The sequence below is a fragment of the Harpia harpyja genome, chromosome 5, assembly GCF_026419915.1.
Source record: "Harpia harpyja isolate bHarHar1 chromosome 5, bHarHar1 primary haplotype, whole genome shotgun sequence".
NCBI classification, from domain to species: Eukaryota; Metazoa; Chordata; class Aves; order Accipitriformes; family Accipitridae; genus Harpia; species Harpia harpyja.
Window position 1 is genome coordinate 41,148,988 of NC_068944.1, and position 60,948 is coordinate 41,209,935.

The following is a 60,948-nucleotide window of genomic DNA, read 5'->3' on the forward strand; positions in this document are numbered from 1 at the left end:
ATCGCACCATTTATATCAGTGCATTATAGAAAAGTTAAGCCTGGCTTACTCACGCAATTTAATAGGTACTTTTTCCAGGTGCCCAGGAGTGCTCTGTAGACCTGCAAGAGAAACACTTGCTCTGACACGCCTCAGGACAGCACACGGCTGTTCTGGCCACTGACAAACTAATCCAGAGACGGGCTGCGGACTGGACCATGGTTGCCCCACAAATCAGGGGAATTCAAGCTCAGGACATCACAGAAATAATTAGAAATACTAATGGACATGATCAGGGTAGAGCAGGGACTATGAAGAACAGCTTCAAATACAGGAGCAATTAAGTAAACACAGTAGAAATAATAGGCCTTGGAGATGTAGCTGAGATGTCTGCATTAACGCTGTGAAGAAGGAGGAAGAGCTGAAGGGAACGAAAAGGGATGAGAGGAAAACAAGACTCCAGGTGATGGGTTATGTGGAGCACCTCCGAGGCGCTCTGGGTTGGGTCTATAGGGAGCAAGGCAAGTGCTGGGAAGCCCAGAGAGGAGGCTGGTGCAGGATCATCCTCAAGAGAAAAGGAAGGTGTCCTTTCTCAGAATTTAGAATATTTGGACAGCTAGAGAATGCGAATGCCTGCCTCTGTAAATACTGTGGAGAAAGGAGCAACAGCACAGCACAGCAAATGCTCCTATTTCCATACAGCAACTCACGCTAACAGGTAGTCCCAGTGGCAAAGACTGAACATGAGTTGTATGAGACATCTGCAGGTTTTAAACCGAGAGTTAACAGTACTGTAATATTAAGTCATTCATGCACCCTTGGCGAAAGAAGCAAATCTTTTCTTTTGTCCCTTTCATTTATTACGTGACAATATTTATTTATTTTCATTTTATTGCTCCTAACTACTGCTACACATAGAATTGCCCCGCCCCTGCCTTAAAATTTCCTCAGTAACTGAGGAAAATCAGAGACTGAGCAGTTCCCACAGTTCTGTAGAAAGATTCTGGAAACTGAGATTCTATTCCATTTTACAGGTGTGTCCCTTTTCCTGTAGTGCAGCAGCTGATGAACAGAGGCATGCTGCAGAAAAGTAAAAGAATAAGGATGCACTGTGCAGAACAGCTGATTTGGTTTTGTGGCGGCACAAGGGAGGGTCTGAACAGCTCAGAGGATCTCATTCCCTCCAAGGACCCAAGAGATCTGACTGCAGATTAGGACGGGGAATTTCCTGCCCCAGCTCTGAGGGCTCTGATTCAGCAGCAGCAGGGAGGTTACCTTGGGACAGCCAACATCATTCCTGCTCCCACTTATCCCCACCACCACCCCTCTGAGATGCTCCCAAACCCTTTGCGGGAATGACTGAGTGACCTATGTAGCAACTGCTTTAGTTCATAGTATATTATGATAAAGTAACACCAAAGTGCTGCCCGTTTCCCCTAATGCACCAGGGTGAGTGCTCTGGTTGCTACAGGGGCAGTTATGGGAGATCTCTGCTGCTACATGAGCAGTTATTCCACCTTTACAAGACAGTCTTCTCCAAGAAGAGGTTTGGTAGGCTGCTGTAGGCATGAACCACGATTGCTCCTCCAAGGGAAGCCATCCCTGCTTGTGAGTCAAGCTGTGGCTAATTCCCTCAGGGACAAAGCCAGTGTGAGAGATTGCTGTTCCCTCTCAAACGCCTAGCCATGCATTCACACTCCCACCCCACCCCAGCAGCTACCTCCCTCAGCTATGCTGATTCAGCTACCTTGTGAGCATGGTCTAAAACCTGTGAATTCACTGTGTCAATCTCTAGGACTTCTTTTTCAGTGCAAGAACTATTTTAACCGAATCTGTTGTCACTGGGTAATGATGTAGAGTCACACCCTTAGGCTGTATGACATTCAAAATGAAAAATATTTGTTTAACAGAAATTCCCCTAATTTACTCTGAACCACAACATACATCCTAGGTACAAGCTCATACAAGTTTACAGATGATTCTTGTCTTATGTGAGTCACCTGTGGTTACATGTGGTTGAAAACCTCCCTAATATCTTGGATTGAACCTATAAAGTGCCATATTCCTTTGTACAAAAAGATTTAAACCAAGATTTTTTCCCCTTTCATTGATAACTGTCAACTGAAAATGTATTAGCAAGACCTTGAAGTGACTGCAACCGATGTAACTGAAACATCAAATTTGAAGCGCAGCACTTACTTGGACACCTACAGCGTACATTATCAAAGCAGCTTGTGGGAGGCATAGTTGCGCACACAAACGCTTTTGCTGCTTCGTGGCAGGACCTGCATGTACATTCCCCATTCCTCATCACACCACCTTCAACGTGTATTTCATCACGTTGGTGTTAAAGGTAGCTTTAAGAACAAAATAGTCTGAAAACACATTGAGGACAAAATTCCATCCTGACTCATCAGCCTCGCTGATGAATGGAAATGTGGAGGATGAAAGGTTACAAACCGTGTTTCGGGAGCCGTTTCCTTGCTGGCTGTCAAGTAGTGCCGAGGCTTTGAGGACACCTTCAGCAAGCAGCGCTTCGGCATACATCTCCACATCACCCAGCAAGGGTTGGGAGAAGATCCAGGCAGTTGTGGTCTGTGAAATGGTTGTGGTGTGTGTATGAAATGATGCCTGGATCTATGCCTAGCCTCAGGTTGAAAGTTCCCCAAGAATTCACTGAAGAATCATGGTTCTAAATGCATTGCATTGTCTTGCTTTGAGACCAGGTCTCATCCTTTTTCCTTTAGCAAAAATCAACATTCAGATCTCTCTTGCACATGTGAATGCTGCATAGGCTGAATCACATGCATGCAGTATTTGTACATGCACATAAAAGACACAGATTTTCTATTGAAAACATGTCCCAAGAAGCCTTTTCTAAGGCCACTGCTGGAAAGTGGATCGTTTCTGATTCACAAAAGCATTAGAATATAGGAGCTGGCATGGTCATGCCCAGCAGACTACAGAGATTTACCCTACTCTCAGATTCGTGGTATTGAACCTCTTGCTCCATTTGATTTGTCTTGTGTCCTTCTGTCAACAAAAATCAGTAGTGACTATGGCACACCCTTTGTGTCATGGATGAAGACTTACATGTTCCATCTTGCTCCCAATGTCGAAGAGATTTCCAGCCATGAACCCAACCCAAGAACAGAGGAACCATTTTTGTTTTTCTGGTTGCAAGTGTAGACTTAATCAAGGGCAAATCTCTGTGCATGACAGATTTCTTCTAAAAGAAGGAAATGTGTTCATTGGCTTTTTTTTAAACTTGTAGAAGTAATCTTCTGTCAAAAAGTAGGTCTACTCTAGACAGGTGATAAGAAGGACTGACCCTGGAAAAAGAACACATTACTATGTTGCCATTCTTTCCATCACTGTCTGATAAAGTTCTCACTCTGTTCTTTAAATTCTCCTAAAAAACACCTAACAAAGCTAAGCCACACCATTGCTGGTATTTCTAGTACTAAGACCATGCTACAAGAAAACTTTCTCAGAGAAATCAGGTCACTGTAAAGCTCATAAAAAAGCAAACCACATCACAATCTGTTTTCAGCCTGATTCCCTAATGCATAGCAAGATAGGCATCAAGCAGTTGGGAAGGCCTCAAATTAGCTTAGCTTTGTTTTGTTTACCCAAAATCAGTTCAGTGAAACCACACACTCACAGCCAGTCAACTGATCAAAATAGATTATGGTCTACCAATCACTTTCCACAATGCCTGCAGTCATCCAAATCTCCCTGTTATCTCAGCAGCTATCTAGGTTCTGGCTTCTGAACCAAAAATCAGGCTCTACTCTGTATCCACTTGTAACTGCATCCCCAACTACCCAGTCTTAGGTTTTGGGACCACAGCTACAGCCTCCTGAGTTTCACCTTCATAGTCTTTCACAAATCAGCATTCTGCTAAAATCACATTAAATCTTCGGACAGGAAATCTAATCCTGCTCATTTACAAACCAACCAGCAACGTTTTTAAGCATGTGAGCACAGATAGTATCATCAACATCAATAGGACTTGCTTAGAATTAAGCATGTCCCTTAGCATATTTCAAGTAAGGCCTTACATTGGTGAAACCATGAGAAGGAACTACCCATTACCTGTAATCAGTAATTTAACGCTTTCTTGAATAGTAAAAGCTGTGACTACCAGGTGTACTTTTGTTACACTGCTGAAGTCAACCCTGATATTCGATAAAAGATGGTGACTCAGGTCTTTGCAATTTTTTTATTCCTTACAGACAGTTTTTTCACATTATATGGACTAGTGAATAAGAAAGAGCCTTTGTTGAGCCAAATTTTCATGCCTGTACTTCATTATTTGGATGGCAAAAGCACTTACATGTCCCAGCAAATAAGATACATGCTGAAATACATGAAATACTTTTTACAGTCGTAAAAAAAATGTATTGGGAAACAGAATTTGGTCCACAAATGGTTGTCCTTAATTTAGCTCCAGTGAGCAAACTACTTCTCCCTTATAGGAAGAAATCCCACAACATAGATTTTTACTTCAAAGTGTACTGAACAAAGTCAGTGGAAAGGAATGATTCGGAGACAGTGTGGGTATTTTAAGGGCACTTTCTACTCTTTGCCAAAATTACCACCACTTTGGGTTTTCCTGATGAAAGTGTTCTTCATAATGATCCTCACAGCAGGCTTATGAATCAGTTGAATCATCTTGTAACTACATCTACTGCCATCCAGAGGTAATTGGCAAAAGTTTGAAGAGTAAATCTAAGTTAATGGTATCACTAACAGAGAGACACAAATACTGTACTTTAGAGCAGTTCCTACCAAACACAAACTTAAAGCTGTAGCCCAACTGAACAGAAACTACAAAAATAAAAGTTAGGTAGGATAATTGTTTATTCTTTTCCAACAGAAAAACAAAACCAACAGCGTATCACACTGATGATGTAGTTCTTTTGGTGCATCACATGTATTCTACATTATGCTTTCTATTAACCTTTTGGACAAGTGTTTCTGCAAATTATACTCTGCCATCTTATGTTTTTCATGCAGACCTCAACTGTGGTTAAAAAAAAAACCAACCCAAAACCCTGCAGCCTTATTCACCCCAAAGAAAGCCTGCACTCTGCCACAGCATCCAACTTCTGTCTGATCATCTCACAGTAAAGAAAATAAGCAAACGCTAAGGAATTAAGCACATACACACACACCCCACGGCATGTATTACTGTCATTCATACTGAAGAGACAGAGAACCTCATGGAAAGAGAGAGTAATGATGAAATTGTTAAATATCTATGGATTGTGAGTGCCCACAGTTAGGGATAACTGCTTTCAAGTCCTATGGCTGAGCACTCACAAATCCAGCCACAGGTAGTTCAAGAAATGTGATATTTGAGATTCTAAAACTAGGAACCCAAAAGCAGAGATGATCAAAATGAATAAACATTTCTTAAAACTCATCCTTTAAAACATTGCTGAAAAAGTCTATTAAGAAAGCTGGAGCAAACATGAGATAATAAAAACATTCATTTCCTAACAACCATTTCTATAATTCAACACTGATATCACCCTTTCATCCTTTCAAAAGCCCAAATTTTCAGCAGTACACACACACCTATTCACTTAACAGAAGCTGTGTGTGCCTGCTTGTAATTCTCAGCTCTAAACTGGGAGTTACAAGCTCAAAGCCACGGCTCACAATGGGATAGTTTCCCAAAAAATCCATGACTCTATTTACAAATCTCATTTGGTTAACAAATCCATTCAAATATTCTTCCAGCTACCACCTTCCCAACCACACCATGAAATCACAAACTCAGAAATGTCCTGCCTGAATAATATACCATCGCTATGTACAGCAGTAATGATTTTGTAGTCAGGCTTCCCTAACAGGCAACATGGTGCTGAGGACACTTGAAGCACAGTTGAATGAGGCTCCTTCGTCAGTTATGTCCTGTGCTTACAGGACAAAAAGTTTGGCACTGCCAGTAGACTAAGCAGATAGCTCTTTCTTCGACACAACAGGAAAAGGTCTAAACAAAGACTACGAAATTTCTGCCTGTAATAAGTACAGCCTGACTCTGCCAAGGACTACAGCAAAACCATCCAAGACTTCACCTTGGTCAGGGTTTCTCCCATGTTCTTTAGAAGCCTGAATCCTTGAAAAGATGCAAGAAGCTTTTTCAGAATTATTCTCTAAACAGGTATTTAGATTATTTCTTTGTAAGTGTTTTTTGAAATACCTTTAAGAACGTATTGTAACATCGACTTCTGACAAGTTTCAAGGACTTAGCTAATTTGCTGAAAGTGGGATTTTCATAAACAGAAAAAAAACCACCAAATACCAATGAGAAAGCATTTACAGATTTCCTCTGTTGATTATAATCTCTACTGTTGAATCGTGTGTAGAGACTAAATACACAGCATCAATTCATTGCCTCCAGCAATGAAACACACAACAAAGATCAGTAAAAGGAGGAAAAAGGCCATTAAAAAAATTCACCTTTGAACTCCATCTGAGACCAAGTACAGAATTTCCTGTTACCAATCCACAATCATAAGGGTGCCCCTATTAAACTACTATCACAAAGTAACATGGAAGCAATTGAGTAAAAGAACAGTCCCTTTTACCGCACTGGGACCACTCATACAGTAAACAACAATTTCTGGAATACATACAAAGGCTGGAATTCAGTTCTACACAGCAGTTGCCAGAAAGTAATTTTTACTTTCTGAGATTCTTTTTTCCCTTCCTTAGCAGGTTCACACTATCAGGTAAAACAAGAAGACCAATTCCTGGCATGCACTCCTTCTGCTATTCCAGTGATACACATCATTAATGCTTAAAGCAACTTTGGAAGTGCAAGAGGTATTACCAGTTATGTCCTCTCAGTCCCAGACATTTACGTGAAGGCTCCTGGGCTTTGTACAAATATAGACGAAAAGAACTCAAAGAGTTAGCTGCATAAGGATAAAACAGGAGGGTACAGGGATTAGTGTAAAGGTATTGACCAGGCTGCCAAAACAGTGGACCTGGCAGTTCAAATAAATGTATGCCTAAATCTAACGCTAAATAGTGCGTGTGTATCTTTTCAAAGAACTGTCTTTAAAGTTAATTTTATCTCTAATTCCAGGTGAAAGTATGAGCTGTCCGAGACTGGGAACAAAATATTATCCAATGCAATGCCACCTTGTGGTAAACGGGAAAACTGCCTGTGCCGTCCGGCCTGGGTTTAAATGCATAGGGACTCTGCGGCTCCATAGTATACAAATCATGCTCAGAACTGCTGACTTGAAAAGAAAAAAAAAAAAAAAATATTCTATCACAGTTAGACTTACAAAGTACGACTTGTGATATGCTAGGCATTAGAATTTGAGAATCAGCTATTTGTCTTCATTTTACGAGGCTGGCGCTTTATTTTTATTCCAACAATACTGCTGTGGCAATATACTCGGAATAATTTCCGTCACTCCGAATATAATGTAAAGGCAGAGACGTGATACAACTTAGTAGAGAATCATATCTAGTACAAAAACTCCCACCGCTTTCCTTGGCTGCAGTTAAGTGCTATCATGAGCTTGGTTTTAGGGCACCAGGGATCAGCTCAGAATGTCAGGGCTGTACAAGTCAAATCGCTGTGCAGCTATAAAAGGATTCTTCCGTAGCCCATTTGTTTAAAAATAGCACGGAGGTATCTTTGACCCAGCCGACCTTTGGGTGCACGCAGTATCGCCCGATGACCTCACTTATCATCACGCCTGGTGAGACACCTGCCCGGTGATTCTGCTTTCCAAAAGCTGTTCCTCCCCTCCCTTCCCTGCGGGGAGACCTGCCCGCAAGACCTGCGGCGCTGCGATACGCTACTTGGAATTTTGGTCCTGCGATACACTACTTCAATTTTGGTCCTGCGACGGGCACTTGGAGGCACTGCTCTACAGCAGTGACTCTCTTCCCACACGCTTTCCGCCTCAGCACCGCTCGTTCGGGGCGGCCCCAGCCGGGGGGATCGCTGGGGGTTTCATCGGCATCATCGGAAGCGCCTGCCCGTAGGTCACGGCCGCAGGCGTCCCCTGACAGGAGCCGAGAGGCATTAACGGGCGGTGCCGCTCCAGCAGCCGGCAGAAGGCCCGGGGAGGGTCTGTCGGGAGTCAGGGCCCTCCCTGGGGCGGGGGCTGCGGCCCGCAGCACCCTCCGCTGCCCCCCCCGGGCCGGCGCAGACGGGACTACAGCTCCCGGCAGGCAGTGCGCCGAGCCCGCCCCGGGGCCTCCGGGGCGCCGCTCTTCCGGCGCGCTGGGGCGGAAGGGCTTTGCTGCGCTTCCGGGGGCGACCGGCGGGAGCTGCCGGCACGTGTGGGAGCGGCGCAGCCCGGCCCGGCCCGGCCCGGCCCGGCGCGCCCGCCGCCATGGCGGCCGTGCGGGTGGAGGAGGTGCTGGCGGCCGCCGAGGAACAGGAGGCGGACAAGCGACGGAGCGTCACGGTGGAGAAGGAGCTGGAGCTGGAGTTCGACCTGGGCAACCTGCTGGCGCTGGACCGCAACCCCCCGCCGGCGGCGGGGCTGCGCGGGGCCGGCCCGCGGCGGGAGGCGCTGCTGCGGGCGCTGGCCCGCGACAACGCGCAGCTGCTGGTGGCCCGGCTCTGGGAGCTGCCGGCCGAGCGCGCCGGCGGGGCGGGGGGGCCGCTGGTGGCGCGGCTGCCCGAGCCGGCCTTCCGCCTGCCGCGGGAGAAGCCGCCGCCGCGGCCGCGGCCGCCGACGCGCTGGGAGCAGTTCGCGCGGCTGAAGGGCATCCGCCGCCGCAAGCGGACCTCGTTGGTGTGGGACGAGCAGGCCAAGGAGTGGCGGCGGCGCTGGGGCTACCGGCGGGCGGGCGGCGACCCGGCCCGCGCCTGGCTCGCGGAGGTACCGGAGGGCGCCGACCCGCAGGAGGACCAGTTCGCCCGGCTGCGGCGGGAGAAGCGGGAGCGGGTGGCACGCAACGAGCTCAACCGCCTGCGCAACCTGGCCCGCGCCCACCGGGCCGGCACCGGCACCGCCGCCCCTGCCGCGCCCCTCCACCCCACCGGCCACCAGAGCCGGGAGGAGCTGGGCCGCGTCGCCTGCGTCGCCCGCGTCTCCACCGCCTCGCTTGGCCGCTTCCAGCCCCGGCTGCCGAAGGAGCCGGCCGAGCCGCCGTCCCGCAGCGGCGGCAGGAAGCGCCGCTTCGAGCCACTGCTGGGCAACCTGGCGGCCGAGCGCAGCCGGCAGCTGGAGCTGCTGCGGGACATGGGCAGCAAGAGGCCGGTCCTCGACATCACCCGGGCCGTCAACAAGCAGCTGCGCCAGGAGGAAGCCGAGGCTGCTGCCGCCAAGGGCAAGAAGCAGTCGCAGCGGGGGAAGCGCGGCCGCCGGCAGCAGCGAGCTGGCCGCAGCGCCAAGAAGAGCGGAGCCCGGCGGCAGCAGCAGCAGCGGCCTGTGGGCAGCGGCACCGGCGGTGGTGGCGGCAGGAGAAAGAAGGCTTGAGGGACAGAGGGGCTTCGTGCAGCATGGGGCTGGGGATGCCCGCCAAGGCGCAGGAAGGGACTGTCGCTGACAGCCTCCTGCCCAGTGCTCTATTCCCACACCTATTTGTCAATAAATACGTTCTGGCCTTTCTAAAATGTCCTGCGTTTGGCTCTTAGCTGGCAGTCAAGGAGGGCTTGTCTTCTCCATCCAAGGGAAACTGGTGCTGAATGGCAGGGGGTCAGGAGCCCCGGTTCCCCCTGGGCTGGGGGTTTCACAGGGACAGCCAGGTAATGTCACTTTACAGCTGGCCGTGGCTGCAGCATATCCAGGCAGGACTGAAGCTGAGCAAAGCTGTCCCTTGCTCAGGTAGCTGTGATGGGGCCGGGGGGGGCGTGGACCGCAGCCGTGACCTGTATTTTGATCGAGTAAACAGGCCTGCTCAAATACAAAGGACGCGGCTGCTGCTGTCTGGTCTGGGCAAATGGCCTGACGGTGGAGCTCTTGTGCTGTAAGTCAACTTCTGCTGCTCAGCTCTGTGGTAGTCCGGCTCAGTTACAAAGGGAACATGAAAACTTAACCGTAAGATTTTTTGACCTAAGAGAGAAACTGTACAGATTTCCTAGAGGAGTCTGTTGATTAAAAAAAAGTCAAAGCTGGTGATCAGCCATTGAATTTGACACAAAAAATGTTTGTATGGAACAGCAGGTTAAAACCTAAATTTCTCCCTGTATTAATGCTAATCCATCATTTCATAGGAATAGTTTCACAGTGTTTTTCTTTACCAAGCAGTTTGAGAGTAGATAATGGAAATTAATTATCTCAGAATTATGCTTATTATTCTTTCGAACTTTCTAGTGTCTCCTGTACACTTGAAATAAAAAAAAAATATATAATTTGCTGTCCCAGTCTGTGGCTTAGCTACAGGAAGGATGCTGTTCCCTGGTAAGAGGGGGAGTAAAACAAGTTCCAGCAATCTCAAGCAAATTAAGTTCTCAAACTTTCAAGTAGTAGACTTGTGAGTGATTAATGATAACATAGTGTTTTGCTGCAAATGAGTTTTTGAAAAAGCTAGGTGACTCTGCAGCAGTTCCGTTGTCTCATTCTGCAGCAGTTTGGTAGGATGGCAGCTTGAGCATGATCAAAAAGCAAAACCTCTGTCTGTAAGGCGGCTGCTGAGGGCAGAAGGGGTACGTAAGCCTTGGAGCTGAAGGGATTTGGGTGGTATTGACGGACTGACTATAGTGCTTAAGCAATGGGCTTTGCGTTCAGATGCGTTCTTTGCCTCTCAAATGTTTCTTGCCACTGGGCTGAGCAGTCTGCACTGCTGCGGGCTGCTTCGGAATTGCCGGTGGCCAGGAGTGATCTCATGGGCACGACCCATTGATAGCAAGCTGTCGGTGTAAGTAGCTAGGCAAAGCAGGGGCAAAAAGCACTCGGGAACGTGGAGAAAAAGTTGCTCTGAGATACGTTCCAGACCACAGATCTTCCTGCGGTTTCCACAGGGCATGTCTTGCACCTGCTCAACCAGAGAGCACAGCTTTTTTTCCCCAGGTGCGCACACCCACACCCACCCGCCCCCCCCGTAAGTACTTTATGCTGCTGACGACGTTACCGGTGAACTTTCCCGAGTAAAATCCTGGGCAGTCTGTGCATTTCCAGCAGCCGTGAGGCAACCCGAGCGGAGGCGCGGGCGCCCCGGGGGTGCTGCCGCTTTCCGGCTCTCCCAAGAGGCCGGCGATTTCACAGCCCCAGGCGGGGCCCTGGCAGGCCATTAGCAGCGGCACGGCGATAGCTCTTACTTCAGCCGTGCAAAGTCCTCGCTTTTGGTCAACTACGTGACTGACAGGGGGGTCGGGAAGCGGGTGGGAGCCTGCGCTGACCCCGGCGGCCTGCCCCGGGAGGAGGCGCTGCCGCTGGCTCGGCCCCCGGCCCGGCCGGCCTCCCCAGAGCCGGGGCGATGGCGGCCGGGCGGGAGCGGGCAGCCCGCCTCCTGCGGCAGCTGCAGCGGGCCGCGTGAGTGCGGCCGGGCCGGGCCGGGCCGGGCCGGGCCGGGCCGGGGTGGGGCGGCTGAGGGGAGCCGCTGCCGCCGCCTCGGCGGGGGGACGGCGGCGGGGGCCGGCCTCCTCGCCTGCGGCCGTCCCGGAGCCCGGCAGGGCCGCCCGTGAGGCCGCTGGTTTTCCTCCTTTCATCGGCAGGTGCCGGCAGCGGGGCGGGGGGCGAGGCCGGGTGGTCGCCGCCGCGTTTTGAACGTGAAAAGCAGCGACCGCTCCCTCCCGGGGGCCGCGGGGGTCTCCTAAAGCCCCCTCCCTAGCTCTGACCCACCCATTTCCCCCCCTCCCCGCCGCCTCACAGGGGCAGCCGGCTGAGGGCTGGCTCCCGACACCCGCCCGTGTTCTGCCGTAGGTGGGACCCCCCCCCCAGCTGCCGGCCTGCCGCTCCCCTGGGCCCCGGGGGTGGGCCGGGCCTCCTCCACACCCAGGCTCCGCTGCCAGGCCTCTGTGGGGTAGGGCACGGTGAACGGGTGCCGACAGGAGACTTTTGGGCAAGGACAGATTCGGTTTTCTGCTTTAGCTTTTCCTTTTAACAGCGCCTTTTTTTCGTCTTTTTTTTTTTCACCTTTTCACTAGATGTCGGTGCCCGAGCCATTGCCACACCTATTCCCAAGGTAAGACTTAATTCATGTCTCCAAAATAGTTCTGTAGGAGACCATGACCCCATAGAGCCCTACATATCAGTGTAACCTGGGCAGAGGGTGCAGGTAACAGGTAGGAAAGAGAACAGTTTAAAGCATAAAGTAAGCAGTCTGTTGTTTTGCAGCTGTGCAACAATAGTGGTTGTTGTCAGAGAGATTCACTGTTTCCACGTAAGCCACGACTAATGCATCCTCTCCCTCCCTCCCCTTGCTATGAGGCAAGCTGATCAGAAATTTCCTATGGCTGCTACTACTGCTGTCATCACCTGAGCCATCTCAACTTTAGATCTGCTTTCAAGGGGAAAAATACACATCTGTTACATTAGAAAAGAAACAGGAAGCAGTATGAATAACAGGGAGCTATTCACAAAGGTCTGCTTTGGCTTGGGGAATGTAATCTCCATAGGCTTTTTATACAGCCAGTCCCAAGAACACAGCTCACTTGGGCCAGGTTGTTGCTCACCTGTAAGAGCAGGTGAGCTGCGCCAAGTGACCGAGTCACCCCAGGAGGAATTTCTGTTTGCATTGACTGTAGGGAGTCTATCGGAATAGCTATCTGTGTGCTGGTCAGTGTCCAGATCCAATAAAAATTAGTATTTGGGGCCATAATTTCAGCACTGTGTAATTCCGAGTGGCTTGGTTTCACGTGCTTTACTTAAGACACTTTTTAAAGAATCACCGTTGCCATTTTACATATGGAAAAGCTAATATATGTTCAGATACATATTTTGCCCAAGACCATCGTACAGCAAGACAATAATAGCGCAGCTGAGAAGCAGAATCTCTTTCTTATGCTTGTCTGCTTGATGACCTACACAGTCAATTCAAACTAAGCCCTTGTTAAATAGAAGTCTTAATTAAGAATCCTCTCTGTAAGTTTTAGGCAGCAATTGAGTCTGTAATGTAGCGAGATAGTATCAGTTCAGTAAGTCTCTAAATAGTGGGAATTGATGTAACAGTGACTATAGCAGAAAAATGTTCATTGTGTTTCTTGACTGTTTGAAGAAATAGTGCAATTTTTGAACTCGGTAAAATTCTTCCTGGAAGTTAAGTTTGGCTCAAGAATATAACAGCAGGGCACCTATTATATTATCAGAAAGCAAGAGAGTAAATGGCTTGGACATGTTCTTAGCCTGTCAAATTAATGACTGGGAGTACAGCAGACTCAAACTCAGGAGAGGTCAAACGTACAGCCTGGCAAGACATGACAATGAAAGACCTGATAGCAGCTGGCCTGGGCTTGAATAGAAAGTGCATAAAGGATTTTAATACATCTATCTGTTACTGTCGTGGGTCAGTGCTTCAGTGCACCCCAGAGTGTCTGTAAGACTCATTATCATGGCCTCACTCATTGGATCTGAATCCAAATCGCATATTTTCAATTAATATAGCAGACAGAAGGCATGACTTCAGCAGGAAGAGCAGAATGCCTCATCTGATCTTTTCTTGGAGAAGAATGGGCTGTTTCAGTTGATGCAGTTTGCCTCACTGTGTGGCAAAATCAGGATATGCAAGAAATAGAGAGTTCTGTAGAAATTCATGCAAGAATGACATGGCAGAGAGAGGATGTGACTGAAATACTATATTTATGAATATCTTCTGTCTTCTACTAAATAAATTTGATAGTGACACACTGATTCTTATTAAAATTTTGTTTATTATTAGCAATGCATGCAGTTTCTTAATTTTCAAGCAAGCAATTCAGTTTCACCTGCAAGTTTAGGACTAGGCAGAAGTAAGAAGAAGTGTAAACACCTGTTAGTATAACTCTCACACGTACAAAAGATGCTCTCTATCCGGACGCATATGGAGGATGTCTCATGGATTTGTCTTAAAAGTTGTTCTCAAGGTTATCATGTAGCCCCTACACATTTGTAACACCTCTCAACCTGTATGTAGCAGCCTGTATGCTCTGCAGATACTCGGTTCTACTTATCATGTGCTGTTCTGGTCTTTGCAGACTGCAAACAAATTCTCATGCAAACTTCCTGCTAACTTAGTTTTTATAAGAAGGATTTATCCTTGAAAGAAGGAGAAAACACACTTGTTTTGCTGAATTGTGTGAATCAAATCAAGTACTTGGATCACTTAATCTCACAAACAACAAGGGATGAAATGGGTAACCTATACCCAGACAAGCCAAGGTGACCTGTGCAAAGTATTAGTGATTTTAAAAGCAAAGGAATCTGTCAACTCTAGTATTGAGATACAGATATAAGTCACTTTTTGATCCCTAATTTTACTGTTTCATTTCCATTCCAGTCCCTGAACGGCCTACCCTGGGAAATACAGACTATGCATTTGAGGTAGATTTAATAATAAAATACATCTGATTTAAAAGTAGTATTTTGTATACTTCCAAATATGGCATTTAACAAATATTTACATTAGTAAATATCTATATTTCACTTTGCTTGGAACTAGATGCCATTTCTCCCTTTTTCCAGAAAAAATACGTTCTTTTTTCTGTAGATGGCTATTTCGAACATCCGATATGGAGAAGGAGTTACTAAAGAGATTGGCATGGTAAGCTTCCATAGTGTAAGTCCGTCACGGGTGAAAAGTTATTTTCTAAAGGGCTGCTGGTGCTATCAATCCATTTTATAAGGGAAAGCTTATATATGGTGCATCTGAATCTCCATTGCTTTGCAGTGTGTGTAGCCATATATACCAGTGTAAAAAGGTCAGAAAATACTGCTGGGTAAAGAACAGAAGCGTGTTACATCAATGTTGCTGTGGTGTAAGTGAGTGCATGAAATGCAGCTTAGTGGGTAATTAGATTGTTGATGATTTGCCAGGATTATGCAACAATATTTTTCTCTGACAGGGGATTTAATTCAAAAAGTTTTGAATCCTGGTGACTCACCAGGATTTTCTCAAGATCACTTTCATCTCTTCTAGTGCTCATTAAATGAATCAGACACTTTCCATTAAATTAGGTGGATATTCGTTCAGCTCTGAGTTTGCACTGTGAAAGTGTAGAATTTTTGTTTCAGCAGTGTGAGATGATTCACCTGAGTACATTGTTCCAGTTTGCCTTTATCATTGCATTTTTTCATTTATCTTTTTTTCCTCTCTTCTTGGCATTTATGGCATTAACAGTTCTCTCTTTCATTTGCAAATTTGTAAAGTAAACTAATAGTCAGATAGTAAATGAAGTTAGACAGAACTTCTGTCTTTAAACAGCATTAGGATTATTTAGAATTGCATGTATTGATTGTATAGCTATTGTATAGCTATTTTTCTTCTTTCTGCCACCTTATTTTGATTTTTCATCAGTAAATTGATATTCTGTATTAAATTTTCAAGATTTTAATGCCATGCTTTGGTAGTCAGTTAGGGGAGAGCTAACCTTTGGAAAAGCCTTTTTATGTCACAGGAATTGTGTAGGAAAAAAATATGTCAAAAAAATATTTTACATTTTACTGCAGTCTTAAGTGGTTACACATGGTTTTCACTTGTTGAACATCTTTATCATTCGTTTTCTTCTATCATAAGACTTCAACTATATGTTTGGCAGCTTTATACTTTTTTCTGTTTTCTGCATCCTACTATGTATGTGGTTAATCCTCTTTTTCTTTAGCTTATACTGTTTCAAAGATTTCACAATAACCAACTATTTTGAGGTTGGGTTTTTTATTATTATTAAATGGTTCAGTTGATTTGGATTAGTTTTTAAATAGTTCAGTGTATGATTTTATACCAGTTGTTTGTTTTTTAATTTCATTGTTATTGTAGGACCTGCAGAATCTTGGTGCTAGAAGAGTTTGTCTGATGACAGATAAAAACCTCTCCCAACTCCCTCCTGTAAATGCAGTATTGAATTCCTTGGCAAAATATGGTATAAACTTTCAGATGTATGATAACGTCCGGGTGGAACCGACAGACCAAAGGTACTACTTCTGACAGTGCGCTTCTCCGACTAGTGCCTAGGCTCTTGCAGCGTGCCATACAGCTGTTTAAACACCTCCTTGTGACCTGTACACTGGTCTTAATAGTTATTTTCTCTATGTGCTGTTTTTCTCCTAATTGGAAAGCTTTTCTTGTTTTCCAAGTTTCCTGGATGCCATTAAATTTGCTAAAAAGGGAGAGTTTGATGCCTATGTTGCTGTTGGAGGTGGGTCTGTAATAGACACTTGTAAAGCTGCCAACCTGTATGCATCCAGCCCTACATCAGACTTCCTGGATTACGTCAATGCTCCTATTGGGAAAGGGAATCCTGTCACTGTGCCCCTCAAGCCACTCATTGCAGGTAAAGCAGGAGGGGGTGGAGAGTGAGAGCTAGGAGAAGGGGACTCATTCTACGCTCTGTATGATATTTCTACTGAAATCAGTTTACCACAACTCGTTCACTTTCCTGTGGGCTTACTTGTCCTCTAGTTGTAGTCAGCAGCAATTTTGCTGTTTACTTCAGTGGAAGTAAAATCACAGTTTTTGTCATTAGTTAGTCTTGTTTAGCTGAGTTTGAATCCTTTTACTGAGAAAAGAGATCGAAGTGGCAGTTTCTCTTTGACCTGTTGGCCCCGGATTAGGGATACCTCTGAGATTTCCTGGATCTTCTATTTTTGGTGGCATTACTATTATGTTTTTATTTATTTAGTTTGCAATGTTATGTATTACTTACTATTTGTTGTTATCCCCATTCTTCCTTTTAAGTTCCTACGACAGCTGGAACTGGAAGTGAAACCACTGGTGTTGCCATTTTTGACTTCAAAGAACTAAAAGTAAAAACCGGTGAGGTGTTTTTTTTTTTGTCTGCTATTCAAGACAATTGCTTTTCCAATATCTTCATTATTTCCCTGCCTTGAAAGAAGGGGATACTGCATGTCATTTCAGGTGTCATTTCATTTGATTCAACTGCCACAGGTGAATTTGAAGAGCTTAAAGGTTTCCTCCTTAAATTAAATTTATAGCATATTAACATAATGAAATACCTATGTAATACAGTGGATTATAGTTTGAAGACAAAACAGGAAACTAAAATCTTTCAAGTCCTTAAATGGCAGAAAATGTTAATTGCAAAGGAAATTTCTACTTACATTCAGGGTCAACCAACTGTTCCTTATTTCCGTTGGATTTTTCTTTCTGCTTTTAAGACTTCTGTTTCTTTGTTGTGTAATTGCAACCAAATGTTCCTTTTCCTGACTTTTGAAACCTCAGGCCTGAGATGCTGTGCAAGTGAGGGGCACTGTCTTCCTTTGGCCTTTTCATCCCTGGCAAATAAAGATTAAGGCTAAAATGTCATCTTAAGCTTCGTAGCTGTTTTGAGGTTTTACTTCTAAATATGTGGATTTGATATGCTACGCAGTCTACAGTACTTGGGACCCAAAGGGTGTGCTAAGGGGTTCTGACCATAGCTCAAGAGTTTTCTAGTCTATATGTAGTCAATCAGTCTGTGTCTGTCTGTCTGTTTGTATGTCTGTCTCTCTCAAAGCTACACTGTGTCCCCTTAACCAAAATTTGAAGGCACGGTTATTACAGATGCTGAAGCAGCAATTAGCAATAGCAATTGATCGTAGACACAAACCAGTCTTGCCCTTTGATTGTTCACAGAAGGTACAAATCTAAGAATACTGTTGCAGATGCCATTCAGCACAGAAATTTCGAAAGTATAGGCTGCTCAGGGAGGCTTACGGGTGGAGAGAGAACGTTGTCTGGTATGATTCACTTCAGGCAAAAGTCTCAAATCATGTAACTCCCTTACAGGGACTTCATCATCAATAAGACTTACATTCATAGATACTTCTTACTCTCCCTTCTCTCTCTGCTTTTATCTTCATAGTTTCGAATCATTTCCCCTCATTATTGTTATGTTTTGAACATTAAGCTTGTCTTGTCCTATTTTGTTGCAAAAAATCTTTAACTTATTTTCCTCATTTACATATTGCAGGTATTGCTTCAAGAGCCATTAAGCCAACATTAGGCATCATTGATCCTTTACACACACTGTCTATGCCTGAGCGAATAGTGGCCAACAGTGGCTTTGATGTGCTTTGGTGAGTTTTCTGTGTAGGTTGCTGCTTGAATTTATTACAATTTTGTGTTTTTACTATGATGACTGCAGAAAAAATGTATTTTAGGAGCAGGAAAGGATGATCTTTTTTCTCCCTTTCCTGTTGTTAAGGTGATCTCTGTTATACTTTCCTCTTACTTAATTTCACTACCTCCCTGAGAATGTATGGAAACAAATCACTTGTTTGCAGAAATTTTAATGTTTTTGCAGTGCACTGGAGAAACTGTTTACTTCCAGGATGGTTGTTGTCAGGGAAGACAGTCCAGGTGTCCCTTTTTAAGAGATCATATAGATGATTAATCACAATTGTGATGGCATTTAGCATGTCTCACAGACATGGCAGGGAATAGAGAATAAGGATTTTCTAATAAAAGCCATGATGTGTCAACAAAAATTTGTGAAGGCTTGTGGGATGCTGGCAGGTCTCAGCCCAATTATGACCATCCTCAGAACCTCTCTCATAATTTGCTTTTCACTTGGCACAAAATTTTCTTCATCTTAAACCTACAGCTTTTAACTGCACAAAATGCATGGAAGTTTCTATTTGGAGGGCCAGACCTTACTTTGCTTTTGGGTGCTGTGTATATTGAAGTAATAGATGTATAATGAAACTGTGATTTCTCAAGCTTGGTGAAGTGTCCTGAACTGCCGTGTCTGTAATGGAATTGAGGCATTTTTTCATAAATGAAAATGTTTTTTCTGTAATTTTGTACATCTCAATGTTGCAATGTAGGTAGTGCCCCTTTCTTTATGTTGTCAGATTCACAAGTATCTGGGAGATGCGACTGTTGGCAGTTCTGCTTAGCTTAAATATACTCCTCATTTTTTAGAGGTCAATACTTCTAAAAGAAAGGTAGCTTACAATGCTTCCAGTGCTAAAGCCTCTTACTGTTCCTGTCCTACAGAAAGGAAGTGCACCCATTGCAGATGTACAGTACTCTTCAGTGAAAAGCATTACACCCTAGGATGGCAGTTCATCCAATCTAACTTTAAGCATGGTGTGAGCTGATAGATTGTGGATGTGTTTGGATTGCCTTCTATGTGTTTGTTGGAAAGTGAAGGGCTCTGGAGGTGCCCGCCCACCATTCTCCCAGTTGTGTATGAGATTGTGTTTCTATTTTTGGCAACTGTTAAACACCAGAAGTAAATAAGAAGAACCTGCATTCAAGGGACAGCAGGGCAGTAAAATGGAGCTCTGCCACTTAAATAATGCATTTTTAAATCTTTCTTTTAGCCATGCTCTAGAATCGTACACTGCTCTTCCTTACAACATGCGTGGTCCCTGCCCTGCAAATCCAATCAACCGACCAGCTTACCAAGGCAGCAATCCCATCAGTGATGTCTGGGCTGTTCATGCTCTGCGCATTGTGGCTAAATATTTGAAAAGGTAATAAGTTTAACAGCCACCTCCCTCACAGTATGTTCAGTCTTCAGTGCCCAAAAAGGGATGCTTAGAAGAACTTGAATTTTAGGCTAAAATAAGGGAAACTACTACATTAAACCTTCATTTTCTACCCTGGATTTCTCTTAAATAAAGCAAAAATTTTTTCAAATAAAATTGAAAGTAGAATTAGGGTTAACTAGGTTGTCTTGAGGAGGTAGCTTTTTAATGCCTCTGTGAATCTTATAAAATAAGTCCTCAGTAAAAGGTATTTCAAGCTGCTCAGTTAATATGGGAGCAGCATTCACATATTTTTTCAAGAATCCTCTTTCTGTGACAGTATAAGGGAAAAATGTAACAAAATGAACAAAATACTGCCAGTGTAATTTCTGTGACCTTGAGTGTAAATTAAGATACTTATACATCCATCAAGAAGGTAACCACATGCACTTATGAATGTGCAAAATTATGCATTTACTGAAAACTAGTTCATACTTATAAGACCTTCAATTTAGATTAAGTTTTGAGTTAACTGGGAGTGCATTTTGATCCCTACCAATAAAGTTTTAGCCTGTATATAGCTTTTGTATACCATGTGCACTTCTATTAAAGATCAATGTGGGGGTTTTTGTAAAAGACTCTTTACAGTACTTAGCTAGTCAAAGTAGTTGTTTATTGTTCCTGTGGAATCTATTAATGAGACTTTTTCTCCATGTTGTCAAACTACACAAGCAGTCTGATGCATAGGAAGGCAAGGAACCCTGTCCTCTTCCTGCACAGATGATGGGGTCCAGACCACCACCTAATGAGATGGTGAGAAAGCTAGAGTGATCTTGGAGCCATACATAGGATTGCCAAAGCTCCTAAGTAGAATTGTTTAAACCACCACTGAGGTGAATATGGTCAAATTCACTCTATTTACTCAGGTTTTGGAAAAGTGAAAGGAAACTTGCCCTTCACTCAACCGGTTTGGTCTACTTACTGATACAGAAGCAGGATTGCTCTCTGACTGAACTGCGAATTGATCCTATTTCCAGCATTTTTATCTCAGCTTATCTTAGAGGTTTTTATATATCTGTCCATAAAGAAGCCCTCTCTCCCTTCTCTATCCTGAATTAGCAATCCACTTGTGAATTCACTGATACTGTTGTCTCCATGGTGCACAGAGCCATCAGAAACCCTGAAGACCGTGAAGCAAGAGCCAGCATGCACCTAGCAAGTGCTTTTGCTGGTATTGGCTTTGGCAATGCTGGTGTCCATCTCTGGTGAGTACAGGAACATATTAACCCCATCTGAGGTCAGCTTCTAGCCAGTGTTTGTTTCAGGTTGTCAAAGACATCACTGCCTTTGTTGCTGAATATATAGTAAGACATTGTAGCCTGGCCTGTGATGCAGGGGGAGCCGTGTGTTGTGAGAAATTGGTGGGGTCTTGGCATTTATCTGTATGAGGATTGTGTATTCTGGCTTGTGATACTCAAATCCAATCATGTGAAAAATACAAATCATGACCTTCTTTACCTTCTTTAATAGTAAAAACTACAGTTTGGAAAAAAAAAAAAAAAAAAACAAAACATCAATGGCATTTAAAATGTTGGATTTCATGCCAGCTGTTCTGCAGTGAGACAGCAATGAGGTAATCTTGTGCTATTCCTGAACTGATGCAATTGTCTGTAAGTTTGTCTGTGGGGTAGGCATTCAGCAGGCTGAAATGAGCTGTGATTAATATTGCAAGGCAATGTAGTTTCATATGGGTGAAAATCTCAGAGAAGCAAAGTCTAAGCCTGATTTGTGTGGATAAGTTATTAGCCATCATTCTCTTTGGAGAACTTCCTTTCATTCCTGTTGTTTGAGCAAATCCACTCTTTAATTATGCTTTAAAATTAATGTTTATTTTTCTCAGGCAGTGTGATTAGGTAGGGATGCAGATTATGCTATTTTTGGCATATCTGTATTACTTCAGTAACTGAGCATCTTTCAGTCTAGTCAGTGGAGTAATATAACTTCACACTCACGAAGTAAGGAAGTACTGTTTTTTACAGCTAGATTCCTAAGGTGCAGAGGGGTGAGGGTTGTCTGTACCTAATATCCATACCATACCCATACCTAAATACCTTTGGAGTATCTGTACCTAAGAGACTTGCATTCAGAAGACTGACTGCACAAGGGACTGAATACAAATTTTCCAAATACCGGGAGAGCTGCCCTAACCACTTTCTCTCTACTCTGTTCCAGCCATGGAATGTCTTACCCTATTTCTGGTTTGGTGAAAACTTATAAACCAAAGGATTATAATGTGGATCACTCTTTAGTGGTAAAACTTGGTTTATCTTTGTTTTTGTATTATACATTTCAATTCTCTGTTATCTCACATTAATGAGCATTAAAGCACATCAAAGTTGGAAGTACATGTCCTGTTGATGTGATTTTATTCTTTTTTCTTTTTTCTTTCTTTTTTTCCCCAGCCACATGGCCTTTCTGTGGTGCTGACATCCCCAGCAGTGTTTGCTTTCACAGCACAGATACATCCTGAGCGGCACTTGGAAGCTGCAGAGATACTAGGTAGGAATCTCTATGGGTACAACTTACTCATACAAATGGAATTGTTTCCAAAATGTCTTTTTGGGAGGGAAAAAAAATGTGTGCAAGCAATTGTAGTTGGTTGTTGCGGGGGGGGGGGGGGGGGTGTTAAGTTTAAAAAACAAGATTCTGGAGTCTGAGTTACACATAATGCAAACTTAGGTAGAATAATGCTAAATTTTGATACCAGATGATGTAGTTAGAGAAGCAAGCTGGAGAAATCTGCTTCTTGGCTAGAAAACTGGACAGCCGAAATTAACTGTAGATCTGTTACAAATCGGGAGAGAGTAGCTGTGATTGGCTCCTCTCTTGTTGCTTTATGGAGAGTAGTTACTTTAGAGTAGATACCATAAACCAAACAAGTACTCAGGTGCATCTGTTAGCTAAAAGGAAGCATTTTGCCTAACAAGTTCCCTGCTGTGGCAATGAATTAGGACAGAGTGATGTTCTGAGTCACTCCTGCTCTTTTTTCCGTGGCACACAGCTGTAGGTTTTGGTCTTTGTAATGTAGGCCTAAGCTTGTTTATAGGTGTTGGAATTTCTCAGTGGACGATGTCAAGGGAAAGCATGGCGTAGCTATTCTGTGGACACATCTGTGATGGCTGAGAAGTGGGTTAATGAACAAAGTGGCTTTTTCTGCTTCTTAGCAGAATAAAAGTAAATACTGCAAGCTGACAGCTCATTTAGTTACCTTTTCATACAGTGCTTTATCTGTGCAGCCCATCACCAGAAGGCGTCCTAGAGAAAGGATACCTCTTCATTGCACCCTCAGCGTGGCTGAGTGTAATAAACTAGCTTTCAGTGATGTAATCTTGGAGCTGTTAGCAGTCTAGCTGTGACAGCATGGTTCTGTGATGGGCTAATTTATTTATATCTAATAAATGTTTAGTCTAATAATATGTCAGGTTTTTTGTCTGCAGTAGACTTTGTGTTGTGGCTAAACTGCTGCTAATACCTATGCTCGCTAATAAGCAATCATATTCACATGCACAGCAGTATAAAGAGTAGAGAGAAAGTGGTTAGGGCAACTTTTCTGGTATTTGGAAAATTTGTGTTCAGTCCCTTGTATGGTCAGCCTTCTGTATGCAAGTCACAGCAATCCAGTCACATGTATGACTTCCTTGTATAAGTAATCTGAAAGCATTGTGGGTTTCAAGAAAGAGTGGGACTTTTATATAGACAATGAAAATATCACAGTATTTTAAAGAGAATGTAAAACAACATGCTCAGAAAAACTACACTTGGGGAAAATTCTGTTTATTTTATAAATGTTGTCTATGAGGTTGTTCAGCCTTCCTCTGAAGTATGCAGTCCTGCCTACAGTCAAAACCAGAACACAAACCTGGCTGGAATCATATACTAAGGTACAAAATGTCTGTGTTCCTACAGCAGTAACACACAACTCAAAGTAGACTAAGGAAATGTTTCTGGATAACTGGCCAGCACAGCATATCAGAGAATTTGAATTCTGGCTCCTTGATTTTAAAACAAGTGGTTGAAAAGCAGTTCCTTTAGGGTTTGCGGTATGAACTGCTGCCATAAATTCTGTTTCTAAAAGCTCTGTTAATTTTCTCGGTAGAAATTTAAACTACGTTATTGTCTGCCTTGCTGTAAAGGGACTCTGCCGAAAACATGTCACGTGGAGTTGAATTTGTTAATTCCCACCTGGGGTGTTTACTTCTGATTCCAGTTCAGAGTCCAACTGACTACAGTAGCTGATTCAAATCTGTCATGTTGCCAAATGGAATGACTAAGAAGGTATTTTATGACATGAAGCAGGTTACTAAATAGTTATTTTGTGTGTATGTACAGCTGTGAATTTGGGTACAGCCTGAAAAAGCTTAATACCTCCCTGGGTGGATTCTTAAACAGTTGAAATAGGTGTGCGTGTGGCCAGAAATTTTCAAAGTGCAATCAAAGACTGAGGTATGCTTTAGGTTGAGCAAAAAGAAAGTACTCGAACTACAGCAATATTTTAAAACTGCCCTTCACATTTACCATCATTTTTTTCCCCTCCTCCCTTTCCCTTTTACTTTACTATCTGAAGATACTGGATTTATGTCCCAGTTACTCTTCTACAGCAAAACCCAGGATAAACTCAGACTGCATGGCATAATCGCAATAGCATAGGACTTTGTACAAGACTTGTCATACCTTGTTTATCAATTTCTCCCAGGCATTATCTACTACAGTACCGCCAGTCTTACTACCTGAATATCTGAGCTCCTCAAATGAGCTGGTTGGTTTCCTGTTCACTTAACCCCCTTTGAATGTTACACTGAACTGCATGAGGATCACAGAAAATATTTTTCCTGTAGCTATGTTGTGCTCTTACTCATCTGTCAGTATGGTGCTTGGACCTAACATAGTTCTGGTGTAACATCATTGAGGTTACACAGAGAACAAATTTAGCTCAGCTTATGTGGAAAGGAAATCATGTGGAGGAACCTGTGTCTTCTATCTGGACATGTTTTTATTACTACTTTTAAATAAGTCCTGAGCATTCATTGAAGAAGGGGAAGCAAGCTATTCTGTAAGAAATATTGGTAATCTTTCATTTTATATTGATGCTATCATTACTGTTTAGTAGATGTTTCAAAGATACCAGTTCCTCCTCTTCAGTTCTACATTATCCTACACAAGTCAGCACATACTCAAATAGCATTAAGGTTAGGATTTACTTAACCCCTTGAACACTGCCCTGCCATCTCCTGTCTTTCTCAGCCTGCACGCTCTAGTCCTCTCTTTGAATGTGTAATTGAACAGAATAGTTGGTGGTTTCCATGTCCTCTAGATGTCAGCAAACTCAAAGCCTTAAAATAAAGTTAGCATTTGGCACACTGTCCATAAAAATAAATACCATTGACGTTAATGCATTAGCGTCCTTCTTCCCAGCAGTTAGTCAGACTGAAAATGTTTCTCCCTGTAGGCACAGAGGGAAAGGAAGTTAACCTCATGTGGCAGTTAGTCTTTCTGGCAGCAGTTACCTACTTCTCCTGATCTTGTTTTATTTCACCTTTTACAAACTATTCCAACTGTAAAGTGAAGACTGATTCCTCTTTTTGCTTCATGCTGCTTTTAGGGCAGTGACTGTTATGTATGGATATGTATTCAGCTGATATTATGATTAAATTAAGTCCAGAACAGGCTTCCTCCGCTCTCTCCACCCTACAGTCAAGGCATTATGTCTTATTTTAGGAGCTGACATCCGCACTGCCAGAATCAAAGATGCAGGGTTTATTTTGGCAGACACACTCCGGAAATTCCTATTTGATCTGAATGTTGATGATGGCTTGGCTGCAATTGGTTATTCTAAAGCAGACATCCCTGCATTAGTCAAAGGCACTCTGCCTCAGGTAAGACAAAGCAAAACAGTTTTTCTTGTCAAATAAAATAGAACAGATTTTTGAAACAACAGAATTGTTTCTTTTCAAGCAAATGTTATTTCTAGGCTTACATGAAAACAATTAAAGTGGAGAAGATTGTGGATAGTCAACTGGTATTTTGTTTCTCTGCACAGTTTAGGTTTTTCTTTTCAGTGAGATGGAGTGCATGCTGCAGTGTGCTCTTCACGTGGGTTCAGAAAGAACGGCTAGGTGCTTGGTTGGGTTTTTTTAAACGTCACATTTTTTTAAAAGGAGGATGTTTTTCATAGACCTTTGATCTTTGTAGAAGATACTGCTTTTTCATAACTATCTCTGTTAATTATGTATGCAGGATGGGTTATAGATAAAGCCTTAATACCATGTGCTATCTAGTAAGAATGATCAAGCTCACTTTGCATTAAACTTTCCCATATTGAGAAGTTGCACTTTTCTTCCCAGATGGCTTTTTTGTTCCATTGACCCCCATCAGAATTTGAAATAAGATCCCCTGGGATGATATAGATTAAACTTGTAATACCCTTTATTGTTTCAGTGCTCACAAAGACACTGCAAAAAGCAACACACCACTCCAAAAGCAAAATCCAGTGTCTTCCTTGTAAAAAGACAGTTTGATTCATGTGCTATGAACTGTTCTGTCTACTTAGGATTTATTTCCACCAAGTAGCAAGGGAAGTAAACACTACGGAGAAAATGAAAATTTTGTAGGCTGAAAGGTTATTCACTTTTTACAGCAGTATTTCTTACCATGTGTAGTTCTTCTCATTCATAAATCCAGAGCAACTTAAACCAGAGGGTAAATATTAATATTCCTGTTTTATACCTGAGAAAATGATACAAAGGTGCAACTATTTAGGATCACACACAACAGAGCAGTGGCAAAGCCAGGAAGAAAACTAAGGTCTCTGAGCGCCCATCAAATAGGCTATGCATGTAAATTGTTACGGGGCATTTTGGAGGTTTGTTTTGATAAATGTCTTCCTTTAAAACAATTTGGTTTGAATCATCACAACCACATCTCATTGAAGGCATGTTTTGCATAGCTGGGGGAGGCAGAAGGTTCTTCACCAAAAGATGTTGAAGGGGTTTTTTGTTTGTTTGTTAACTTAGCTCAAATTGACTTTTAATTCATTTACTGTCATCTCATGGCACTGATGATTAATTGTACTGTGTAAAATGAGATGACCTAATACTTTCTCAAACCTCAGTTTTGTATATGAGATGTAACATGATGAAAATGTATTGTTGTTCCTTAGTAGTCCATTATTACCCACAGAGGTAGTCCATACAGTTTAGTCTTCAGTATATTTTTTCTTTTCATCTTGCAGTAGGCTGTCTCTGGAATACAGCACTAACGCATTCATGTCGGCAAGGCAGTGTGGTGCAGTGGTGATAGCACTAATAAGTGTGCAGAGTGTATTCCACACTGTGAAGTGCAGGCTGCAGGAAAACAAAACTAGTCTGCTCTAACTGCCAGGATTTAGGGTGGGAACTCTGTGGCGACAAACATTTATGCTTGAAGTTAAAACAGAATTTTATTTTCCTTTCTAAGTGAGTCTATTGAAATTGATCCTATTTACAGACAGCAGTGAGTCTAGCAAAGAAGATGCTGTCCCAGGGTCTAAGGTGGCCAGCCTTGTAATGGTGTTTGAGGGGAGATGGGGAGGACTGAAAATGAGAGATGGCGGAAGGTTGTTCTTTAGCCCACCCACCCCCTGCAGACATCCAAGAGGCGTCTACAATGGGGCTGAACCACTGATGAGCCCGAAGCTGCTCATTTTTGGCACTAGACCAGAATGCGCTGAGTCAGACTGAGAGAGCCGGGGCCTTGCTGTCTGGGCACCAGCAAATGTCAGCAGGCTTGTGCAGAGGGAGTGCTGGTGCCTCTGTGCCAAGGCATACAGGAGGAGCATCCGTTTGCAGCCTTCTGTTGATATAGCTGGGAAATGCTACAGTCTGTCAGGGTGATCGACTCCTGTCACCCTGTATGACTTTACAGATAACTCTGTCCATGTTGGTGCACAGGGCTGAAAAACTGTAATTTGGCCCAGAGTGTCCTAATATAAGCCTGATGAATCTACTGAGTACTTGAGCACTGAGTTGTTATATTTTGCATATTGTGAGTCTGAAAAAACCAACTTACTTTTGCCCTAGTGCTGTTTGAATTTTCTATTTTGTTTCAAAACTGCATGGAAGAATCTTAGCCTTTTCTTTGGCTGGATCTGTGTGTGTAGCAGCGCTGGTCGGGGATGGGAAAAGAGGTATCATTTGATTGCTACTGCTGCACCACCAAGGCTTCTCGTGTAGGTAAAGTTACGCACACAAAGCTGCACTTTTCAGACTCGTCACAAGCCATGCTAACCATGCTGATCATGATAATGAACTGCGAATATCTCACAGCTGACTTCCTCACCATGCTAGACCAATATTTCACATGTTAAGTTCACAGTGCAGTGGCCTCTTGCTGTGTAACCACATCCAGCCTGTCCACAAATCGCAGCCCTGTGGGTTGAGAGGGAAGTGGAGCGGCTGCAGCATTGCACTGTGGTATTGCCCTGGGTGGTGGTGTGTGCTCCGCTCGGGAGGGCATCTGAGCCTCGCCTCGCCCCAAGGCTGGGGGCTGGAGGAGCCCCTTCCCCAGCATCCTGCCTGGTGCATGAGGCAAGGCCCTAGCAAGTGACATCCACTGTCTCACATGTGAAAAAGGGCGGGGGCAAATTTAGAGCTTTTACTGGGACAGCCTCTTCCATGAGGGAGATGTTGAAACAGGTTGTAGCAGAAGAAACCCCATCTTGCCAAAATACACTGCATTCACCTAAAGATAACACATTCCTAGTGTAGGCCTGGCCTTTGTCTTTGCAGATGTTTAACTCTCCCCAATCTTTCAATAAATGTTAAAATCATTGGTTGTTGAAAGCATAAAAGTACTAGTTAACGTACTCATACTGGTTGTGATGTTAGGCCCTTTCAGCTGAGTGTTTCTGCAGTAACTGAATACCTACACTAATACAGCTCCTCATCCTCAGTAGCATGGGGCTTTTCTGAATTGCCATCCCTGCCTTTGTGGTTATTTTGTCAAGCAGAGCAGTGAAGCATATACCTGAGTTTCATTTCAGTCAGTGGGACTTCAGCACCCGAAAATTCTGTTGAATCACCATCCAAATGAAGACCAACCACAACTGTTTTGTATTCTGATTCCAAAGTGTCAGGCATTTTATTAAGCCGTTTCACTACCGTCCCTTGCTGTGTCTTTTTTGGAGTCTGAGTTGCAAGCACTGTTTACTCTCCCCATCTACAGCAGTTCCTGGGCTTTCAGAGATGATGTATTTTGAAAATCTTGGTCCCTAAAAACTGAACTCCTAGTTCCAATGCTCGCAAATGAATTTTAAAATGGACTGTATTCCTAGGATGATATCCTCCAGTGTACTGACATCTGTGAGTGACAAGACCTACGTTTGAAGTACTTGACTTTGCAACTGAACTGCATTCTAATGTTGCTTCTGTGTATTTAATTATAGGCAATTTTACCTAATATATTTCTGAAAGTACTGTACAGTTGATGATGCTTCAGCCTTAATTACTTGATTACTTATTTGCAAAACCCTGTTATTCTCTGTGCAGGACGTTAGTACAAAGGCACATAGTTCAGCTACTGTTTGATTAATTTTATTGTAAATTCTGTAATCCAGTTTTTCTTTAATCTTGCAGGAGAGAGTGACTAAACTATCACCACGTCCCCAAACAGAAGAAGACTTATCTGCCCTCTTCGAGGCTTCCATGAAGCTTTATTAGCTTAAACATTTTGTTCTGAAAAGTGTGCTCTATTCTAACAGAAAGGTAATTTCTTATAGATATGGGGCTGACTGTTTAGAGAATGGAAGAACTTGGGTGCCTCTGACTTCTGTTCCATTGTACACTGCCAAAAGGTCAAGTAATTCATCTTTAACTAAATAGTGCTTTGAAGTGAAGGCTTGACTGGATTTTTTTCTTGCTCAGTAGTCAGTGGTATTAACTTGCATAAAAGTTGGAGCAGATTTCTCACTTTACTGAAGGCTTTAGAGGTGGTCAAAGGTGGAAAAATGTTTTAAGGGATATTCTAAACCTTTTAGCAAGTTATGGCTTTTATTTAAATTGTCCATGTTTTTTTTTAAAAAGTCATGCTATTTAGGAAATAATTGAGGTAATTTTTAATTAGGGAGGGGGAGTCCCGTGCAGAAGATGTCAGCTTACTGTATTCTGTTCCACTTTATCATCTTTTTACCATCTGGCTTCGCTAAGAAGGCTGCTGAACTGGGGTACTTTTTTGTTGTTTGGTTAAGAAAAAGCCTACACACTTCATACATGTTTGGAAAAGGCTTCCTGAAAGTTTGCTTTGGGTTAAGATTCTGACATGTATTGTCAGATATTTATCTTTCCTTTTAAGATCTATGTGAAGAGTTCATTGGCAGAGTAAAACCAGAGTAAAGCATGGTCACATGCTCAACACAAACCACGTAACAGCAGGACATCATCCATCATAGTCATTTTGTCTCTGTGGAGGCAACAGCTCCCTTTTCCTGCTGCGTTCTGTGGAAAGAAGTTATCAACTGTATCTTGCTTCTCTGTGAAGCAATTGCTTCTGCTGAGCTCCTGCAGGTGCTGTCACTCAGAGTGCAGCCACAAGCTTAAGGAAGTGGCAATGTGCTGTGGTTCAATATTAGAACGTGGTGGTGTAGCATATGGCTGCACAGTGCCCCGCTGGGAACGCTGGTTAAACGTGGGAATGAGTGTGCATGTTCAGAGCAGTTAACCAGCTGGTTGACTGTCAACTGAGAAAGGGAAGTGGGAAAGGGAGAAATGAAACTAAAATTTTAATACTATTTTTCTTTTTTTAAAAAGCACACATGGTTGTGTGTACAGTTCATTTAAATCAGATTCTGCTTCATGTTGGACCCTTTCAGCATCTAATTCATGCAGCTACCACAGCACAAGACAAACACAAGAACCACCCCATAACCTCTGGTGTGCTTATTTCTTTCTGCTAGGGAGGGAGCACTTTTCAGTCACCCCGTTGAAGTAGAAGGCTCTATACTTACACCTTTGCTTTCTTGTGTTTGTCTGATAAAGCTAGTGCTGTCCTAGAATCTGAGTACAGACGTGTACTGAATATTGACATTGGATCTGTTATCATGCTGTTAAAATAGGTGGATGGATACTGGTTAAAGACTGGAGATTTTGTTTTTAACCACAGAACAGGTTTAGTGGCCGCAGGGACTGCACTGCCAGTATGCCTCAGCCTGTGCTGGGATACACGTTTGATTTCCATGTCCTTCTGAATCTTGTCCTCTGCTGAAATTGCCCACAAGAACCTCTGTCACGAAGGCTGATGTTGTAATAGCAAGGGACGAGGGATTCACTTTATTGTACTGTGCAAAGTTGCCATGTTTGAAAAAAACTTTTTGTCAAACCCTTTTGTGTATACTCTTTTGGCCCGTTTCATCTCTCCACTCCTGTATTTTTCCAGGCTGTGGTAGCACTAGAGAGTCCTGAAGAGAGAATCTTTTTTTCCAGGAGCTTAAATCGTGGCAGCCCTGATTTATTTGGGGAGAATATACTTTCTGGGGAACTGAACAGCACATGGATTGTATCACTGCAGCAGAGCACTTTGGACTAGTTAGGAAGGTAGGGTATTTCCTTCCAGCACACTTCTTATTTGCCATTTATGCCAGTATGGCAGTTATTAGCAGGCTGCATTTTCAACTGACAGAACCTCGCAATTAATTTCCTATACCAGGTAACCCAGAGCTCTTGCTAGTTTTTAAATTAAGCCTCACGCCCCCCTCTGATACAGTACATTTTATCCGTATTTTATAGATGAGACAAAGGGTTTGATATAATACCTAACCCAACATAAGCAGGTGGTGCTGTAAGAAGGGCCATTTCTGTTTCCCACACCCCTTTGGCAGCATCAGGGTCTTCGACTGGCTTAAACCGGTTGTGAAGTCTCACTCACAGACATCAGCTACACACGTGTTTTTCCATTACCAATTATTAGTTACTAGTGGAAATTTTCTGAGGAAAAATCAAGGGAGCTCCAGTTGCCCCACAGTGCTGTCTTTCAAATAGTGATGGTGTGAGAGAGTCATGCCCTGGCTCCCGGGCAATGGTAGTTTTATTCACAACTGAAGACTTACTGGGATTTTTCGTGTATTATCTTACTAAATTACTCTGTACTGAGACAACCTAGTTGGTCAAATATATCTGTATCTTTGAACATACCTATTTTGTGCACGAGCCTGGCATTTGTATGGGGAGCTGAGCTGACACTGTAACTGTGAACGCCCGGTGGTGTTGGGCATGTGTGTGAAATCTGGGCAGCGTGCTCTTGTGGCTCCTGTTACTGCTCTGTTACTCAAGCCCTCCGTGACAGATCTGTTATTGCCTTTAGATGATAATGAAATGCAAATAACAAATAATATTGTACTTCCTATAAACACAAGCTTGTTTAAAAGCGTTTGAGAACAGTGTTTAACTCTGTCATGTTAACGTCAATCCTATAAGGTAACTATGAACCAAAACCATTCAGAGAAAGTAGGTTTTCACTAGCTTCACGGACTGTAATGATTCCTCCTGCAAAGTCGTTTGCCTGCTGAGCTTGTCACTGTGCAGACAAAACCGTTGTATCATGGATGACAACTGAGAGCAATGGTAGAGACGTTCCAGAAATAAAAGCATCAGAACTGCTGCACAGTATTTCTGTGAATATTTAAGACGATTTCTGCATGTCTCACTCTGCGTAATAAGTACATAGTTAGAAGTATCATTACATATTTCATGACAACACTATTGATCTTTGTATGTCATATTTGTTAGCAGTAGGGCTTGATTGAGTCCCTTCTCTTCTTTGTGGAGTCAGAGACTTACTTTCTCCCTTAAACAGCTGTAACTATATAAAAGGATTTGTCAGTCTTTATATAAAGAAGAACAAATGCCCAGTTTATCTAGACCGTGGTTTTTGAATAGGTTTTACGTAAGCATAAATGGCAGCTATTCAGTCATGACAGAAGAATGGTTTGAAGAGGCTTTAGGGACTCCTATTAGAGTAGGAGTTACCACCTTCATGATTCTTGCTGTGGACGGTGACCTGCTACTTCTCTCCCCTAGTCCTGTATTCTCTGACTTCTGTGTAGGCAAACATGAACCCTGGCCCATCTGGTTACTCACTCAATCCACCTACAGTGATAAGGTTAGCTTTGGGGAGCAAGTATGACCAAGCACATGTGCAGTGCTGGTGAAAATAGTTTACCAGTGGGTATGGTTTTACCTGGAGTACAAAATGGAAAGTCCACTCCTCTCATAATGTACTGGGAGCTCACTGGGTTGCTGCTTGGCATCAATAGAAATGAGGGCAGCTGGTACAATAGTTTGTCCAGCGCCTCTTTTCCTTTGCCTCTTGCCATTCCGGTGCTGATTTTCCCAGCAGTTAAAGCAAGAAGAGAATGAAGCAAAAACTGTGCAACCAATGTGCCTACATCTGCAAAAACTCTCACCATCACCCTGTGTGAATAAACTTGGAAGAAACCACAGGCAGGTTAGTGTGTATGCTCATTCCTCGTTGCACCGCCCTCTTGACTTTAAGGCAATGTGCCAAAGCCGTCATCTTCTGTCTTGTGGTTGGCTTTCCATCCCTTGAGACCTGAAAAATGGATGAGAAAGAGTGATTTCTCTCTTAAGAAAGAAGAGACACAGCCAAGCTATGTCTAGGCACTTTCCATAACCCCTGAGTAAATCTGCTTAAGCATCACAGTGCTCCAGGACATGTACAGTAGTATGCTTGGGTTCAACAGCTCCAACCTAATAAATACGTCACTGCATTAAGCGTGCCTCTGTGCAGAAGGGACAAGGGCAACCTGATGCAATGCGGCAGGAGGCCTAAAGGTATGGTCTCTGTTTTTCCTCAGACCATCCCTGTGTGCTTCCTAAATAAAATGGAACCTAATTTAAATTCAAACACCAGCTAGTGAATACAGAAAGTGATGCAACTGTTTTCCTGATCTCTCCACGAGCTGTAGCTCACGCGGCAGTACGCAGACTGCTTGTTTGCCAGTGTCAGCCCTGGGCAGTGAGAAGAGGGTCTTCCACGCCTACCCACCCCTGCTAATCCTGCCTCGACACCTGGTTCCATCTTTGACTCATCACCAGGCCACCTGCAGAAGAAGAGATTCCTCTTTGAGCAATAGTGTGGCGGTAGTGTCAGTGACTGAATTTGCAGAGGTCTCGGCTCTCTTTGCACATGGGTTTTTTCTGCAGGCAGTTACCTGTACTTACCTGCAGTGTACATATGAGAAATCATGCAGGCTCAGTTTGTTACAAAATGTTTAGTGCATATTTTTTATGTGTAGTTGTTCATGAAAATAAGCAGAAGCTTCTACTGCTGCTCTGAATTTCTCAGTGAAACTGAGACCAAAAAAAAACCCCAAACCTGGGCTATCATTAGGAAGGCTCCAGTTCCCTTAGATGCAACATTTCTAAATGCAGTTTTATATTTTACCAGTTCTAGGTTGCCATTAAATAACCCACTAAAATGCCATTCATTTTCTTTTTTCCCCATTGTACTGAAACAGCTGCCACGAGTGAGTTGGTAGAAAACATTGTACAGCCAAATAATAACAATAAGAGGAAGAACCATTTGACACAGCTCAATGGAATGTTAATCAGGGTCTTAAGTTAACTACTTTCCTAGTAATAGGAGAGGGGATGAAAAAAATACTTTGTCTTTGGTTTCTTTTGAATAATTATATATACTCAGTTTTCAGAGAACTCTAAATACAACAAATGGCAGCAGATACTGTCCTTATTTCTCTGAACATGGGAATTAAAGGGGAAAAAGTTATCGCACATCCATGAGGTGGCACGGTTAAGTGAAAGCAGAGGAAATGTGACATATCCTTTGGAGAGCCATGTTAATTCACGTCACGCTGTGAAACCACAGAGCTTGGTTCTGCAGCCATGTATGCTGGCAGCACGTACACCACCAGAGTCAACTGAGCGGCAACAGAATGATGGCTGTGCCTACGCTGTAGTCTGAGCTCCTGTTAAATGTATAATTTAATACTACTGTATCATGAAATATATATATCATAGCACAAACACTGGTTTATTGATGTGGAACTTCTCCTCTGTGTTCCCTGACTTGCGGTGACTTTGACCTACTTTAACAATGCGCTTGTGCTTTTCCTGGGGTATGCTATTTGGATGTTTGACCGTACAGCCTTAAATTAGCAACTTGACATTGAAATGCTGATTTACACCTGCAGTCAAATGGATAACACATGTTAAAGACTGATTGTCAGCAGCTCCAATATGTTATCGCTTCATTCTGTGGCATTGTCGCTTGCCTTTATGGGATTTAAGGACACCATTGTGTGGCATTGTTGGTATGGCTATGGACACAGCTGTGGGGGGCTGACGCTGTGTGTGGACTTTGTCATCTATCTAAAAGCTGACATCACTTTCAAAAAATCACTGTGAAAGTTTGAATGTTTAAGTGTTGCTGTATATTTCAAGATAGCATTGAAAATAAAGAAGCTTTTTTGCTGGCATAAAAAACAGTTAACATCATTGAATAACCTGCTCTTCTGACCTTTTCACCTTAAGGAAGATTAATGGTCATTTAGATCAGAACTTCCCCCCGATCAGGGGTCTGAATGCTTCAGGGATTCAGACGGACAAAGAAAGTCATTTCACCTCCAGGTCACCAGCACAGACCTATGGTGTCTCTCTAGTGACCGTTAGATGATTGCTTAGTAGTTTATGTGCAAGAGTTGGTGGTCATAATCCATTTTCCAATGGACAGGTCCCTGCCTCCTGAAAGCTGTTACTACGTGCTTAATCTGAGCAGCGAGAAACGGGAATTAACGTGAACAGAGCCTGAACTGCATTTGCCGTGCACGAATAAAGCCTCAGAGTCTCTGTAACACTTGTTTCAGTGGATCAGTCCTTCTCCAGGGTCGTCTTTCCAAGCCAGGAAGGTTTGAAGCTATGTCAGTGCTGGGCTGTGAGTGGTGGCACTTTGATGTTCCCTCCTGGAGGGCTGCAGCCTCCGCTCCCACTTTTGGAGCACACAGGTCCTGTTCAGACACACTCGCAGTGGCACCGCTTGCATTTCTGGCAGTTAGGACATCCTAGAATAGCATGTCCCACAGCCTTCATGTAGCCATCTCCCAAGTTTAGCTCCTGGTGCGGTGAAGCTGACGTACTTCATACCTACTGTATTTGTGTTTTAGATGGAAGTCCTAAAACTGAGACTACTCAGTTGGTAAAACAGCACAGAGCTACAGGGCAGATTTTGATAGTAAAGTAATCGTTTGTGACTTCTCATGTCAGAAATGATACTGTCACCAACTGTAAAGTGCAATTCAGGGACCTACCCAACAGAGCTGAGCTAAAAAACGCCAACCCACTGAGCAAAGGCAGCGCAGGGTCGGCTGATGGGTGCTAAAGGTCTAAGCATGCCCTTCACTGGAGGCATCTGTATGTGCATAGCAAACAAGGCATTGGTAAAAAACCTGCCATGTGTGCAGACATAAGCATGCAGCTGAGATGTTGAGCCTTAATATAGAACATGGTTACAGGCTAGAGAGTATAAAAAGTTGAAGAGCTAGGATCTAGGAGTCTACCTCTCTTTGGCTGACCAAGTTGAGAGGGTATAGAAATGTCAGACTTTGGGGGAACATCTAAAATGGGAATATGCATTTTACAAAACATTGTAAAACCCCAAAGGATGTAGAATCTAAAACTGTGCAGTTATTAAGGAGAATGTGCCACGTCTATTACAAAGCCCCCCCAAACTCTTTCCTGTTCCCTTTTGGTTTTCTTTCTCCCAGGCTTACCTCTGTATGGTATGTGCCATGTAGTGAACAGAGCAACTGAACAGATTACAGCCAGAACTGAATTAATAAAGGTAAGTGTTTAAGTGTAAAGGCTAACAGGACAGAGGGAAAGGACAAGTAAAGATCATCAGTTCTGCGAAAAATCAAAGATCTCAGGGACTGCATGACTTGAAAAGGACTGACCTCTATGTAGCTTATGAGCTTGAAAATCCTCTCCTATGTATTTGCAGCATTAACTCGTCTTGTTATCTGAGGTGATCTACTTTAATCAGATTCCTAGAAACAAGTCAGGTACTTAAAGCAGAAGATCTTTTGACACCCCTGCTGGCAGCATCAGTAGAGAGGCCAAGGACCAAACCAGCAGCGACACAAGATAACCCATTTCATCTCTCCAAAACCCTTTTTAGGATAATTGGCATCAGAGGGCATCCCCCAGTTTCCCCTTCCAGACTCATAGCCGTACCGTGTATGGCCATTTAATGTACTTGTCACACAAAAACTACCTTGAAAGTCTCCCATTTCCAAGACCCAGCAATTCTGTATTGGTGCTCCCACTCTGTTCTAAAACCTCCTCTGTCACAGTGCCATCTCCTGCGCTGACATGCTGCTTCACACAGGCACCATAACTTAAATCTGGATCAAAAGGAGAGTCGTAAATTTGATCATCCTTCTGTGCCTTTAGTGCAGCTTCTCTTACTTCCTATTGCTATTTTCTAAATTTCTAGCACTGGGGTCTCTGAGTGCCAATAATGATGGTCCTTGTTTTAAATTTAATCTCATTTTCACACAGAACTTAAGCCAGAGGAGGCAATGCCATCTGATACCCTCCAAAGCCCTTCATCCCACAGAGCACGTGCGTTGCACGCAGCAGAAGGAGCTTGATGGCTGCGTGAGGACACGCTAGAGACAAGTAAGGTGACAGCTCAGGTTGCCTCATTCTTTAGACTTATCCATGGGAGAAATCCTAAGCAGTTTGTGCCCGGTTACCCAAGCAGTGGATTTTCCTCCGTATGGTGTGAGGCATAGTATACAGTTAGAGCAAGAGGGCTACTGCTGCACAAATCCAGGAACCACAGGACAAGCTTTAATTAATGTGCTTGTTTGTCCAAAAATGGTTGTGTTCATATCAGGATCCAATAGTCAAAATAATCTTAAAATGTTTTAAAGGAAAAAATTGGGAGTGAAAAAGCCCCATCCAAAAATTGTTGTGCTTTATCAGGGGAATAAAGACCTCACTGATCAATTAACTTGAAAAATTAACAAATCGAGGACAAATGTAATTAAAATCTTAATAAGCTATTGTTGTCATCGCCCAGTTTGGACATATCGCTCTTTTGTTGACATTTTTAATGCTTTCTGTGGATTACCAGTATATGAAAGCTTGTTAAGCCTCCACGTGCTCAGCCTGGCCCTAGCTTTAATGCTGGCTCGGTGCAATCCCTGCTGCTGGCACAAGCTCTGCGGGACTTGAACCTTGCAGTGCCGGCATTGTGCTTCTCACTAATCATTGTATGGACTTACTCAAGCGTGTTTTACAAGCTTAGGGCAAATTTGTGAATGTCCAATTATCTATATGTAACTTTTTTAAGAGGAGCCAACCAGGTTTGGGTTTTTTTTTCCTCAGGATCCTGCAGTATCTTTCAGTAACTAGTGGGAGGCTTTCAGCCTGGCTTCCAGGTCTGGCTGGTTATTTCCTTTCCCAATTAGCAGAGAAGTCTGTGCACTAACCCTTTCAAACTGCACAACTCTTGCATCCCTCTCTCCTGGTCCGCTATAGTGAATTAAAAGTTCAAAATGTTATTTATGCCTTGATTTTATTCCCATTTGGGTAAAATCTGTTACAGCAGCTTCCAGCCAGATGCAAATTAAAATGTTACTTTTGAAAATTCTTCACTTATTCACTGACCTTTCAGCCCTGCAGTGCTACTTTAATTTTGAACTAGTTTTGGAGACTGCTATGAGGTGAAGTTGTTGATAACATATCTGTCCCTCCCTTTCATTTAGAGAAAAATAGCAGATTATGTACGAGAAGCTCACTTTATATTTTGCTTTTTTTGTTGGTTTTCCTTTTCAGTCATTGGCAGTTGCAATTCTATGGCCCTGAGATGAAACAAAGCAATTTTCCTTCCACCAAAAATGCTGCTTGCATTGCATCATGCACACATGTTTTAGAGTAAATGTCTGCAGCATGCGTGTGCAGTTTTATCCCATCTTATTTTTAAATGGTTAACTGTGCATACCTCTGGTTCACAATCCTATTCCAAAAATACCTGTGGCTTATCCTTATCATATTGCCCAGCTAACGGTAAGAAATAGGCTCAAGTGGCTCAGTATGGATTTGATTTGCCTCTTACGCAACAGGGTACAAGATCCAGGGAGAAGCCAGAGACCTGCCTTGGGAAGAGCTCTGTCCTCTGCGGGCCAGGGAATCCCTTGGCAATATCCCTTGCATATGATGAGAGTACTGGGATGCTTCCCGCCAACTTCACTGGAAGAATGCTGTGCTGGAAAGGCATTCATTTGTTTACAAAGGCCATGATAAACAAGGTCTAGAGGTTTCTGATACTTAGCTGAAATCACTCAAAGTTTTAATTACAGTTTTTGTAACCATAATTAATTTTTTTTTAATTTGACTTCTTTTAAATTTACCAACTCTGGCATACTTGGCAAACAGGACAAGCATCTACACTTGTTTCTTCCAAATGTGGCTGAACAGATCCAGACCATGGGGAAAGCACCCTTGCCACCTCCCCAGAGGGACATTTCACCAGTTCATGGGATTTTCTGCCATGTTGACAAGGTTTGTTGAGCCTTCTGCGGTTTTCACCAGTTGTTTTTCCCTCAGCCTCAGCATACGTCTCTTCCCCTTCTCCACCCTTCCTTCCTTTCTGCCCACATTCCCCAAAATCAAATACCTTCCCTGTCTCAGACATGCAGATCAGGTTAGATGGATGTTTTGTCAGACACCATATGGCTGTTCCTGTGTCTTGAGTCCTCCTCCTCCTCAGGTGTCCCTGTTCACCTTTTGTCGCCAAGTTCTTGCACCAGCAAATGTTTTGATCCTTTACTGATAACACTGGGAGTTCAGGTATTTGGTAAACAGTTATATCACAGCCCACAGCGAGGAATCTGGATTCCACATGTTGGCTTGGGAGTCTTCAGTCAAAGATATACCCTGGTGCAAAAACTTTTTTGGGTCTTCTCATGGCTGCAGTGGCACCACATGAATTAAATTAATAGCTTACTAATCGTGTTTAGCAGTGAGGAAATATTTGAGCCTCCTTTCTAATATTTTATGTAATTTGGGGAACAAAAAATGATTCATAGAATCAATAACTGGTTTCCTGCTCCCACCACAGACTGGACTCTTGCTAGGTCAGTAAGAAGCCAGAGGGAGATACCATGTGAAGTCATCTGATGTGGCTCTGCCAGCAGTTCCTAGGTTGGACATTGTGGAGAGTGTCTTCCTCAAGTCTAAAATTACTGCCTGCTGTTCTTCAGCAGGTTGCATGCAGCTGAGCTTTGTAGTACACTTCCTTGGCAGGTATTATGACAACTATTTTGTACTAGATAAACCAAGACATTTGTCCAAAATAACTCACAGATGGGTAGAAAAAAAGTAGCCCAATATGTGCAGTCCTTCTCTTGAAGCCACATCAAGATTTCCTTCAAAACCCTGGGCGTTCATAGTGCTCGACTGCCCTGTAAGATCTGGGCAAAATGAAGCAGCAAACTCTCTTTATGAACAGGGGAAGTTTCATTCCCAGATGAGAATCCCAGATGTGACATATTATATTGGGCCTCCTGAGCCATATTTTTCTCTCTGGAAGTGATGTGAGAGCCTTTTGTCAGCACTCTGCACAGAGTGACTCATCCCCAGAGCATCATGTACCTTGTAAAGATAGGTGTTCAAAGCCTACCTGCTCAAAACTTAACCTATAATGCAGTGAACGCCAGCTGGTAACCAGCTCTTAAGTCTCACTCAGTTTATACATTCCCACCACCCCTCAACATGATGAAACACCAAATACTTGTTCTAATGTTAAACTCCAGCTATGATTTGAAAATATCTTTACGTCATACCTATAATTAGGAAAACAATGACTCAGATCCAAAAGTGCCTCTTCTCATAGGACTTGGAATATCCAAAGGTGAAATAAAGGGTGGGTTAGATTGGTTATAGCCTTTTTTTTTTGGGGGGGGGGGGGTGGCAACTATTCAGTGTTGCTCTTCATTATTTTTTTTATCCTTTTGAAAGCTTTAAAGCCTCCCTGCGTAACCGCCTCTGCTCCATTCACCGCTGAATGGATGGTGCGCTGATCTTTTTCTCGGTGGGTAATGGATTTGGTTTGATTACTTGACACAGGAACAATAGGGGGATAAACAATTGCATTCGCACCCGTGCAGCTCCCCATCTGTTGAGTGTGTGTGCCTTCAGAGGGAGCCGGGCAGGGACAGATGAACATGCCAGCCAAGCCTGATGTTAATGACATCAGTCATACAAGCAGAACATGTGGCGCAATAAATCAAAAACTAATTGAACTTTTGCTTGATTATATTGCCGTCCCACCTCCCGTTTCAAACACGGCACGGTTTCCTGGGACAATGCCCCCAGCCCCATAATGGCTTTGCTGCCCTTGGACAGCAGGAGGCTGCCCTGGGAGGTGACAAGTAATACAAGCTTCTCTTCACTCATTTCTTTCTTGAAACAGTGACACCTTCCACTCAACCAAAATGCTTCCAGGCTCTGCATGTGTTGACCAATATTTATTATTTTAAAAAAGAAATGTTACATTAATATGACAGTGACAGCCCATGTTTGCTGGCATTTTCCATCCAGGACTGTTGGTGACTGTCCTGGTTTTGGCTGGGATAGAGTTAATGTTCTTTCTAGTAGCTGGTGTAGTGTTAATGTTTTGGATGTAGTATGAGAAGAATGTTGATAACGTTGATGTTTTCAGTTGTTTAAAGTAATGTTTAGACTAAGTCAAGGATTTTTCAGCTTCTCATGCCCAGCCAGCAAGAAGGCTGGAGGCGCACAAGAAGTTGGGAGGGGACACAGCCAGGGCAGCTGACCCAAACTGGCCAAAGGGGTATTCCATACCGTGTGATATCATGGCCAGTGTATAAACTGGGGCGAGTTGGCTGGGGGGGCATCGCTGCTCGGGAATTAACTGGGCATCGGTCAGCAGGTGGTGAGCAATTGCACTGTGCATCACTTGTTTTGTACATTCCAATTCTTTTGTTAATATTATTGTTGTTTTATTATTATCATTATTATTTTCTTCCTTTCTGTCCTGTTAAACTGTTCTTATCTCAACCCACAAGTTTCACCTTTTTCCTCCCAATTCTCTCCCCCATCCCACTGGGTTGGGGGGAGTGAGTGAGCAGCTGCGTGGTGCTTAGTTGCTGGCTGGGGTTAAACCACAGCAGTAGCAGATGTCAATAGGACAAGACAGGACTAGTTTTTGTGTTAATTACACACATGTGCTAGTAATGAAGGCTATTCATTAGACTGATACAATTTAATATCATTATTCACACTTGAAAGTGTTTCTGCTACATCAGTTGCTAGAGCCTGCAAGCCAAAATTTTTGAGCTTAGGTGTCCATGGCAGCAGTAAGTCACCAGAAGTTGAGGGGGCTGATTTTCATAGATGTAGAAAGGAACAATTTCTGATGGGAGCATTAAGGAATTAAAAGCTTTGGCAAGAAGACCCTTTACTGAAGTGCCAAAGTATGGAATTAGGCCCCAGAACCATCAAGTCATGTAGGAACCCATCTATGACTGAGCCACCTGCCCTCCCTCTGTAACCACTGAAGTGTAGGGCGCATATAGACCTATGTATGTCTGTGTGACATGCCTTTCTTTAGTCATCTGCATTTGAAATTTTACACTGAAGTGCCCAGGATTCAGGTACTAGTTTATGAACTTAAAAGGTAAAGCAGAAAATGTTTTTCTTAATACACCTAGAATCAGCTCCTCATTATATGGGAGGAGCAAATTTTTACAATAAATGTGTTAAAGTACACAAAGTATTAACCCAACTCATTTTAACAATCCTTGCAGTACTTCTATAAACGTTTATTTGCCTATACATTGGCTGCACAGAACAGACTTTAATTTTTAGCCATTTATTGCAGAGGATTCTCCAAACTGCTAAAAGGAGACATAAAATAAAATGTTCCTATCTGAGTGGAGGCTTAAGTAACAGCTAAATTAAATCTTTGCATTAATAGTATTCATAGAAAGGCAGATGGGAGCAGAAAATGTTGCAATGAAGAATATGGAATGAGATGAGATCACAGCATCAGTCTGTCCTTTGTAGATCTGGACAATGATCACAGAGCCAGATTGGATTAGTGAAACCTATTTACCAGAAGTTCAGAGCGGTTGCATGAAGCTGAAAGGCAGTCAGGAGGGAGAGGTGGAAAATGCACCAGATTTACAGCTGCAGCGACGAAAATTTAGAAGTTTTCACCACTGTGATTTCATCCAAATGTGAGTACGTCAAAACTGTAACAACCGCTACAGTGTTGTCTTTTAGATGGATGGGGCGTTTAGCATCAGCAAAATCTTTGAAGTGAGCAGCTCATCTGTTCTGCCGAGCCGTGCCGTGCTCTGCTTGCAGTCCAGTGCTTGCTGCTTGTTTCTGGAGCTAATCCATGCAGGTGCTTCGATATTGTGGCTGTGTAAAATCTTTGCGCTGGCAAAATTCGGAGATCTGGAATCGGTGTTGATATACCTATGAGGTAATTGCTAAAGTGACAGCTTGCAACTGTGTGGCTATTCTGCGTAATAGAAAAGAAAAATGAAGTTCTGCAAGCAGTTAGCAGCTCAGATGAACTGGGTGAACTGCATGAATGTTGAATTTAAGTCTGCTGGCTCAATAAGTGGAACATTTCCAAAGCCATGCCCTGGAAATGAATGCATGATTAACATTAATTGCTTGTAATGAAGAGTAAGAACCGGACAAAGCCCAGTCTGCATTTGATAGAACAAATTAGTTTAAACTCAATGGCTGCATATTTCAGCAACAAGAAAGCAGGTAAAAGCAGGGAAAACAAATTGTGGGGCCAGATCAGATCTTTACTTGCAAGCTACGAGCATAAGCTCCCAGCTGCTTGATTTCAGAATATAAGTGGAAATGGCAAAATGAACCATCACTGTAATTGTTTTTGTTGCCTGAAAGCTGGGCTGTACATACAGACATCCTTTTGCAGGCAAATCCAGAAACATCATCTGCAAGGATTCATTCTTCCCTTCCTGCTCCCACTCCCTGCAGAAAATCATGTTTGCAGAGAGCCCTGCAGCCCCACTGTTTGCATTGCTGCCATTGTATTCCTGTGCAAGTGGGTCACTTCTGGCTACCTCCGTGATTCACTCTTCTTTCAATGGCTATTCAAGTAATTGCATGTTTGCTGGTGCTGTGACTTCCCTTTCATGCCTTGCCTTTCTTCAGCCCCTGTAAGCCATTTGCCACTCGCTCTGGCAGACAACAGGCAGTGAGTTGGACTGTGGATGACAAGTACTCTGAAAATATGCAAATTTATTACCGTTAGGCACATTTATGTGTTGTTCCTTGTGCACCAGCCTGGGTGCCAATAACAGCATAACAGTACTTGCTTCTGGTAGAAATCTATATAAACTGTGCTCCTCGCATTGTCCAGTAAAATACATAAAATACCAGAGAGACAAGAAGATAATTCCTTGCATCAATAAACTTTTCTGCACTTGAGTGTTTTGCTTGTGAGCAATTAGTTTAGTCCTCACACAATGAAATTCCAGAAGTAAAGGTGATTGCAGCAGCTTCAAAACCAACTTAAAACATATTCCTAGGGAAAAAAACCCACCTTCGTTATGTTTGTCTGATTTTCATCCCACATTCACCATGGTTTAAAATATAAAACGTGTCCTGCAGGAGAAGGCAGTAGGGATCCCTGAGGAAATCACGCCATGCAAAACAGACCATAATTGAACTGACAGCTTAGCACACTCTCAAGCTCTGTACAGGCAGATAACTTAGTTGTGATGGGCTCAGTGTGGAAGTACCCTGCGCTGCAACAGGTTGCTGGCAGGGACCCTGGGCAAGACTGATCACCTTCCGTGTTACCGTCCTGTTTCACTGTAGGCAGAGCATAGGCCAAAACTTTATTTCTGTCCAGTGGGGTCCTAATGCTCAGCACTTAGATCCTCACTGGGCTATCGAGGGGTGGCTTATTAGACAAACACAAGCTGTCTAGGAAGAGTGCCTTTGGTCCCACTGCCAGCTCTGCTTGTATCAGAGGCCGGGAAAGCCCGGTCACTTGTTATTCCGGCCGTCAGAGGAGAGGAGTTTGGCTGCAGTAACGAGAAGCCTTGGATGACCTCCAGCTGCTTCCACAGCTTCAAAACTCTTTGCAGACATGAATGCATAGCAGCCATAAGCACTGCAACTCCTGGAGTTGAATGTATGCCAAAAATGTAAAGGAAAGCTCACCTGCTGAGTAAGAGTCACCTGTCAACCCATAACAAACCTTTCCGGCTCTTCAAAGCCTTTGGATTATACATGGAGCCTGAATAGGAAACCCCCATTCACATGCCTTGCCCTCAGGGTCAGCCTTTAGAATTGGAGTTAATTCTCTGAATTTGGTAGGCTTTTGCAGGCCTGTTTCTGTCACTGGCTGCTAAATCCTGTAGCTCCTGTAGCCTGAACACAGGGGAGGATAATATTTTTAAAGAGCAAAAGGTAAGACATGATGAGAGGGAGAGCTGGGAGTATCACAGAGATTTTCAGGCCAGTTTCAAGTCAAACTGAGACAGTGAGAGTTTAAATAATCTTCACTTTGTCCAAAAAAACCCTCACGCAAAACCAATCACTTCAGTCCAGTCAAAAGCCTGGCTTATGGTCCTGGCATCTTGTGGGTCTAGTGGCTAGTGATTCTGGTTTGCCTATGATTTTGGTGTCTTCATGGGTCTAAGAAATAAAATTGAGAAACAGACTTTAAGCAAAATGCCCCAAGTTAAAGAACCGAATGGGTCATTTTGAGGATTGAAAAGAAAAGGCTAGGCTTAGTGCAAATGTTGTGCTTTGGACATCATGCAGTAAAAGTGAAATGATGTCACAAAGGTGTTTGAGCTTATTGAAAAAGTCCCTATCTAGATAAAATGATAGGCCTCTCCAAAGTTAACATATACACTAGTCATGTTTGAAGGTGACTGGATGGAAGGAGAAGCTCATTTCCTTCTGAAACATTGGCAGGTGGGAGGCCAGATCAAAACTCAGGAAGGAGAAGGATGGTTCCTCCTGGAAGCCTATGGGAGAGGTGCAGAAACTTGGGGAAGGCTGTTGCCCTGTGTCCACAGATGTCTGTATTGTATAGCTAGAGCATGGTCTCTGAGGTGACATTAAAAAGGACTTTCTTTTGGGTTGTTTCAGCTGGAATCCTCCTCCTTAAACCCTTTCTTCTTCCCCCTCTCCCCATCGTGCCCTCAATGTATTTTCATAGAGGACTTTCAAAGGCACATGTAACCTCATCCTGTCAACCTCTGCTGCACCCTGACTGTGTTCCCGTTCTTCTTTTTGCAGCATGTAGTCCTGCCAGAAGACGAGCCAAAACTACACAGCACATCCTAACAAAGAGTGTAAGAAAAACCTCCCTTTCTCTCCCTCTTTTTATTTTTTTTATTCCAGTTGTCTACACTTTTCCTTAAAAATGCCATGGATAAATGGAAAGCAGATCTTTCAAGGCAAAGAAATGCATCGGTGTCCGATGCAGGGACTGGGGTGGGAAACAGAAAGGGGAGTTTCTGTAAAGCTAAAGTTTATTTATAGAAGCACATTGAAACCTCAAAAAATACAGTCTGTCTGTGCAGAGCCAGTCAAAATCAGTTCTTATCAACGTGGGTCATCTGAGGGAATCACAGACTTAATTCTTATCCATAAAGCCTTAATAATAGTGCTGGAGGGACAGGCAGGAATGAAAAGCAAACAAATCATATCAATACATATACGCGTTAATTAAGGAGCCAGTATCCCATTCCCCAGGGAACTGGGGAGAAAAACACCAAGCAATGGGCTGTAACCTCGACTCAAAAAGGAGGCTCTGAGCGAGCCACAGGAGGATGCTTGTCCCTGGATCCCAGTGGTGCTTGCCTGTCCTCTGCTCACCCTCGCTGCACGGGCACAGCCGGAGCTTATCCCCCTCCCTGCAGGTGAGATACACCCCCAAATTCAAATAACTGAACATTTTTTCATGCTCTGAGAAAATGTTTTCCAAGCTGGGACACTTTGACACATGGGCATCAGGCTTCTTGTCTTCAGGGCCTGTTTTCTCCCCTTAAATCCATTTGGGCCATTCACAACCCCTTCCACAATCTTTTTATTGCAGTTCTCACTTGCAGCAATGACAGCCTCTTTCTCTTGTGCATATCAAAGCACTTTTTTCACGCTTTGAGACTCTTCTGACAAAGTATTTCTTCTCACTACAGACCTGCCTCTTCTCTAGCACTTCGTTGAAATATTTTGCTCCGTGGCCTTTCCTTTTTCCATGCCCTATCCCACTTCCCAGCCCCATCCTCATTTGTAAATAGCCTCCTCTTCGTATTCCTGATTCCCTGATCTCCCCACAGCACCGTAAGTCCCCCCTGCTTACCACACATACCCATGCACTAGAAAAAACCTCGCCACATTGACTCCCCATCCCCTCGCTTGGTTATTAAAGCAGATTACAGATCCCAATACTTCACAGGATGCCTGAAGTGGTCCCCAGGAAGGGTCAATAACACACCTTTTGTGTTTGGGTAGGAACTATGTATGTGTGTGTTTTCTCAAATTGTGAAAATCTTATTTTTGTCCCGTAACTCAGGCTGAGGTTTCAAAATGACTCTTCCTTCCAAATGAGGATGAAAGTCAGAGTGCTGGAGTGTTGCTCAAAACAAGCCGTTTTGAGATACCCCTTTTTTAGACAGATCTTTTCCAACAAAATGCCCAGATTTCTAACCAGAATTTTCTCATAAAACCATTCAGCTGGAAAATTTTCAGCTAGCTCTCACCAAAATCGAGGGCAACCATATGTCTGTTATCATGTTCTGAATCTCAGCAGTTAGATAGTTGTTGTTTCTGCTGAACGGGAGCCTCTAATATTTAATTTGGATTGGATGAGCTGCTGTAGCAGCACTATACTCATAAAGGTCTAAGAAAATAAGATAAGAAAGTCCCTGGTTTGTTGCTGTATTTTTAGAGGATTTTTGTTTTCCTTTGGGGCTTTCCTGACCGCAATTAAAGATGTGCTCTGATTGGCCCTTAGTCATGATGCAGGCAGCATCATATTAGTAGTGGGAGCACCAAGCCTGAGGAATGGTCTGCAGCTCCAGCTAAGAAAACAAGCAAGGCTCTCAAACCAAAGCAGTTGGCACAGTCATCTCTTAGACTTGTGCATTCCCCTTCCTCAGTGTGATGCAGCTGCTTACAGCTCATGCACAAGCATTCAAATAAATGGCACATACTGGAATATACGTGCCTGTGAGGAAGTTGTGATTGCCAATTTCTAGACCCACAGAAAAGTAGCAGAATGATTATTTATTTTTCACTTTTGCCTCTGCACCTGCAGTCAGTGCTGTAGAAATGCCTCAGCTAACATGAAATCTTCTGCTCTGGTGATTGCAGTGGATGCACAACTTTAATCCTCAGCAAGGGCAAAAATAGCAAGCAACGTGGACATCTGCCAGACCTTTTTTTCGTGGCAGAAATGCTCAAGCAGTGTAGCATTAAGTAAGTGATTTAACATTCAAATGACTGACCCTAGGGGGGTAAATTCCATCACATTCAAGAACCCATCCCAAAAGCATGATCATGACTGTAGAAGGGTGAGAGAAAAGGGGAAACACCTTCTTTTTTTTAATTGGGTGTTTCACCAATATGCTTATTTGCAGTTCCTATTGCCCTAATATTAGTTATTTCCAGTGATAGTAGATCCCTCCCTTCTCTTCCCTTGCTCTTCTAGCTCCAAAATCCTTTGGGTAAAACTGTCCAGACACCAGTACCAGGCTACTTTGCAGAAAAATGGCAAATCCCTCTGCGCATGCTAGTGCTACCACATTAAAAATTAGATCAGCATTAGACCATCAAAAAGAACTTAACTCCACAAATCTGGCATTTCCTCCACTAACAAGCACTTCGTTGTTCAACCTCTAAGCTTCAAAGTTTTATCCAAAGCCAGATGTTTAATTGTCACCTTTTCTGGCTGGTTGTTGGTTTGGCAGTGGGATTTGGGTCCAGGAGCAGGGTTGTTGGAACAGCCTCTGCGCTGCTGGGCAACCCTCCTGGGTCCTCCGTGCCCCCACTTAACACAGCTAATTCCAACAGTGGGTATGCCAGGCCTCAGTGCTCTCATGTGCACGGTAAAGTCCACAAAAAAGAGACTTTGCTGAGCTCTGAATTCAGAGTTGGCATCCTGCAAACAGACTGAGCAGGTCAAAGGACTTACAGGTTCTAAAAACAGTAGTTTTTTAGAGAGCAGTTTCCTAATTCTGCATAGTTTGGCTGACTCTGCTAGTCACACAGATTTAAATTTCCTGGTATGTCTAGAAACAAAAAGTGACTTCCAGCTGATCCTTCTGCCTTGCCCTAGGTACCCTAGAGAAATGTCAGCTCCAGTTTAGATAAAAACTGCGCTACAGCAGGTTTAGTTTCCTGACCTAGATAAGTCTTTACATATTACAGTAATGGGTGAGGTAGACAAAGTCACTGTGAAATCTTGAATCAGGAGATAAGGAACTCCAGAAGTGTCCTACAGCCAAATGCTGCAAAGATATTCACTGAAGATGTGCTATAGAGATTGCACTGTTGTCTCCAGCTGTAATGGAAAATGGCACTGTAACTTATTTATACAGATTCTGCTGCTTGAAGGCGTTTTGGCATTACTGATGCGACATGTAACAAGGAATCTCAAAAACATAGACAATGTGTCTAAATAATTTCTGCTATTAATGGCGTTTAAAATCCTGCTTCCTTTCCCCAAACTAAATTTCACCCTTTCCAACACATAGGCAGATTGTTAAGTTTCAAGTCCATGGCGGTTTACGCTGATCAAATAAGCCACTTTCAGGATTAGAGATGACTGCAGCCAGCATCCTACTTACCAAAAATGCTCTTTCCATGACCATGCAAAAGAAGTGACCTCAGGTGTCTCAGTAGCAGAGGGTTGATGACATTTTCTGTCACACACCACAGAAGACTGAGTGTGACCAAGAGCACTGAGCATATTTCCAGAGCTGGTGGGAAAAGCTGAGCTTTGTGGCATTCCTTGGAAGCTGGAAGAGCTCGGTTCATGCAAGGCAGGCTCCAAGGGCTGTCATGAGAGACCCCATCAGCCATAGCCTTGTCACGTTTGTGATGCAGACGGGTGTCTCCACCGATGTCATGGTGGTGATGGGGGTAATGCAGCTCACAAGGTTCGGGCGGTCAGGGCGTGCATGGACACGGGAGCCTGCAGCCTGTGAGGAGCTGCTGCAGAGGGACAGGGAGGTCCTGGGACTGGTCCAGGGGCAGCTGGGAGAGAGCCAACACCAACTGCTTAAGAAGCAACAGGAGGCCTCTAACCACCAGCATCACCCTCGTTTCTGAGGCTCTGTCCAGCAGCGCCAGATTCGTGGTCAGTACAGCTGGGCCCTGGCTGCAGCCTCCTTTAGCACGTGCTTGCCTTCAAGGACACCAGTAGCCCCTTGGACTTTAACTTAACACTGGCCACATCCTTAAGTAGCTTACGGAGCAGCGACTGTGTTAGGCTGAGTGCCAAAATCCACAGAACTAAGAGAAAACCCCTCTTAGGTCTTGGATTAGGCTTTGGTTGTCTCACCAGCCCTTTCCAGCAGTTTTTTTGCCTGCCATTGGGCAGTTTCTGCTCCTTGTCCTGCTGGTCAGTAGGTTCTAGGTCATGTAGCCTTCTCCAGACTCCTGAGGGTACATGGAGTCAAAAGAGTAAAAAGTGGTCAGGTTGCGGTTTTTCTTTTTTCCTGTTTTGGAAAACATTGGTTTGCATGTGCTTTTTTATCTGCGTAAAAATTCACGTACACAGAATATTGCAGATTAATGGCAAACTGAATTAAAACTTACTTAAAGAAAATGGACAATTGTGTGTGAGGGGACATGCTTGAATACGGTCTTGTTTTTATCTTGAGTGAACATTAGAAGACAGAGCAATAGATGGAATTAAGGCTTTTCTATGCCAATAGCGGGCTGGTCAGTTGCTGGTCTCTATCTTGAGACCAAATAACTGTATTTATATATAAGACATGTAGATGGCAACTGTCAGTCATCAATTAGATGCAAGTAACTGCTTTTCTCCTGGTCTCCCAACATAAGATCAACCTGAGTCTAACAGGAAACAGTCAGAATAGTTGCTACGTTTCTTGTTTCCTTGCTGGTTTGGATCTTCGCCCTATTTACCTTGTTCTCTGTATGACAGTAGCAAGTCTTCGGGGAAGAATAAAAGAAACCAAAGCATGAAACACTCTTTCCCTGCTGTCGGGACTTCAATCTTCTTGAGAAGGTTGTTTCCACACCATCCTGGATAACAGTCCTGATGGATCCACCTGCCTGGAGCCTATTCCTGTTTTTTTAAGCTCACATTAGCTCTGGCCTCCCCGGTTTCCTGTGGCAGCACAGTGAGTGCCATGACTTAGTCATGATCGATGTAGAAAAGAACTTGATGTCGTTCACTCTCGTTTTCAGGGACTCTGTTCAAGATACAGGGGGCCTAATGTTTGAAGGTGCAGCTCTCAGTGAGTTTTGTTTGTGTGAGCTAACGTTTGTGAAATTTAATCTTTGCGAGCACAATTATTCACCGCCTTGTATCCTCTGTAGTCATTTGCCAGGTATAAAATGTAAATAATTCCAAAAGGCAGGAGAGGCCATGAAGAAATAGCATTCATAACTTAATTGCATAAGTTTAACTGGTTGCCCAAGATATGACACAGTAAGAAATTAAATTTGAGCTTGTCTCAAAGGCATATCCTATTCAGTAGATCTTGAAAAGGACCACATTTCAGTCTCCTGAAGAGAATACAGAAAGGTGCAACTAAGTAGCTGGGTGCCAGAGAGACCCCACATGATTTTCCCATACATCTCATGCACAGAGGCAGGAGCCAAACAAAACAAACCCCACAAATCCCACAATCCCCACCCAACAAAATCCCCTTGGGATGACAGTAAAGCAGTGGGAAGAGCAAGCGCCATGCTGCTCCCCCGTGACCTTGCCAGACCACCTAATCTCCAAGGTCGGGTGTAATGGGATGGTTTTGCCTCTTCCCTGTAGGTGGTAGCCATATCCGATCGTCGGCCCCACAGGACAGAAAAGCTGCAGCCCTACCAGGGTGACCTCCTCCAGGTGCTGTACAGCGAAGACGAGGTGCGGGGCTTGGGCTGCCTGCAGAGCAGGCAGCGGGGACCCTGTCCCACCAAGGGCACTGCCCAGCATGGTAAGTCCCCAGAAGTGGCTTTATTCCTCTGTGGCTTCAGAACATTTTTGGATATTGCAGTCTTCCTGTTTGCAGCAAAGCAGGCACTTTGTTATGTACCTGAAGGATACTTCCATGCTTAAAATGTCCGGTGGAATTAATGAGATATAATGACTGTGGCATTGCAGAGTTCTCACTTTAATCAGAGTCATAAATTCACTTTATTCAGAGTCATAAATGCTCCCTTTCCAAAGGCTGACAATATTTTAGAGATGATAGAATGTGAATCACTGAGTTTGCTTGAGTGATCTTATTATATAGGATCCCTGTTCAGTTGCTTAGAACTTGCCAGAACTCAATTGTTTGGGATGGAATTTTAGATTCTGGATGTCAGCCACAGACCTGATTTTGTTTTTTCAACCAAAACTTGTTCAGCATATTTGTGAGAACCCGTGAAGGAAAAATAGAGTTTGCCAAGGCAAAACCAAGGAAATGAGTAAACATAAATAGACTGGTCATTCAGGTCCTTCAGCACTGGTGTGTTATGTTTGGAAGGTCAAAGATGGAGCAGGTCCATGCAGTTTGGCAAGGGGTGGCCTTTTAATCAAAAATGCATCTTTTGCTGCTCTCCCTTGAAAAACCACCCACATGCAGTCAAGTCATAAGCCTTTGAAAAAATCCCATATGGCACGTGTTCGGTAGAGACATTGGACATATAGCTGTTAAAAGGTGCTAAATCTGTAAAGCAGATACTACCATGAAGGTGCATGTTCTTCACACCACCGCTCTGCAGCTACATGGCTCATAAGCCATCCCATTTAAACACAGACCAGACAAGAGCAGGACCTGGGAAACTGGGAAGGAACAAACTGAGCTTGGGACCATAGGGAAAGATCTCAAACTGGGCCTGGAGCCAAGAAATGGCTGAACGAAGAACTGGGGCTTCGGGGCTGGAGCAGGGAGAGGCGGAGGAGTGGCTGGGACCAGCTGCAGGGTAGTGGGTGGCAGAGTGTCAGTAGGAGAGAAAGAAGGGACTGCTGGTCTCTGGTGTTAGGGGCAACAAGAGGTAAAGGGTGACAGATAGGTGCAAACTGGAGAAAAGATGTAGGAATCCAAAAAGAAGAGCAGAAAAGGGGGAAATGGTTCTCATAGGGGGAGAAAGTGAAGCGATCAGGCAAAGAAACTGGGATGCTGAACGGGGAAGAGGGAGAAACTAAGTTGAAATTAGAACAAAAAAATAAAACAAAAAGGAATGACTGAGGAGTGTAAGGAGGGCACGAGAACAGGACAGGACAAACTCACCAGGAACATCTGGACAAGACAAGACAGCTGCTGCAGGGCTGCCTAAGCTTGTGCAGCACGGCAAGGTTGTTTATCGGATCCCTGTTCCCCAAAGCACAGAAGATGTCTCCTGCAATAGCTCCCTAAGGTCTGTCCCTCACTGCCAGCAGACTCCTCAGTGATGCTCATCACCTCACACAGCCGATGGATCCCCCTTTTCTGGGTGCCTGCTTCACACCTCCGACTGCAGCACCTGGGAGGGCTCAGTTCCTGCTGCTGCACAAAAACCTGTGCTTTGACTATGAACAGTGCTGCATCCTCCTCAAGCCTCAGAAAAATTGGATCCCAGGAACTTCTGATCTTAAACTCAGTACCTACCTCTGTTTGCCTGGCATAAGTCCTTGCCCTTCAGGAGGTGATGAAGCTGGTTTTTTAAAACATTTGTGCAGATGATGACCACAGTGATCACAATACAGAAGAGCCCATGAAAATATGAATAGTTCTGTCCTCAGAGGATTCACTGGTGGGGAAATTAAGTATAGGGCTGTGCACTGAGAAATGAAAGCTAAGGATGAACAACAGCTTTCTGAATGAACAATGTCTATATGAGTGAAGCAGAAAGTCTTGGAAAAATGGTTTCTGGTCACAAATTAGAGACCGAATCTCAATGTCTAGATCCTTGGGGGTGATGAAATAACTTTGATCCAATTCTGGTGTTTCATAACTTTTGAGTGCCTGACTTTACAGATTTAGCATTTGAAGAGGAGGAAGGTAGAAGTGTTTGCAAATATTCGTATGAAAATAAAAACAGCTCTTTATCATGACATGCTGCAGTGTCCGATTTCAGTATGCACTCTATTAATAATACCTACACTGAGAATAGGGTGCCATGAGAGAGTCCAGAAAGGTTTTTCCAGCTGTTTCTCAACAGCTGGAAAGCCAACATAATGTGATATGAAGTGAGGTATATATATGGATATGTATCATCTATTTTCATTAATCTCTGTACCAATGTGACCTCCACATAAATTTCACCCTTTGAAAACATCCTTCAACTTTCTTACTGGAAGTAGTTGTGTCTGTAGAGTTTTCCATGCTTACTCCATAGACAAGTACTGTTGAATATTAAAGAGACTTCAGATTTGGTAAAAAACAACTTGAAATCAGGGTAATAGAGTGAACAGTTCGGTTTCCAGAGTAAGTGAAAAATGTGTAAGCAAGAGCATAGATGAGACCATCAGCACATTTATTTACTCAGTTTTGTACCAAGTTTTTGTACAAGCACTCATCTTGGAAACATAGGGCAAGTCAGAATAACAGATGTGGAGCAACCCTTGTCCCAGGCTCGGGATCCGTAGCACCTTCTGGAAATGGAATTCACACTGCACACAGCCAGCACTGTCCTGAGGAGCACTTAGGAACCTGAAGCCATGAGGACTTACTTTTGCTTAGATATTTTGCTAAAAGTTTGCCAGAGTATTTTCTATATCTAATAAGAAGAGGGATAGGCTGAAGGGAAGAATCAGAAAATATAAGAGCAAACAAAACAAAAGAAAAGAAAACAAACAAACAAAAAAGAAAAATTATGGACATTAGCCGAAGCACTGATGCCTGCAGCCACTTGCTGAATACTGTTAGTACCTAATATGCAAGATGAGAGGAGGTAATTGAATTAAACTTTGACGTGAGGTATACAGTTAGGTACCTAATGGAATTACTGGCAGGGGCGGGAGCGGGAAGAGAGAGGCTGGTTAAGATATTTATCATGGCCAAATATTGCCCCCAGAAGGAGAAGGCAGTTCTGATTGCTAACTCCTGCCTGAGACAGCACTATAAGCAGTACCTGGCTATTTCTGATGTTTGCTGTCATTATTTATATTCCATTGGTCACAGCTGTTGTGAATCATATTCTATCCTCTGTCTTGGTGAATCTTAGTGTTTCTGTAGATCCTTGCTCTTCACTTACCTGAATATCCTTTCGAAAAAACAGCAGACAACCAAAAATGGCAAGGAACAGAAAGAAAGGAAAAAAAAAAATAGATCTCTCCACATTCCCACAGCCAAATGGGAGAATTTGGCTCCATGAAAAAAATCTGGCATCCCTCACTCATTTATTTCCTCGGTACAACTAGCAGGAATGTCAGTGAGCATTTATCCACAGATAAGTTACCGGCTGAGCGCTCACGTGTAACTGAAAGTTAACCTGCAGGTTTGAGGACAGCAGAGAGAGGTGCCACTCAGCCACAGGCAGACAGAAAGGTTGAAATCCCTCCCTGTGATGGGGTGGATGTAGCACACATCTCTGTCCAGGTAAGAATAACTCCCCAGGGCAATGCAGAAAGGAGAATGATCTCCTAGGCAGGACAGACCTGGCAGTGGGGGCTCCAAGACACACAAAAACTGCATTACCCAACCTCTGCTGAGGAGTAGCAGATGGGACCGCTTTTTTTTATATACATACACAGGAGTGTTCACAGAGGGGGAAGGGCTCCCACTTAGCTTGGTCTGCTAAGGACAGTTCACAATCTCATTTGAAAAGTCTAGGAGCAAGCAGCTGAGTGGCTTTCCAGAATGAATGACTTAAGCAATTCCAAAAATCACTTATTTTGACATCATAGTAGATGATTATAATAAAGAAACTTCTGTACTTTTGGCTATAATCAAATCTAGTGGGACTATAACCGGAATCTGGGCTCTCTTCATATCTGGGTTTTACAGCATGGAAGGAGGCTTTTAATACAAGCTTTGCCAATGGGATAATTACTGATAATGCCATGTTTCTTATGCTTTGCAGTGGGAATTACTGAACGAGAGTCATCCAAGTCCTGTAACCACCTGTTGGATGGAAAATCTTCGGTAAGTAAATACTTACTTACCAAAGTAAGCAAGACCAACTACCACTGTCTGATGCATCTTAAAACCTAGTACCTGTCAGCATGTCCCACATTAACAGCATGTCAGTCTGTCACAGTAAGTGCAGATTTCACAGTCTTTGTTAAGGCTTTGAGACAGGATTTATGCCAGAGGATCCTTAGCTGGGAGCAGGGACTCGCACGGGACAGCTGCCCCTCAGGCAACTGGGAAGGGTTGTGGGATGGAAACAGGCAGGCTCCATTCTGGATGCTCAGCCACCTGCAAGAGCTGGGAGGAATTAGCCTCTTGTTTCTCAAGGAATTTCACAAATTGGGAAGAAATTAATTTCTAAAGTGGAACAAGCATTAAATAATTCATATTCTCCAGAATGCCAACCTGACATGATAATCAGATCAATCAAAAATGTCAATAAATAGTTGATGGGAAAATCATCATACAAAACCTCAAAATTTGTTCTGTAATAGACAGAAAAAATGTTTTGGTTAAAAATGACTCAGCTTTACTGAAACATTTTACCTCCCTTCTTTTTCTTACCAAAAAATATTTTATAAAAACCAGATTTTCAAACAGAAAATAGTCCTTTGAAAAGTTTCTGACCAACACCAGACCATGCTATAGAAACTTCATGGCTTCAAATGCTCTTCTGGATGGCTGCAACATACTTTCTAGATGGCAGCTGGGCTACACTTGAGAAAAATGACTATACAATATTGAAGGATGGTCAAAATTAATGGTATTCAGTGTAATGAAACTAATTGCACGTACCAATAATTAATACAGTTAAGTTTCAAAGGATGCTTGCAAAAGTGATTTCAAACATCTTTAAGTCTTGGGATACTTGAGGAGCACACCTAGACGTGTCCAGTCTCAGATTAATCCCAGGGGAAATGGCCCTAGACAGCTTAAGACCAGTTACAGTAGTGACAATAACATAAAGAAATTTTTCAGTATTGCCAGTAAAATCAGTAAGTGTGTTTATTGCCTGAAATGATGAGAGCACATCACAATTTTTTACTTTTTTTTCTATTTCTGGGCAACCCACACTTTAGCTTACCATCTTGGAGGATATGCCAGTCTCAGCAGCCTGTTTATGTGAAAATGTGCCTCCGTTCTGGCAGGCAATTTATGATCAAATAAGACAAGGAGGAAGTCAATGATTAGGCACTTGTGGTGCCATGGCAGAACTGGGGCATGAATCAGGGCCCCCCACACCACAGACCAGCACCCAGCAAAACGGGGAAGCATTTCTGAATGCTCAAGAAATGGCGATGGCTGGGACAGCTCCTTCCCAGCCAGCAGTAGAGGTGGCCTGTGAAGAGCTGCAAGAGGCAGGCTGCTCAGTCCACACAAAGCCTTGTCTCCTCGGGAAGCCAGATGTAAAAACTAGGGAATAAAAAGTTCTGCAAGCCTCTCTCCTTCGACAGGAGATGTAGTTCTTGCTCATACAAGCTCTGTGCTGAGCTCAGTGAGACCGTTCATGTGAGCAATCGATATTTTTGTGGATAAGAGTTGGACAGTCAAATCCTTAACCTGCTTTCTCTTGTTAAGAGATTTACAGTATTTATTGATTTTCCTAAAACAGCCTTTTTTCTCAGATGAACCTGGGGTCCCTACTCATCAGTGGCATTTCCTAACGACATGCTTTTTCGTCCCGCAGATTCCACCATCGCCAGTTGCCCATATCACAGTGAAAGCGGTGGCTGTCACAGACTCACCCGCAGGTGACAGCACTTCTACGGAAGAGTAAGTCCTTTCCCACCTCTCCAGCCAAGCCTGGGGGGCTGCACGTGGGGCGCTGCCAGGCAGGAAAGGGGACAGGGCACCTCCACCACAGGTCACCCACTCACCAGAAACACAAAGAGGTGCTCAGCTGCAGATCTGCTCTGAATTGGAGCTCTAAACCCTCGGTGATTTACAGTAAAGCCATGCCACTTGCTTCCCAAAGGCAGGGAGAGACCAGCTAAAGGACATGCTGATTATACTGTCACCCATAGCCATTTATACAGTTGCCCCGGTGCCAGTTACAGCTGTGTTTTATCACTAGAAAAAAAAGCATCTAAATTAAAAATTTAAGTATTTTCCCCCTAAAAAGTTGTGTGGTTTAACCCCAGCCAGCAACTAAGCACCACGCAGCCACTCACTCCCTTCCCCCTCACCCAGTGGGATGGGGGAGAGAACTGGGGAAAAAAAAGTAAAACCCATGGGTTGAGATAAGAACGGTGTAATAGAACAGAAAGGAAGAAAATAATAATGATAATAATAACAATAATAAAATGACAATAATAATAAAAGGATTGGCATATACAAAACAAGTGATGCACAATGCAATTGCTCACCACCCACCGACCGATGCCCAGTTGGTTCCCAAGCAGCAATCCAGACCCTCCAGCCAACTCCCCCCAGTTTATATACTGGGCATGACGTCATATGGTATGGAATATTCCTTTGGCCAGTTTGGGTCAGCTGTCCTGGCTGTGTCCCCTCCCAACTTCTTGTGCCCCTCCAGCCTTCTTGCTGGCTGGGCATGAGAAGCTGAAAAATCTTTGACTTAGTTGAAACATTACTTTTAGCAACAACTGAAAATATCAGTGTGTTATCAACATTCTTCTCATACCGAACCCAAAACATAGCACTATACCAGCTACTAGAAAGAAAATTAACTCTATCCCAGCCAAAACTAGGACAGAGTCTATAATATTTGCCCTAAAGCAGCTTAGAAGATGTAATTAAATATTTTTTTAAAAAAGCTTTATTGCCTTTAAGTGTAATTACAGAACAGCTTGACCACAGTACAAATGCAGTTAGTAGGCAGTTAACCCAGACACAGATCTGGGTGATATTTGAGATGCTGCCATTGCCACCTGAGGGACAGTAACAAGCTCATTGTCACAGTGTCCTCGCACTCCGTACACAGAGACGTAAGTCCCCCTCGGCGGGTGTAAGCCAGCTCAGCCCCTTCGGCCAGGTGGAGCTCACCCCGCCTGGGCGCTGCCACATCGTCCCCGGGGCTTTGGTAGAAGGGCCCAGCTCTGCCCCTGGGCCACCTACCTGCTTCTCGTCTGGTGGCAAGTGCTACAGAAGATGCACTTCGTAGCGGTCCCACTTGTAGCCCATCTCCTTGTGTGAGTGTTCACTCTGATAGAAGAAGGGAAGAAGGGCACCAAGCAGAGCAGGGGCAGCTGTAGCGTCCAAGCCCACTGCCCCGCACAGCCCCTGCTCATCCCAGACTTGCCAGTCCCAGGCACAGGCGAGGCATGGACATACCTTTGCAACCAGGTAGCCCTTGGTTTTCAGTGGCCAGCCACCATAAGCAGGGAAGAAGGGCCACGGAGGCGAATGCTTTACTCATCTCTGCTCTATTTGCTAGCCACAGGCAGCGCTGGAGGAAGACGGCAGAGTACGACCTGGCCCTGCCACAGGGAGCAGAAGCTTCCCTACCGCTGACGGGAGGCAACCTGTGCGGGACACCCAGCCTCCTGAGGAAGATGTGGATGAAGCACAAGAAGAAGTCAGAGTACCTGGGGGCAACAAACAGTGCCTTTGAGGCGGACTGATAAGGCTTAGCAACACTTGGGAAGACCTTTAGCCAGGACAAGGTGCTCTAGGATCGATGAGGGAACAGACACAGCACGGCTCATCCAGGAAAACGATATCCTTTTTATTACTTGATGCCATTGCCTCAGAGCAGTGGGAGAAAGGCTAACTAAGGTAAAAATGGTGAACATGATGCAACTCACTGGCCTTTCTTTGTTGCAATACACTAAAATCCCACTAGATTTATGTCTTGACTCAGTGATGCTGAAACTGCTGCTGGCCCATTCACCATTTTACACATCCTGTCTGAATCAGCTCGGACTTGCAACAAGAAAAGCCTACCAAGCAGTTTGTGTATTCCTGCAAGGCAACAGATCGATTAGAGTGCCATTGAATCCCAAGGGTCTGCTCATTGTGTACCACTGCTCGTCCTCTTCCCCCTCTCATATCATGAGATAAAAAACACAGCTTACAATATGCTTATTTGAATGACATATGCTAAACATCTTTTATTCTTCAGTGTTCATGTTTCAAGACAGGAGTAAAAGATGCAAAAATTTTAAAAGAATGGGTCAGAACTGAGCAAGTTGGCAAACACCATTTACCAAACTTTGCTACGTGACAAGCGATTGGTGTTTCAAAGTGTCCTGCCAGATCAAACTATGAGCAACTGGATAACCTCAAGAGATACTTTCTTCCATAGAACCTGCTTATATGTTAAGTGGTAGTCAGCAACTTATTCTCTACCCATGTGGTACGGGATATTTCACTAAGTGCACAAAATGCTAGGAGGAAAGAAAATATGTAAATGGTGCAACTAGGTGACTAAACGTGAGATATTTGCATATAGGAGACCTGTGCTTATGAATACATGGATTTAATGGAAGTCACTCAAGATTTTTTTTCAATTTAGAAATTGCTGGTCATGGCCCCTTGGGTTTTCCTCTCAAAAAAAAAAAAAAAAGGTTTTACAAAAAAGGTTTCACCAGTGTTGTAGACAATATTATATACTGTTGTGAACAGTACTTGCCTACTTACCTCATATGAGTGCTCCCCTGGTTATTAGACTCTTGTTTGCCTAAATACAGAACTTGAAATATAAAACTGGAGAAAGTATATCTCCTGTTGCTCATAGCAATGACGATCTTCTCTAATCTAACTGCCAGTGCTCTAAAACATAAATGAAAAATAAAGGTCTTACTCTATGGCAGAAGCAGAGGAAAGAAGCTCCCATCTGAAACTTGCTTGCCTGCAGCCAGTGTAGTAAAACACACTGAGAGGCCGTCACACACAGTGCCACGGTACTGAGGTGAGGAGGCTCCAGAGCCGTGAACCCACCGAAGGGCTGAACCGTATGTTGGCAGCGTTAACGGCGGTTACAGCTCCTTCCCCTCCTACCACAACCTCCCGGGCAGCTTCTGCACTTGGGGTACCTGCTGACTTCATCCACTGCTTGTGTTAAGGTCATCTTCA

General features: G+C 43.6%; 3 protein-coding genes across 5 annotated transcripts; all 3 read left to right on the forward strand.

The window, feature by feature from the left end:
- Positions 1–8,244: 8,244 nt before the first annotated feature.
- On the forward strand, positions 8,245–9,586 carry RRS1 (ribosome biogenesis regulator 1 homolog). The gene has a single exon (XM_052787454.1). The coding sequence runs from the start codon at positions 8,355–8,357 to the stop codon at positions 9,447–9,449; it is 1,095 nt and encodes a 364-aa protein (XP_052643414.1). The 5' UTR covers positions 8,245–8,354; the 3' UTR covers positions 9,450–9,586.
- A 1,724-nt stretch (positions 9,587–11,310) lies between these two features.
- ADHFE1 (alcohol dehydrogenase iron containing 1) lies at positions 11,311–33,042 on the forward strand. Of its 3 annotated transcripts, XM_052787452.1 has the most exons (15): positions 11,317–11,444; positions 12,059–12,096; positions 14,386–14,429; positions 14,596–14,649; positions 15,862–16,016; positions 16,179–16,375; positions 16,780–16,857; positions 18,014–18,119; positions 19,371–19,523; positions 20,684–20,782; positions 21,750–21,828; positions 21,980–22,076; positions 25,293–25,450; positions 29,186–29,314; positions 29,901–33,042. In XM_052787452.1, the coding sequence occupies exons 1-14, from the start codon at positions 11,389–11,391 to the stop codon at positions 29,267–29,269; spliced, it is 1,398 nt and encodes a 465-aa protein (XP_052643412.1). In that variant the 5' UTR covers positions 11,317–11,388; the 3' UTR covers positions 29,270–29,314; positions 29,901–33,042. The 3 variants fall into 3 exon arrangements, with proteins under 3 accessions (XP_052643413.1, XP_052643412.1, XP_052643411.1); XM_052787451.1 differs by having other exon boundaries at positions 11,318–11,444; positions 29,186–31,734; XM_052787453.1 differs by lacking the exon at positions 16,780–16,857 and having other exon boundaries at positions 11,311–11,444; positions 29,186–31,734.
- Positions 33,043–38,546: 5,504 nt separating this feature from the next.
- Positions 38,547–60,339, forward strand: VXN (vexin). Its single transcript, XM_052788269.1, has 7 exons — positions 38,547–39,148; positions 42,677–42,849; positions 45,917–45,972; positions 51,645–51,807; positions 55,862–55,923; positions 57,599–57,684; positions 59,309–60,339. The coding sequence occupies exons 2-7, from the start codon at positions 42,783–42,785 to the stop codon at positions 59,493–59,495; spliced, it is 621 nt and encodes a 206-aa protein (XP_052644229.1). The 5' UTR covers positions 38,547–39,148; positions 42,677–42,782; the 3' UTR covers positions 59,496–60,339.
- Positions 60,340–60,948: the final 609 nt, after the last annotated feature.

Bases quoted from the DNA above. Each gene is read 5' to 3' on its own strand.
- RRS1 (XM_052787454.1), top strand. From the start codon at position 8,355: ATGGCGGCCGTGCGGGTGGAGGAGGTGCTGGCGGCCGCCGAGGAACAG.
- ADHFE1 (XM_052787452.1), top strand. From the start codon at position 11,389: ATGGCGGCCGGGCGGGAGCGGGCAGCCCGCCTCCTGCGGCAGCTGCAG. The intron at 14,430-14,595 runs GTAGATTTAATA...TTTTTTCTGTAG, and splicing joins ATACAGACTATGCATTTGAG to ATGGCTATTTCGAACATCCG. The intron at 22,077-25,292 runs GTAGGAATCTCT...GTCTTATTTTAG, and splicing joins GGAAGCTGCAGAGATACTAG to GAGCTGACATCCGCACTGCC.
- VXN (XM_052788269.1), top strand. From the start codon at position 42,783: ATGCACCAGATTTACAGCTGCAGCGACGAAAATTTAGAAGTTTTCACC. The intron at 55,924-57,598 runs GTAAGTAAATAC...TTCGTCCCGCAG, and splicing joins TGTTGGATGGAAAATCTTCG to ATTCCACCATCGCCAGTTGC. The intron at 57,685-59,308 runs GTAAGTCCTTTC...TCTATTTGCTAG, and splicing joins GACAGCACTTCTACGGAAGA to CCACAGGCAGCGCTGGAGGA.